Genomic DNA, 68,904 nt, shown 5'->3' with positions numbered 1-68,904 from the left:
TCTCAGTTGTGATCTCCCAGTCTCAGTGTTATCTGCCGTTCTCAGTTTTATCTCCCGTTCTCAGTGTGATCTCCAGGTCTCAGTGCGATCTCCCGGTCTCAGTGTGATCTCCCGGTCTCAGTGTGATCTTCCGGTGACAGTGTGATCTCCCGGTCTCAGTGCGATCTCCCGGTCTCAGTGCGATCTCCCGGTGACAGCGCGATCTCCTGGTCTCAGTGCGATCTCCCGGTCTCAGTGCGATATCCCGGTCTCAGTGTGATCTCCCGGTCTCAGTGTGATCTCCCGGTCGCAGTGCGATCTCCCAGGCTCAGTGTGATCTCCCGGTGTCAATGTGATCTCCCGGTCTCAGTGTGATGTCCCGGTCTCAGTGCGATCTCCCAGGCTCATTGTGATCTCCCGGTTTCAATGTTATCTCCCGGTCTCAGTGTTATCTCCCGATCTCAGTGCGATCTCCCGGTCTCAGTGCGAACTCCCGGTCTCAGTGTGATCTCCCAGTCTCAGTGTGATCTCCCGGTCTCAGTGCGATCTCCCGGTCTTAGTGTGATCTCCCGGTCTCAGTGCAATTTCCCGGTCTCAGTGCAATCTCCCGGTCTCAGTGTGATCTCCCGGTCTCAGTGCGATCTCCCGGTCTCAGTGTGATCTCCCGGTCTCAGTGTGATCTTCCGGTGACAGTGTGATCTCCCGGTCTCAGTGCGATCTCCCGGTCTCAGTGCGATCTCCCGGTGACAGCGCGATCTCCTGGTCTCAGTGTGATCTCCCGGTCTCAGTGTGAACTTCCGGTGACAGTGTGAACTCCCGGTCTCAGTGCGATCTCCCGGTCTCAGTGCGATCTCCCGGTCTCAGTGCAATATCCCGGTCTCAGTGTGATCTCCCGGTCTCAGTGCGATCTCCCGGTCTCAGTGCGATCTCACAGTCTCAGTGTTATCTCCCGGTCTCTGTGTGATCTCCCGGTCTCAGTGTTATCTCCCGTTCTCAGTGTGATCTCCCGGTCTCAGTGTGAACTCCCGGTCTCAGTGTTATCTCCTGGTCTCAGTGCGATCTCACAGTCTCAGTGTTATCTCCCGGTCTCAGTGTGATCTCCCGGTCTCAGTGTTATCTCCTGTTCTCAGTGTGATCTCCCTGTCTCAGTGCGATCTCCCGGTCTCAGTGTTATCTCCCGGTCTCAGTGTGATCTCCAAGTCTCAGTGTTTTCTCCCGGTCTCAGTGTTATCTCCCGTTCTCAGTGTGATCTCCAGGTCTCAGTGCGATCTCCCGGTCTCAGTGCGATCTCCCGATCTTAGTGTGATCTCCCGGTCTCAGTGCGATCTTCCGATCTCAGTGTGATCTCCCGGTCTCAGTGCAATATCCCGGTCTCAGTGCGATCTCCCGGTCTCAGTGTGATATCCCGGTCTCAGTGTGATCTCCCGGTCTCAGTGTGATCTTCCGGTGACAGTGCAATATCCCGGTCTCAGTGCGATCTCCCGGTCTCAGTGTGATATCCCGGTCTCAGTGTGATCTCCCGGTCTCAGTGTGATCTTCCGGTGACAGTGTGATCTCCCGGTCTCAGTGCGATCTCCCAGTCTCAGTGTGATCTCCCAGTCTCAGTGCGATCTCCCGGTCTCAGTGTGATCTCCCGGTCTCAGTGTGATCTCCCGGTCTCAGTGCAATATCCCGGTCTCAGTGTGATCTCCCGGTCTCAGTGAAATCTCCCGGTCTCAGTGTGATCTCCCAGTCTCAGTGCGTTATCCCGGTCACAGTGCGAACTCCCGGTCTCTGTGTTATCTCCCGGTCTCAGTGTGATCTCCAAGTCTCAGTGTTTTCTCCCGGTCTCAGTTGTGATCTCCCAGTCTCAGTGTTATCTGCCGTTCTCAGTTTTATCTCCCGTTCTCAGTGTGATCTCCAGGTCTCAGTGCGATCTCCCGGTCTCAGTGTGATCTCCCGGTCTCAGTGTGATCTTCCGGTGACAGTGTGATCTCCCGGTCTCAGTGCGATCTCCCGGTCTCAGTGCGATCTCCCGGTGACAGCGCGATCTCCTGGTCTCAGTGCGATCTCCCGGTCTCAGTGCGATATCCCGGTCTCAGTGTGATCTCCCGGTCTCAGTGTGATCTCCCGGTCGCAGTGCGATCTCCCAGGCTCAGTGTGATCTCCCGGTGTCAATGTGATCTCCCGGTCTCAGTGTGATGTCCCGGTCTCAGTGCGATCTCCCAGGCTCATTGTGATCTCCCGGTTTCAATGTTATCTCCCGGTCTCAGTGTTATCTCCCGATCTCAGTGCGATCTCCCGGTCTCAGTGCGAACTCCCGGTCTCAGTGTGATCTCCCAGTCTCAGTGTGATCTCACGGTCTGAGTGCGATCTCCCGGTCTCAGTGCGATCTCCCGGTCTTAGTGTGATCTCCCGGTCTCAGTGCAATTTCCCGGTCTCAGTGCAATCTCCCGGTCTCAGTGTGATCTCCCGGTCTCAGTGCGATCTCCCGGTCTCAGTGTGATCTTCCGGTGACAGTGTGATCTCCCGGTCTCAGTGCGATCTCCCGGTCTCAGTGCGATCTCCCGGTGACAGCGCGATCTCCTGGTCTCAGTGTGATCTCCCGGTCTCAGTGTGAACTTCCGGTGACAGTGTGAACTCCCGGTCTCAGTGCGATCTCCCGGTCTCAGTGCGATCTCCCGGTCTCAGTGCAATATCCCGGTCTCAGTGTGATCTCCTGGTCTCAGTGCGATCTCCCGGTCTCAGTGTGATCTCCCAGTCTCAGTGCGTTATCCCGGTCTCAGTACGATCTCCCAGTCTCAGTGTGATCTCCCGGTCTCAGTGCGATCTCCCGTTCTCAGTGTTATCTCCTGGTCTCAGTGCGATCTCACAGTCTCAGTGTTATCTCCCGGTCTCAGTGTGATCTTCCGGTCTCAGTGTTATCTCCCGTTCTCAGTGTGATCACCCGGTCTCAGTGTGATCTCCCGGTCTCAGTGTTATCTCCCGGTCTCAGTGTGATCTCCAAGTCTCAGTGTTTTCTCCCGGTCTCAGTGTGATCTCCCAGCCTCAGTGTTATCTGCCGTTCTCAGTTTTAACTCCCGTTCTCAGTGTGATCTCCAGGTCTCAGTGCGATCTCCCGGTCTCAGTGCGATCTCCCGATCTCAGTGTGATCTCCCGGTCTCAGTGCGATCTTCCGATCTCAGTGTGATCTCCCGGTCTCAGTGCAATTTCCCGGTCTCAGTGCAATCTCCCGGTCTCAGTGCGATCTCCCGGTCTCAGTGTGATATCCCGGTCTCAGTGTGATCTTCCGGTGACAGTGTGATCTCCCGGTCTCAGTGCGATCTCCCGGTCTCAGTGCGATCTCCCGGTCTCAGTGTGATCTCCCGGTCTCAGTGTGATCTCCCAGTCTCAGTGTGATCTCCCAGTCTCAGTGCGATCTCCCGGTCTCAGTGTGATCTCCCGGTCTCAGTGTGATCTCCCGGTCTCAGTGCAATATCCCGGTCTCAGTGTGATCTCCCGGTCTCAGTGAAATCTCCCGGTCTCAGTGTGATCTCCCAGTCTCAGTGCGTTATCCCGGTCTCAGTGCGAACTCCCGGTCTCTGTGTTATCTCCCGGTCTCAGTGTGATCTCCAAGTCTCAGTGTTTTCTCCCGGTCTCAGTGTGATCTCCCAGTCTCAGTGTTATCTGCCGTTCTCAGTTTTATCTCCCGTTCTCAGTGTGATCTCCAGGTCTCAGTGCGATCTCCCGGTCTCAGTGCGATCTCCCGATCTCAGTGTGATCTCCCGGTCTCTGTGCGATCTTCCGATCTCAGTGTGATCTCCCGGTCTCAGTGCAATTTCCCGGTCTCAGTGCAATCTCCCGGTCTCAGTGCGATCTCCCGGTCTCAGTGCGATCTCCCGGTCTCAGTGCGATCTCCCGGTCTCAGTGTGATCACCCGGTCTCAGTGCAATATCCCGGTCTCAGTGTGATCTCCCGGTCTCAGTGCGATCTCCCGGTCTCAGTGTGATCTCCCAGTCTCAGTGCGTTATCCCGGTCTCAGTACGATCTCCCAGTCTCAGTGTTATCTCCCGGTCTCAGTGCTATCTCCCAGTCTCAGTGTTATCTCCCGTTCTCAGTGTGATCTCCCGGTGTCAGTGTGATCTCCCGGTCTCAGTGTGATCTCCCAGTCTCGGTGCGTTATCCCGGTCTCAGTGCGAACTCCCGGTCTCAGTGTGATCTCCCAGTCTCAGTGTTTTCTCCCGTTCTCAGTGTGATCTCCCGATCTCAGTGTGATCTCCCGGTCTCAGTGCGATCTCCCGTTCTCAGTGTTATCTCCTGGTCTCAGTGCGATCTCACAGTCTCAGTGTTATCTCCCGGTCTCAGTGTGATCTCCCGGTCTCAGTGTTATCTCCCGTTCTCAGTGTGATCTGCCGGTCTCAGTGTGATCTCCCGGTCTCAGTGTGATCTCCCGGTCTCAGTGTGATCTCCAAGTCTCAGTGTTTTCTCCCGGTCTCAGTGTGATCTCCCAGTCTCAGTGTTATCTGCCGTTCTCAGTTTTATCTCCCGTTCTCAGTGTGATCTCCAGGTCTCAGTGCGATCTCCCGGTCTCAGTGCGATCGCCCGAACTCAGTGTGATCTCACGGTCTCAGTGCGAACTTCCGATCTCAGTGTGATATCCCGGTCTCAGTGCGATTTCCCGGTCTCAGTGCAATCTCCTGGTCTCAGTGTGATCTCCCGGTCTCAGTGTGATATCCCGGTCTCTGTGTGATCTCCCGGTCTCAGTGTGATCTTCCGGTGACAGTGTGATCTCCCGGTCTCAGTGCGATCTCCCGGTCTCAGTGTGATCTCCCTGTCTCAGTGTTATCTCCCGGTCTCAGTGCGATCTCCCGGTCTCAGTGTTGTCTGCCGTTCTCAGTTTTATCTCCCGTTCTCAGTGGGATCTCCAGGTCTCAGTGCGATCTCCCGGTCTCAGTGCGATCTCCCGATCTCAGTGTGATCTCCCGGTCTCAGTGCGATCTTCCGATCTCAGTGTGATCTCCCGGTCTCAGTGCAATTTCCCGGTCTCAGTGCAATCTCCCGGTCTCAGTGCGATCTCCCGGTCTCAGTGTGATATCCCGGTCTCAGTGTGATCTCCCGGTCTCAGTGTGATCTTCCGGTGACAGTGTGATCTCCCGGTCTCAGTGCGATCTCCCGGTCTCAGTGCGATCTCCCGGTCTCAGTGTGATCTCCCGGTCTCAGTGTGATCTCCCAGTCTCAGTGCGATCTCCCGGTCTCAGTGTGATCTCCCGGTCTCAGTGTGATCTCCCGGTCTCAGTGCAATATCCCGGTCTCAGTGTGATCTCCCGGTCTCAGTGAAATCTCCCGGTCTCAGTGTGATCTCCCAGTCTCAGTGCGTTATCCCGGTCTCAGTGCGAACTCCCGGTCTCTGTGTTATCTCCCGGTCTCAGTGTGATCTCCAAGTCTCAGTGTTTTCTCCCGGTCTCAGTGTGATCTCCCAGTCTCAGTGTTATCTGCCGTTCTCACTTTTATCTCCCGTTCTCAGTGTGATCTCCAGGTCTCAGTGCGATCTCCCGGTCTCAGTGCGATCTCCCGATCTCAGTGTGATCTCCCGGTCTCAGTGCGATCTTCCGATCTCAGTGTGATCTCCCTGTCTCAGTGCAATTTCCCGGTCTCAGTGCAATCTCCCGGTCTCAGTGCGATCTCCCGGTCTCAGTGTGATATCCCGGTCTCAGTGTGATCTCCCGGTCTCAGTGTGATCTTCCGGTGACAGTGTGATCTCCCGGTCTCAGTGCGATCTCCCGGTCTCAGTGCGATCTCCCGGTCTCAGTGCGATCTCCCGGTGACAGCGCGATCTCCCGGTCTCAGTGTGATCTCCCAGTCTCAATGCGATCTCCCGGTCTCAGTGTGATCTCCCGGTCTCAGTGTGATCTCCCAGTCTCAGTGTGATCTCCCAGTCTCAGTGCGATCTCCCGGTCTCAGTGTGATCTCCCGGTCTCAGTGTGATCTCCCGGTCTCAGTGCAATATCCCGGTCTCAGTGTGATCTCCCGGTCTCAGTGAAATCTCCCGGTCTCAGTGTGATCTCCCAGTCTCAGTGCGTTATCCCGGTCTCAGTGCGAACTCCCGGTCTCTGTGTGATCTCCCGGTCTCAGTGTGATCTCCCAGTCTCAGTGTGATCTCCCGGTCTCAGTGCGATCTCCCGGTCTCAGTGTGATCTCCCAGGCTCAGTGTGATCTCCCGGTCTCAGTGTGAACTCCTGGTCTCAGTGTGATCTCCCAGTCTCAGTGTGATCTCCCGGTCTCAGTGTGATCTCCCGGTCTCGGTACAATATCCCGGTCTCAGTGTGATCTCCCGGTCTCAGTGTGATCTCCCGTTATCAGAGCGATCTCCCGGTCTCAGTGCAATATCCCGGTCTCAGTGCAATCTCTCGATCTCAGTGCGATCTCCCGGTCTCAGTGTGATCTCCAAGTCTCAGTGTTTTCTCCCGGTCTCAGTTGTGATCTCCCAGTCTCAGTGTTATCTGCCGTTCTCAGTTTTATCTCCCGTTCTCAGTGTGATCTCCAGGTCTCAGTGCGAACTCCCGGTCTCAGTGTGATCTCCCAGTCTCAGTGTGATCTCCCGGTCTCAGTGCGATCTCCCGGTCTTAGTGTGATCTCCCGGTCTCAGTGCAATTTCCCGGTCTCAGTGCAATCTCCCGGTCTCAGTGTGATCTCCCGGTCTCAGTGCGATCTCCCGGTCTCAGTGTGATCTCCCGGTCTCAGTGTGATCTTCCGGTGACAGTGTGATCTCCCGGTCTCAGTGCGATCTCCCGGTCTCAGTGCGATCTCCCGGTGACAGCGCGATCTCCTGGTCTCAGTGTGATCTCCCGGTCTCAGTGTGAACTTCCGGTGACAGTGTGAACTCCCGGTCTCAGTGCGATCTCCCGGTCTCAGTGCGTTATCCCGGTCACAGTGCGAACTCCCGGTCTCTGTGTTATCTCCCGGTCTCAGTGTGATCTCCAAGTCTCAGTGTTTTCTCCCGGTCTCAGTTGTGATCTCCCAGTCTCAGTGTTATCTGCCGTTCTCAGTTTTATCTCCCGTTCTCAGTGTGATCTCCAGGTCTCAGTGCGATCTCCCGGTCTCAGTGTGATCTCCCGGTCTCAGTGTGATCTTCCGGTGACAGTGTGATCTCCCGGTCTCAGTGCGATCTCCCGGTCTCAGTGCGATCTCCCGGTGACAGCGCGATCTCCTGGTCTCAGTGCGATCTCCCGGTCTCAGTGCGATATCCCGGTCTCAGTGTGATCTCCCGGTCTCAGTGTGATCTCCCGGTCGCAGTGCGATCTCCCAGGCTCAGTGTGATCTCCCGGTGTCAATGTGATCTCCCGGTCTCAGTGTGATGTCCCGGTCTCAGTGCGATCTCCCAGGCTCATTGTGATCTCCCGGTTTCAATGTTATCTCCCGGTCTCAGTGTTATCTCCCGATCTCAGTGCGATCTCCCGGTCTCAGTGCGAACTCCCGGTCTCAGTGTGATCTCCCAGTCTCAGTGCGATCTCCCGGTCTCAGTGTGATCTCCCGGTCTCAGTGTGATCTTCCGGTGACAGTGTGATCTCCCGGTCTCAGTGCGATCTCCCGGTCTCAGTGTGATCTCCCGGTGACAGTGCGATCTCCCGGTCTTAGTGTGATCTCCCGGTCTCAGTGCAATTTCCCGGTCTCAGTGCAATCTCCCGGTCTCAGTGTGATCTCCCGGTCTCAGTGCGATCTCCCGGTCTCAGTGTGATCTCCCGGTCTCAGTGTGATCTTCCGGTGACAGTGTGATCTCCCGGTCTCAGTGCGATCTCCCGGTCTCAGTGCGATCTCCCGGTGACAGCGCGATCTCCTGGTCTCAGTGTGATCTCCCGGTCTCAGTGTGAACTTCCGGTGACAGTGTGAACTCCCGGTCTCAGTGCGATCTCCCGGTCTCAGTGCGATCTCCCGGTCTCAGTGCAATATCCCGGTCTCAGTGTGATCTCCCGGTCTCAGTGCGATCTCCCGGTCTCAGTGCGATCTCACAGTCTCAGTGTTATCTCCCGGTCTCAGTGTGATCTCCCGGTCTCAGTGTGATCTCCCGGTCTCAGTGCAATATCCCGGTCTCAGTGTGATCTCCCGGTCTCAGTGAAATCTCCCGGTCTCAGTGTGATCTCCCAGTCTCAGTGCGTTATCCCGGTCTCAGTGCGAACTCCCGGTCTCTGTGTGATCTCCCGGTCTCAGTGTGATCTCCCAGTCTCAGTGTGATCTCCCGGTCTCAGTGCGATCTCCCGGTCTCAGTGTGATCTCCCAGGCTCAGTGTGATCTCCCGGTCTCAGTGTGAACTCCTGGTCTCAGTGTGATCTCCCAGTCTCAGTGTGATCTCCCGGTCTCAGTGTGATCTCCCGGTCTCGGTACAATATCCCGGTCTCAGTGTGATCTCCCGGTCTCAGTGTGATCTCCCGTTATCAGAGCGATCTCCCGGTCTCAGTGCAATATCCCGGTCTCAGTGCAATCTCTCGATCTCAGTGCGATCTCCCGGTCTCAGTGTGATCTCCAAGTCTCAGTGTTTTCTCCCGGTCTCAGTTGTGATCTCCCAGTCTCAGTGTTATCTGCCGTTCTCAGTTTTATCTCCCGTTCTCAGTGTGATCTCCAGGTCTCAGTGCGAACTCCCGGTCTCAGTGTGATCTCCCAGTCTCAGTGTGATCTCCCGGTCTCAGTGCGATCTCCCGGTCTTAGTGTGATCTCCCGGTCTCAGTGCAATTTCCCGGTCTCAGTGCAATCTCCCGGTCTCAGTGTGATCTCCCGGTCTCAGTGCGATCTCCCGGTCTCAGTGTGATCTCCCGGTCTCAGTGTGATCTTCCGGTGACAGTGTGATCTCCCGGTCTCAGTGCGATCTCCCGGTCTCAGTGCGATCTCCCGGTGACAGCGCGATCTCCTGGTCTCAGTGTGATCTCCCGGTCTCAGTGTGAACTTCCGGTGACAGTGTGAACTCCCGGTCTCAGTGCGATCTCCCGGTCTCAGTGCGATCTCCCGGTCTCAGTGTGATCTTCCGGTGACAGTGTGATCTCCCGGTCTCAGTGCGATCTCCCGGTCTCAGTGCGATCTCCCGGTGACAGCGCGATCTCCTGGTCTCAGTGCGATCTCCCGGTCTCAGTGCGATATCCCGGTCTCAGTGTGATCTCCCGGTCTCAGTGTGATCTCCCGGTCGCAGTGCGATCTCCCAGGCTCAGTGTGATCTCCCGGTGTCAATGTGATCTCCCGGTCTCAGTGTGATGTCCCGGTCTCAGTGCGATCTCCCAGGCTCATTGTGATCTCCCGGTTTCAATGTTATCTCCCGGTCTCAGTGTTATCTCCCGATCTCAGTGCGATCTCCCGGTCTCAGTGCGAACTCCCGGTCTCAGTGTGATCTCCCAGTCTCAGTGCGATCTCCCGGTCTCAGTGTGATCTCCCGGTCTCAGTGTGATCTTCCGGTGACAGTGTGATCTCCCGGTCTCAGTGCGATCTCCCGGTCTCAGTGTGATCTCCCGGTGACAGTGCGATCTCCCGGTCTTAGTGTGATCTCCCGGTCTCAGTGCAATTTCCCGGTCTCAGTGCAATCTCCCGGTCTCAGTGTGATCTCCCGGTCTCAGTGCGATCTCCCGGTCTCAGTGTGATCTCCCGGTCTCAGTGTGATCTTCCGGTGACAGTGTGATCTCCCGGTCTCAGTGCGATCTCCCGGTCTCAGTGCGATCTCCCGGTGACAGCGCGATCTCCTGGTCTCAGTGTGATCTCCCGGTCTCAGTGTGAACTTCCGGTGACAGTGTGAACTCCCGGTCTCAGTGCGATCTCCCGGTCTCAGTGCGATCTCCCGGTCTCAGTGCAATATCCCGGTCTCAGTGTGATCTCCCGGTCTCAGTGCGATCTCCCGGTCTCAGTGCGATCTCACAGTCTCAGTGTTATCTCCCGGTCTCTGTGTGATCTCCCGGTCTCAGTGTTATCTCCCGTTCTCAGTGTGATCTCCCGGTCTCAGTGTGAACTCCCGGTCTCAGTGTTATCTCCTGGTCTCAGTGCGATCTCACAGTCTCAGTGTTATCTCCCGGTCTCAGTGTGATCTCCCGGTCTCAGTGTTATCTCCTGTTCTCAGTGTGATCTCCCTGTCTCAGTGCGATCTCCCGGTCTCAGTGTTATCTCCCGGTCTCAGTGTGATCTCCAAGTCTCAGTGTTTTCTCCCGGTCTCAGTGTTATCTCCCGTTCTCAGTGTGATCTCCAGGTCTCAGTGCGATCTCCCGGTCTCAGTGCGATCTCCCGATCTTAGTGTGATCTCCCGGTCTCAGTGCGATCTTCCGATCTCAGTGTGATCTCCCGGTCTCAGTGCAATATCCCGGTCTCAGTGCGATCTCCCGGTCTCAGTGTGATATCCCGGTCTCAGTGTGATCTCCCGGTCTCAGTGTGATCTTCCGGTGACAGTGTGATCTCCCGGTCTCAGTGCGATCTCCCGGTCTCAGTGCGATCTCCCGGTCTCAGTGTGATCTCCCAGTCTCAGTGTGATCTCCCAGTCTCAGTGCGATCTCCCGGTCTCAGTGTGATCTCCCGGTCTCAGTGTGATCTCCCGGTCTCAGTGCAATATCCCGGTCTCAGTGTGATCTCCCGGTCTCAGTGAAATCTCCCGGTCTCAGTGTGATCTCCCAGTCTCAGTGCGTTATCCCGGTCACAGTGCGAACTCCCGGTCTCTGTGTTATCTCCCGGTCTCAGTGTGATCTCCAAGTCTCAGTGTTTTCTCCCGGTCTCAGTTGTGATCTCCCAGTCTCAGTGTTATCTGCCGTTCTCAGTTTTATCTCCCGTTCTCAGTGTGATCTCCAGGTCTCAGTGCGATCTCCCGGTCTCAGTGTGATCTCCCGGTCTCAGTGTGATCTTCCGGTGACAGTGTGATCTCCCGGTCTCAGTGCGATCTCCCGGTCTCAGTGCGATCTCCCGGTGACAGCGCGATCTCCTGGTCTCAGTGCGATCTCCCGGTCTCAGTGCGATATCCCGGTCTCAGTGTGATCTCCCGGTCTCAGTGTGATCTCCCGGTCGCAGTGCGATCTCCCAGGCTCAGTGTGATCTCCCGGTGTCAATGTGATCTCCCGGTCTCAGTGTGATGTCCCGGTCTCAGTGCGATCTCCCAGGCTCATTGTGATCTCCCGGTTTCAATGTTATCTCCCGGTCTCAGTGTTATCTCCCGATCTCAGTGCGATCTCCCGGTCTCAGTGCGAACTCCCGGTCTCAGTGTGATCTCCCAGTCTCAGTGTGATCTCACGGTCTGAGTGCGATCTCCCGGTCTCAGTGCGATCTCCCGGTCTTAGTGTGATCTCCCGGTCTCAGTGCAATTTCCCGGTCTCAGTGCAATCTCCCGGTCTCAGTGTGATCTCCCGGTCTCAGTGCGATCTCCCGGTCTCAGTGTGATCTTCCGGTGACAGTGTGATCTCCCGGTCTCAGTGCGATCTCCCGGTCTCAGTGCGATCTCCCGGTGACAGCGCGATCTCCTGGTCTCAGTGTGATCTCCCGGTCTCAGTGTGAACTTCCGGTGACAGTGTGAACTCCCGGTCTCAGTGCGATCTCCCGGTCTCAGTGCGATCTCCCGGTCTCAGTGCAATATCCCGGTCTCAGTGTGATCTCCTGGTCTCAGTGCGATCTCCCGGTCTCAGTGTGATCTCCCAGTCTCAGTGCGTTATCCCGGTCTCAGTACGATCTCCCAGTCTCAGTGTGATCTCCCGGTCTCAGTGCGATCTCCCGTTCTCAGTGTTATCTCCTGGTCTCAGTGCGATCTCACAGTCTCAGTGTTATCTCCCGGTCTCAGTGTGATCTTCCGGTCTCAGTGTTATCTCCCATTCTCAGTGTGATCACCCGGTCTCAGTGTGATCTCCCGGTCTCAGTGTTATCTCCCGGTCTCAGTGTGATCTCCAAGTCTCAGTGTTTTCTCCCGGTCTCAGTGTGATCTCCCAGCCTCAGTGTTATCTGCCGTTCTCAGTTTTAACTCCCGTTCTCAGTGTGATCTCCAGGTCTCAGTGCGATCTCCCGGTCTCAGTGCGATCTCCCGATCTCAGTGTGATCTCCCGGTCTCAGTGCGATCTTCCGATCTCAGTGTGATCTCCCGGTCTCAGTGCAATTTCCCGGTCTCAGTGCAATCTCCCGGTCTCAGTGCGATCTCCCGGTCTCAGTGTGATATCCCGGTCTCAGTGTGATATCCCGGTCTCAGTGTGATCTTCCGGTGACAGTGTGATCTCCCGGTCTCAGTGCGATCTCCCGGTCTCAGTGCGATCTCCCGGTCTCAGTGTGATCTCCCGGTCTCAGTGTGATCTCCCAGTCTCAGTGTGATCTCCCAGTCTCAGTGCGATCTCCCGGTCTCAGTGTGATCTCCCGGTCTCAGTGTGATCTCCCGGTCTCAGTGCAATATCCCGGTCTCAGTGTGATCTCCCGGTCTCAGTGAAATCTCCCGGTCTCAGTGTGATCTCCCAGTCTCAGTGCGTTATCCCGGTCTCAGTGCGAACTCCCGGTCTCTGTGTTATCTCCCGGTCTCAGTGTGATCTCCAAGTCTCAGTGTTTTCTCCCGGTCTCAGTGTGATCTCCCAGTCTCAGTGTTATCTGCCGTTCTCAGTTTTATCTCCCGTTCTCAGTGTGATCTCCAGGTCTCAGTGCGATCTCCCGGTCTCAGTGCGATCTCCCGATCTCAGTGTGATCTCCCGGTCTCTGTGCGATCTTCCGATCTCAGTGTGATCTCCCGGTCTCAGTGCAATTTCCCGGTCTCAGTGCAATCTCCCGGTCTCAGTGCGATCTCCCGGTCTCAGTGCGATCTCCCGGTCTCAGTGCGATCTCCCGGTCTCAGTGTGATCACCCGGTCTCAGTGCAATATCCCGGTCTCAGTGTGATCTCCCGGTCTCAGTGCGATCTCCCGGTCTCAGTGTGATCTCCCAGTCTCAGTGCGTTATCCCGGTCTCAGTACGATCTCCCAGTCTCAGTGTTATCTCCCGGTCTCAGTGCTATCTCCCAGTCTCAGTGTTATCTCCCGTTCTCAGTGTGATCTCCCGGTGTCAGTGTGATCTCCCGGTCTCAGTGTGATCTCCCAGTCTCGGTGCGTTATCCCGGTCTCAGTGCGAACTCCCGGTCTCAGTGTGATCTCCCAGTTTCAGTGTTTTCTCCCGTTCTCAGTGTGATCTCCCGATCTCAGTGTGATCTCCCGGTCTCAGTGCGATCTCCCGTTCTCAGTGTTATCTCCTGGTCTCAGTGCGATCTCACAGTCTCAGTGTTATCTCCCGGTCTCAGTGTGATCTCCCGGTCTCAGTGTTATCTCCCGTTCTCAGTGTGATCTGCCGGTCTCAGTGTGATCTCCCGGTCTCAGTGTGATCTCCCGGTCTCAGTGTGATCTCCAAGTCTCAGTGTTTTCTCCCGGTCTCAGTGTGATCTCCCAGTCTCAGTGTTATCTGCCGTTCTCAGTTTTATCTCCCGTTCTCAGTGTGATCTCCAGGTCTCAGTGCGATCTCCCGGTCTCAGTGCGATCGCCCGAACTCAGTGTGATCTCACGGTCTCAGTGCGAACTTCCGATCTCAGTGTGATATCCCGGTCTCAGTGCGATTTCCCGGTCTCAGTGCAATCTCCTGGTCTCAGTGTGATCTCCCGGTCTCAGTGTGATATCCCGGTCTCTGTGTGATCTCCCGGTCTCAGTGTGATCTTCCGGTGACAGTGTGATCTCCCGGTCTCAGTGCGATCTCCCGGTCTCAGTGTGATCTCCCTGTCTCAGTGTTATCTCCCGGTCTCAGTGCGATCTCCCGGTCTCAGTGTTGTCTGCCGTTCTCAGTTTTATCTCCCGTTCTCAGTGGGATCTCCAGGTCTCAGTGCGATCTCCCGGTCTCAGTGCGATCTCCCGATCTCAGTGTGATCTCCCGGTCTCAGTGCGATCTTCCGATCTCAGTGTGATCTCCCGGTCTCAGTGCAATTTCCCGGTCTCAGTGCAATCTCCCGGTCTCAGTGCGATCTCCCGGTCTCAGTGTGATATCCCGGTCTCAGTGTGATCTCCCGGTCTCAGTGTGATCTTCCGGTGACAGTGTGATCTCCCGGTCTCAGTGCGATCTCCCGGTCTCAGTGCGATCTCCCGGTCTCAGTGTGATCTCCCGGTCTCAGTGTGATCTCCCAGTCTCAGTGCGATCTCCCGGTCTCAGTGTGATCTCCCGGTCTCAGTGTGATCTCCCGGTCTCAGTGCAATATCCCGGTCTCAGTGTGATCTCCCGGTCTCAGTGAAATCTCCCGGTCTCAGTGTGATCTCCCAGTCTCAGTGCGTTATCCCGGTCTCAGTGCGAACTCCCGGTCTCTGTGTTATCTCCCGGTCTCAGTGTGATCTCCAAGTCTCAGTGTTTTCTCCCGGTCTCAGTGTGATCTCCCAGTCTCAGTGTTATCTGCCGTTCTCACTTTTATCTCCCGTTCTCAGTGTGATCTCCAGGTCTCAGTGCGATCTCCCGGTCTCAGTGCGATCTCCCGATCTCAGTGTGATCTCCCGGTCTCAGTGCGATCTTCCGATCTCAGTGTGATCTCCCTGTCTCAGTGCAATTTCCCGGTCTCAGTGCAATCTCCCGGTCTCAGTGCGATCTCCCGGTCTCAGTGTGATATCCCGGTCTCAGTGTGATCTCCCGGTCTCAGTGTGATCTTCCGGTGACAGTGTGATCTCCCGGTCTCAGTGCGATCTCCCGGTCTCAGTGCGATCTCCCGGTCTCAGTGCGATCTCCCGGTGACAGCGCGATCTCCCGGTCTCAGTGTGATCTCCCAGTCTCAATGCGATCTCCCGGTCTCAGTGTGATCTCCCGGTCTCAGTGTGATCTCCCAGTCTCAGTGTGATCTCCCAGTCTCAGTGCGATCTCCCGGTCTCAGTGTGATCTCCCGGTCTCAGTGTGATCTCCCGGTCTCAGTGCAATATCCCGGTCTCAGTGTGATCTCCCGGTCTCAGTGAAATCTCCCGGTCTCAGTGTGATCTCCCAGTCTCAGTGCGTTATCCCGGTCTCAGTGCGAACTCCCGGTCTCTGTGTGATCTCCCGGTCTCAGTGTGATCTCCCAGTCTCAGTGTGATCTCCCGGTCTCAGTGCGATCTCCCGGTCTCAGTGTGATCTCCCAGGCTCAGTGTGATCTCCCGGTCTCAGTGTGAACTCCCGGTCTCAGTGTGATCTCCCAGTCTCAGTGTGATCTCCCGGTCTCAGTGTGATCTCCCGGTCTCGGTACAATATCCCGGTCTCAGTGTGATCTCCCGGTCTCAGTGTGATCTCCCGTTATCAGAGCGATCTCCCGGTCTCAGTGCAATATCCCGGTCTCAGTGTGATCTCCCAGTCTCAGTGTGATCTCCCAGTCTCAGTGTGATCTCCCGGTCTCAGTGTGATCTCCCGGTCTCGGTACAATATCCCGGTCTCAGAGTATTCTCCCGGTCTCAGTGTGATCTCCCGGTCTCAGTGTGATCTCCCGGTCTCAGTATGATCTCTCGGTCTCAGTGCGATCTCTTGGTCTCAGTACGATCTCCCAGTCTCAGTGCGATCTCCCAGTCCCAGTGCGATCTCCCAGTCTCAGTGTGAACACTCAGTCTAAGAGCGATCTCCCGATCTCAGTGTGATCTCCTCGTCTCAGTGTGATAACCTATGCTCAGTGTGATCTTACGGTCTCAGTGCGATTTCCCAGTCTCAGTGCGATCTCCCGGTCTCAGTGCGATCTGCCGTTCTCAGTGTTATCTCCTGGTTTCAGTGCGATCTCACAGTCTCAGTGTTATCTCCCGGTCTCAGTGTGATCTCCCGGTCTCAGTGTTATCTCCCGTTCTCAGTGTGATCTCCCGGTCTCAGTGTGATCTCCCGGTCTCAGTGTGATCTCCCGGTCTCAGTATGATCTCCAAGTCTCAGTGTTTTCCCCCGGTCTCAGTGTGATCTCCCAGTCTCAGTGTTATCTGCCGTTCTCAGTTTTATCTCCCGTTCTCAGTGTGATCTCCAGGTCTCAGTGCGATCTCCCGGTCTCAGTGCGATCTCCCGATCTCAGTGTGATCTCCCGGTCTCAGTGCGATCTTCCGATCTCAGTGTGATCTCCCGGTCTCAGTGCGATTTCCCGGTCTCAGTGCAATCTCCCGGTCTCAGTGCGATCTCCCGGTCTCAGTGTGATCTCCCGGTCTCAGTGCGATCTCCCGGTCTCAGTGTGATCTCCCGGTCTCAGTGTGATCTCTCAGTCTCAATGCGATCTCCCGGTCTCAGTGTGATCTCCCGGTCTCAGTGTGATCTCCCAGTCTCAGTGTGATCTCCCGGTCTAAGTGCTATCTCCCGGTCTCAGTGTGATCTCCCGGTCTCAGTGTGATCTCCCGGTCTCAGTGCAATATCCCGGTCTCAGTGTGATCTCCCGGTCTCAGTGTGATCTCCCGGTCTCAGTGCAATATCCCAGTCTCAGTGTGATCTCCCGGTCTAAGTGCTATCTCCCGGTCTCAGTGTGATCTCCCAGTCTCAGTGCGTTATCCCGGTCTCAGTGCGAACTCCCGGTCTCTGTGTGATCTCCCGGTCTCAGTGTGATCTCCCAGTGTCAGTGTGATCTCCCAATCTCTGTGCGATCTCCCGGTCTCAGTGCGATCTCCCGGTCTCAGTGTGATCTCCCAGGCTCAGTGTGATCTCCCGGTCTCAGTGTGATCTCCCGGTCTCAGTGTGATCTCCCAGTCTCAGTGTGATCTCCCGGTCTCAGTGTGATCTCCCGGTCTCGGTCCAATATCCCGGTCTCAGAGTGATCTCCCGGTCTCAGTGTGATCTCCCGGTCTCAGTATGATCTCTCGGTCTCAGTGCGATCTCTTGGTCTCAGTTTGATCTCCCAGTCTCAGTGCGATCTCCCGGTCCCAGTGCGATCTCCCAGTCTAAGTGTGAACACTCAGTCTAAGAGCGATCTCCCGATCTCAGTGTGATCTCCCGGTCTCAGTGTGATCTCCCGGTGTCAGAGCGATCTCCCGGTCTCAGTGCAATATCCCGGTCTCAGTGCAATCTCTCGATCTCAGTGCGATCTCCCGGTCTCAGTGTGATCTCCCGGTTTCAGTGCGATCTCCCGGTCTCATAGCGATCTCCCAGTCTCAATGCGATCTCCCGGTCTCAGCGCTATCTCCCGGTCTCAGTGCGTTATCCCGGTCTCAGTGTGATCTCCCGGTCTCAGTGTGATCTCCCGGTCTCAGTGCGATATCCCGGTCTCAGTGCGTTATCCCGGTCTCAGTGTGATCTCCCGGTCTCAGTGTGATCTCCCAGTCTCAGACCGATCTCCCGAGCTCAGTGCGATCTCCCGGTCTCAGTACGATCTCCCGGTCTCAGTGCAATATCCCGGTCTCAGTGCAATCTCTCGATCTCAGTGCGATCTCCCGGTCTCAGTGTGATCTCCCGGTTTCAGTGCGATCTCCCGGTCTCATAGCGATCTCCCAGTCTCAATGCGATCTCCCGGTCTCAGCGCTATCTCCCGGTCTCAGTGCGTTATCCCGGTCTCAGACCGATCTCCCGGTCTCAGTGTGATCACCCGGTCTCAGTGTGATCTCCCGTTATCAGAGCGATCTCCCGGTCTCAGTGCAATATCCCGGTCTCAGTGCAATCTCTCGATCTCAGTGCGATCTCCCGGTCTCAGTGTGATCTCCCGGTTTCAGTGCGATCTCCCGGTCTCATAGCGATCTCCCAGTCTCAATGCGATCTCCCGGTCTCAGCGCTATCTCCCGGTCTCAGTGTGATCTCCCGATCTCAGTGTGATCTCCCGGTCTCAGTGTGATCTCCCGGTTTCAGTGCGATCTCCCGGACTCATAGCGATCTCCCAGTCTCAATGCGATCTCCCGGTCTCAGCGCTATCTCCCGGTCTCAGTGCGTTATCCCGGTCTCAGACCGATCTCCCGGTCTCAGTGTGATCTCCCGGTCTCAGTGCGATATCCCGGTCTCAGTGCGTTATCCCGGTCTCAGTGTGATCTCCCGGTCTCAGTGCGATATCCCGGTCTCAGTGCGTTATCCCGGTCTCAGTGTGATCTCCCGGTCTCAGTGTGATCTCCCAGTCTCAGACCGATCTCCCGATCTCAGTGCGATCTCCCGGTCTCAGTACGATCTCCTGGTCTCAGTGCGATCTCACAGTCTCAGTGTTATCTCCCGGTCTCAGTGTGATCTCCCGGTCTCAGTGTTATCTCCCGTTCTCAGTGTGATCTCCCGGTCTCAGTGTGATCTCCCGGTCTCAGTGTGATCTCCAAGTCTCAGTGTTTTCCCCCGGTCTCAGTGTGATCTCCCAGTCTCAGTGTTATCTGCCGTTCTCAGTTTTATCTCCCGTTCTCAGTGTGATCTCCAGGTCTCAGTGCGATCTCCCGGTCTCAGTGCGATCTCCCGATCTCAGTGTGATCTCCCGGTCTCAGTGCGATCTTCCGATCTCAGTGTGATCTCCCGGTCTCAGTGCGATTTCCCGGTCTCAGTGCAATCTCCCGGTCTCAGTGCGATCTCCCGGTCTCAGTGTGATATCCCGGTCTCAGTGTGATCTCCCGGTCTCAGTGTGATCTTCCGGTGACAGTGTGATCTCCCGGTCTCAGTGCGATCTCCCAGTCTCAGTGTGATCTCCCGGTCTCAGTGCGATCTCCCGGTCTCAGTGTGATCTCCCGGTCTCAGTGAGATCTCCCAGTCTCAATGCGATCTCCCGGTCTCAGTGTGATCTCCCGGTCTCAGTGTGATCTCCCAGTCTCAGTGTGATCTCCCGGTCTAAGTGCTATCTCCCGGTCTCAGTGTGATCTCCCGGTCTCAGTGTGATCTCCCGGTCTCAGTGCAATATCCCGGTCTCAGTGCGATCTCCCGGTCTCAGTGTGATATCCCGGTCTCAGTGTGATCTCCCGGTCTCAGTGTGATCTTCCGGTGACAGTGTGATCTCCCGGTCTCAGTGCGATCTCCCAGTCTCAGTGTGATCTCCCGGTCTCAGTGCGATCTCCCGGTCTCAGTGTGATCTCCCGGTCTCAGTGTGATCTCCCAGTCTCAATGCGATCTCCCGGTCTCAGTGTGATCTCCCGGTCTCAGTGTGATCTCCCAGTCTCAGTGTGATCTCCCGGTCTAAGTGCTATCTCCCGGTCTCAGTGTGATCTCCCGGTCTCAGTGTGATCTCCCGGTCTCAGTGCAATATCCCGGTCTCAGTGTGATCTCCCGGTCTCAGTGTGATCTCCCGGTCTCAGTGTGATCTCCCGGTCTCAGTGCGATATCCCGGTCTCAGTGTGATCTCCCGGTCTCAGTGCAATATCCCAGTCTCAGTGTGATCTCCCGGTCTAAGTGCTATCTCCCGGTCTCAGTGTGATCTCCCAGTCTCAGTGCGTTATCCCGGTCTCAGTGCGAACTCCCGGTCTCTGTGTGATCTCCCGGTCTCAGTGTGATCTCCCAGTGTCAGTGTGATCTCCCAGTCTCTGTGCGATCTCCCGGTCTCAGTGCGATCTCCCGGTCTCAGTGTGATCTCCCAGGCTCAGTGTGATCTCCCGGTCTCAGTGTGATCTCCCGGTCTCAGTGTGATCTCCCAGTCTCAGTGTGATCTCCCGGTCTCAGTGTGATCTCCCGGTCTCGGTCCAATATCCCGGTCTCAGAGTGATCTCCCGGTCTCAGTGTGATCTCCCGGTCTCAGTATGATCTCTCGGTCTCAGTGCGATCTCTTGGTCTCAGTTTGATCTCCCAGTCTCAGTGCGATCTCCCGGTCCCAGTGCGATCTCCCAGTCTCAGTGTGAACACTCAGTCTAAGAGCGATCTCCCGATCTCAGTGTGATCTCCCGGTCTCAGTGTGATCTCCCGGTATCAGAGCGATCTTCCGGTCTCAGTGCAATATCCCGGTCTCAGTGCAATCTCTCGATCTCAGTGCGATCTCCCGGTCTCAGTGTGATCTCCCGGTTTCAGTGCGATCTCCCGGTCTCATAGCGATCTCCCAGTCTCAATGCGATCTCCCGGTCTCAGCGCTATCTCCCGGTCTCAGTGCGTTATCCCGGTCTCAGTGTGATCTCCCGGTCTCAGTGTGATCTCCCGGTCTCAGTGCGATATCCCGGTCTCAGTGCGTTATCCCGGTCTCAGTGTGATCTCCCGGTCTCAGTGTGATCTCCCAGTCTCAGACCGATCTCCCGATCTCAGTGCGATCTCCCGGTCTCAGTACGATCTCCCGGTCTCAGTGCAATATCCTGGTCTCAGTGCAATCTCTCGATCTCAGTGCGATCTCCCGGTCTCAGTGTGATCTCCCGGTTTCAGTGCGATCTCCCGGTCTCATAGCGATCTCCCAGTCTCAATGCGATCTCCCGGTCTCAGCGCTATCTCCCGGTCTCAGTGCGTTATCCCGGTCTCAGACCGATCTCCCGGTCTCAGTGTGATCTCCCAGTCTCAGTGCGATATCCCGGTCTCAGTGCGTTATCCCGGTCTCAGTGTGATCTCCCGGTCTCAGTGTGATCTCCCAGTCTCAGACCGATCTCCCGATCTCAGTGCGATCTCCCGGTCTCAGTACGATCTCCCGGTCTCAGTGCGATCTCCCGGTCTCAGTGTGATCTCCCGGTCTCAGTGCGATCTCCCGGTCTCAGTGTGATCTCCCGGTCTCAGTGTGATCTCCCGGTCTCAGTGTGATTTCCCAGTCTCTGTGTTATCTCCCAGTCTCTGTGCGATCTCCCAGTTTCAGGGTGACCTCACGGTCAGAGTGCGATCTCTTGGTCTCAGTACGATCTCCCAGGCCCAGTCTGATCTCCCGGTCTTGGTACGATATCCCGGTCTCAGAGTGATCTCCGGTCTCAGTGTGATCTCTCAGTCTCAATATGATCTCCCTGTCTCAGTGCTATATCCCAGTCTCAGTGTGATCTCCCGGTCTCAGTGTGATCTCCCGGTCTCAGTGCGATCTCCCGGTCTCAGTGCGATATCCCGGTCTCAGTGTGATCTTCCGGTCTCAGTGTGATCTCCCGGTCTCAGTGTGATCTCCCGGTCTCAGTGTGATCTCCCGGTCTCGGTACAATATCCCGGTCTCAGAGTGATCTCCCGGTCTCAGTGTGATCTCCCGGTCTCAGTGTGATCTCAGTATGATCTCTCGGTCTCAGTGTGATCTCCCGGTCTCAGTGCGATCTCCCGGTTTCAATGTTATCTCCCGGTCTCAGTGTTATCTCCCGGTCTCAGTGCGATCTCCCAGTCTCAGTGTGATCTCCCGGTCTCAGTGTGATCTCCCGGTCTCAGTAGATCTCCCGGTCTCAGTGCGAACTCCCGGTCTCAGTGTGATCTCCCAGTCTCAGTGTGATCTCACGGTCTGAGTGCGATCTCCCGGTCTCAGTGTTATCTCGCGGTCTCAGTGCGATCTCCCGGTCTCAGTGCGATCTCCCGGTCTTAGTGTGATCTCCCGGTCTCAGTGTGATCTCCCGGTGTCAGTGTGATCTCCCAGTCTCTGTGCAATCTCCCGGTCTCAGTGCGATCTTCCGGTCTCAGTGTGATCTCCCGGTCTCAGTGTGATCTCCCGGTCTCAGTGTGATCTCCCGGTCTCGGTACAATATCCCGGTCTCAGAGTGATCTCCCGGTCTCAGTGTGATCTCCCGGTCTCAGTGTGATCTCAGTATGATCTCTCGGTCTCAGTGTGATCTCCCGGTCTCAGTGCGATCTCCCGGTTTCAATGTTATCTCCCGGTCTCAGTGTTATCTCCCGGTCTCAGTGCGATCTCCCAGTCTCAGTGTGATCTCCCGGTCTCAGTGTGATCTCCCGGTCTCAGTGTGATCTCCCGGTCTCAGTGCGAACTCCCGGTCTCAGTGTGATCTCCCAGTCTCAGTGTGATCTCACGGTCTGAGTGCGATCTCCCGGTCTCAGTGTTATCTCGCGGTCTCAGTGCGATCTCCCGGTCTCAGTGCGATCTCCCGGTCTTAGTGTGATCTCCCGGTCTCAGTGTGATCTCCCGGTGTCAGTGTGATCTCCCAGTCTCTGTGCGATCTCCCGGTCTCAGTGCGATCTCCCGGTCTCAGTGTGATCTCCCAGGCTCAGTGTGATCTCCCGGTCTCAGTGTGATCTCCCGGTCTCAGTGTGATCTCCCAGTCTCAGTGTGATCTCCCGGTCTCAGTGTGATCTCCCGGTCTCGGTACAATATCCCGGTCTCAGTGTGATCTCCCGGTCTCAGTGTGATCTCCCGTTATCAGAGCGATCTCCCGGTCTCAGTGCAATATCCCGGTCTCAGTGCAATCTCTCGATCTCAGTGCGATCTCCCGGTCTCAGTGTGATCTCCCGGTCTCAGTGTGATCTCCCGGTTTCAGTGCGATCTCCCGGTCTCATAGCGATCTCCCAGTCTCAATGCGATCTCCCGGTCTCAGCGCTAACTCCCGGTCTCAGTGCGTTATCCCGGTCTCAGTGTGATCTCCCGGTCTCAGTGTGATCTCCCGGTCTCAGTGCGATATCCCGGTCTCAGTGCGTTATCCCGGTCTCAGTGTGATCTCCCGGTCTCAGTGTGATCTCCCAGTCTCAGTGCGTTATCCCGGTCTCAGTGCGATCTCCCGGTCTCAGTACGATCTCCCGGTCTCAGTGCGATCTCCCGGTCTCAGTGTGATCTCCCGGTCTCAGTGCGATCTCCCGGGCTCAGTGCGATCTCCCGGTCTCAGTGTGATCTCCCGGTATCAGTGTGATCTCCCGGTCTCAGTGCGATCTTCCGGTCTCAGTGTGATCTCCTGGTCTCAGTGTGATCTCCCGGTCTCAGTGTGATCTCCCGGTCTCAGTGTGATCTCCCGGTCTCAGTGTGATTTCCCAGTCACTGTGTTATCTCCCAGTCTCTGTGCGATCTCCCGGTTTCAGGGTGATCTCACGGTCTCAGTGTGATCTCTCAGTCTCAGTACGATCTCCCAGGCCCAGTCTGATCTCCCGGTCTTGGTACGATATCCCGGTCTCAGAGTGATCTCCGGTCTCAGTGTGATCTCTCAGTCTCAATATGATCTCCCGATCTCAGTGCTATATCCCAGTCTCAGTGTGATCTCCCGGTCTCAGTGTGATCTCCCGGTCTCAGTGCGATCTCCCGGTCTCAGTGCGATATCCCGGTCTCAGTGTGATCTCCCGGTCTCAGTGTGATCTCCCGGTCTCAGTGTGATCTCCCGGTCGCAGTGCGATCTCCCAGGCTCAGTGTGATCTCCCGGTGTCAATGTGATCTCCCGGTCTCAGTGTGATGTCCCGGTCTCAGTGTGATCTCCCGGTCTCAGTGTGATCTCCCGGTTTCAATGTTATCTCCCGGTCTCAGTGTTATCTCCCGGTCTCAGTGCGATCTCCCAGTCTCAGTGTGATCTCCCGGTCTCAGTGTGATCTCCCGGTCTCAGTGTGATCTCCCGGTCTCAGTGCGAACTCCCGGTCTCAGTGTGATCTCCCAGTCTCAGTGTGATCTCACGGTCTGAGTGCGATCTCCAGGTCTCAGTGTTATCTCCCGGTCTCAGTGCGATCTCCAGGTCTCAGTGCAATCTCCCGGTCTCAGTGTGATCTCCCGGTCTCAGTGCGATCTCCCGGTCTCAGTGTGATCTCCCGGTCTCAGTGTGATCTTCCGGTGACAGTGTGATCTCCCGGTCTCAGTGTGATCTCCCGGTCTCAGTGCGATCTCCCGGTCTCAGTGCGATCTCCCGGTGACAGCGCGATCTCCTGGTCTCAGTGTGATCTCCCGGTCTCAGTGTGATCTTCCGGTGACAGTGTGAACTCCCGGTCTCAGTGCGATCTCCCGGTCTCAGTGCGATCTCCCGGTCTCAGTGCGATCTCCCGGTCTCAGTGTGATCTCCCGGTCTCAGTGCAATATCCCGGTCTCAGTGTGATCTCCCGGTCTCAGTGCGATCTCCCGGTCTCAGTGTGATCTCCCAGTCTCAGTGCGTTATCCCGGTCTCAGTACGATCTCCCAGTCTCAGTGCGAACTCCCGGTCTCTGAGTGATCTCCCGGTCTCAGTTTGATCTCCCGGTGTCAGTGTGATCACCCAGTCTCTGTGCGATCTCCCGGTCTCAGTGCGATCTCCCAGTCTCAGTGTGATCTCCCGGTCTCAGTGTGATCTCCCGGTCTCAGTGTGATCTCCCAGGCTCAGTGTGATCTCCCGGTCTCAGTGTGATCTCCCAGTCTCAGTGTGATCTCCCGGTCTCAGTGTGATCTCCCGGTCTCGGTACAATATCCCGGTCTCAGAGTATTCTCCCGGTCTCAGTGTGATCTCCCGGTCTCAGTGTGATCTCCCGGTCTCAGTATGATCTCTCGGTCTCAGTGCGATCTCTTGGTCTCAGTACGATCTCCCAGTCTCAGTGCGATCTCCCAGTCCCAGTGCGATCTCCCAGTCTCAGTGTGAACACTCAGTCTAAGAGCGATCTCCCGATCTCAGTGTGATCTCCTCGTCTCAGTGTGATAACCTATGCTCAGTGTGATCTTACGGTCTCAGTGCGATTTCCCAGTCTCAGTGCGATCTCCTGGTCTCAGTGTGATCTCCCGGTCTCAGTGTGATCTCCCGGTCTCAGTGTGATCTCCCGGTCTCAGTGTGATTTCCCAGTCTCTGTGTTATCTCCCAGTCTCTGTGCGATCTCCCGGTTTCAGGGTGATCTCACGGTCAGAGTGCGATCTCTTGGTCTCAGTACGATCTCCCAGGCCCAGTCTGATCTCCCGGTCTTGGTACGATATCCCGGTCTCAGAGTGATCTCCGGTCTCAGTGTGATCTCTCAGTCTCAATATGATCTCCCGGTCTCAGTGCTATATCCCAGTCTCAGTGTGATCTCCCGGTCTCAGTGTGATCTCCCGGTCTCAGTGCGATCTCCCGGTCTCAGTGCGATATCCCGGTCTCAGTGTGATCTCCCGGTCTCAGTGTGATCTCCCGGTCGCAGTGCGATCTCCCAGGCTCAGTGTGATCTCCCGGTGTCAATGTGATCTCCCGGTGTCAGTGTGATGTCCCGGTCTCAGTGTGATCTCCCGGTCTCAGTGTGATCTCCCGGTTTCAATGTTATCTCCCGGTCTCAGTGTTATCTCCCGGTCTCAGTGCGATCTCCCAGTCTCAGTGTGATCTCCCGGTCTCAGTGTGATCTCCTGGTCTCAGTGTGATCTCCCGGTCTCAGTGCGAACTCCCGGTCTCAGTGTGATCTCCCAGTCTCAGTGTGATCTCACGGTCTGAGTGCGATCTCCCGGTCTCAGTGTTATCTCCCGGTCTCAGTGCGATCTCCCGGTCTCAGTGCGATCTCCCGGTCTTAGTGTGATCTCCCGGTCTCAGTGCAATTTCCCGGTCTCAGTGCAATCTCCCGGTCTCAGTGTGATCTCCCGGTCTCAATGCGATCTCCCGGTCTCAGTGTGATCTCCCGGTCTCAGTGTGATCTTCCGGTGACAGTGTGATCTCCCGGTCTCAGTGCGATCTCCCGGTCTCAGTGCGATCTCCCGGTGACAGCGCGATCTCCTGGTCTCAGTGTGATCTCCCGGTCTCAGTGCGATCTCCCGGTCTCAGTGAGATCTCCCGGTCTCAGTGCAATATCCCGGTCTCAGTGTGATCTCCCGGTCTCAGTGCGATCTCCCGGTCTCAGTGTGATCTCCCAGTCTCAGTGCGTTATCCCGGTCTCAGTACGATCTCCCAGTCTCAGTGCGAACTCCCGGTCTCTGAGTGATCTCCCGGTCTCAGTGTGATCTCCCGGTGTCAGTGTGATCACCCAGTCTCTGTGCGATCTCCCGGTCTCAGTGCGATCTCCCAGTCTCAGTGTGATCTCCAAGTCTCAGTGTTTTCTCCCGGTCTCAGTTTGATCTCCCAGTCTCAGTGTTATCTGCCGTTCTCAGTTTTATCTCCCGTTCTCAGTGTGATCTCCGGGTCTCAGTGCGATCTCCCGGTCTCAGTGCGATCTCCCGATCTCAGTGTGATCTCCCGGTCTCAGTGCGATCTTCCGATCTCAGTGTGATCTCCCGGTCTCAGTGCGATTTCCCGGTCTCAGTGCAATCTCCCGGTCTCAGTGCGATCTCCCAGTCTCAGTGCGATCTCCCGGTCTCAGTGTGATCTTCCGGTGACAGTGTGATCTCCCGGTCTCAAGTGCGATCTCCCAGTCTCAGTGTGATCTCCCGGTCTCAGTGTGATCTCCCGGTCTCAGTGTGATCTTCCGGTGACAGTGTGATCACCCGGTCTCAGTGCGATCTCCCAGTCTCAGTGTGATCTCCCGGTCTCAGTACGATCTCCCGGTCTCAGTGTGATCTCCCGGTCTCAGTGTGATCTCCCAGTCTCAATGCGATCTCCCGGTCTCAGTGTGATCTCCCGGTCTCAGTGTGATCTCCCAGTCTCAGTGTGATCTCCCAGTCTCAGTGCGATCTCCCAGTCTCAGTGTTATCTCCCGGTCTCAGTGCTATCTCCCAGTCTCAGTGTAATCTCCCGTTCTCAGTGTGATCTCCCGGTGTCAGTGTGATCTCCCGGTCTCAGTGTGATCTCCCAGTCTCGGTGCGTTATCCCGGTCTCAGTGCGAACTCCCGGTCTCAGTGTGATCTCCCAGTCTCAGTGTTTTCTCCCGTTCTCAGTGTGATCTCCCGATCTCAGTGTGATCTCCCGGTCTCAGTGCGATCTGCCGTTCTCAGTGTTATCTCCTGGTCTCAGTGCGATCTCACAGTCTCAGTGTTATCTCCCGGTTTCAGTGTGATCTCCCGGTCTCAGTGTTATCTCCCGTTCTCAGCGTGATCTCCCGGTCTCAGTGTGATCTCCCGGTCTCAGTGTGATCTCCCGCTCTCAGTGTGATCTCCAAGTCTCAGTGTTTTCCCCCGGTCTCAGTGTGATCTCCCAGTCTCAGTGTTATCTGCCGTTCTCAGTTTTATCTCCCGTTCTCAGTGTGATCTCCAGGTCTCAGTGCGATCTCCCGATCTCAGTGTGATCTCCCGGTCTCAGTGCGATCTTCCGATCTCAGTGTGATCTCCCGGTCTCAGTGCGATTTCCCGGTCTCAGTGCGATCTTCCGATCTCAGTTTTATCTCCCGTTCTCAGTTTTATCTCCAGGTCTCAGTGCGATCTCCCGGTCTCAGTGCGATCTCCCGATCTCAGTGTGATCTCCCGGTCTCAGTGCGATCTTCCGATCTCAGTGTGATCTCCCGGTCTCAGTGCGATTTCCCGGTCTCAGTGCAATCTCCCGGTCTCAGTGCGATCTCCCGGTCTCAGTGTGATATCCCGGTCTCAGTGTGATCTCCCGGTCTCAGTGTGATCTTCCGGTGACAGTGTGATCTCCCGGTCTCAGTGCGATCTCCCAGTCTCAGTGTGATCTCCCGGTCTCAGTGCGATCTCCCGGTCTCAGTGTGATCTCCCGGTCTCAGTGTGATCTCCCAGTCTCAATGCGATCTCCCGGTCTCAGTGTGATCTCCCGGTCTCAGTGTGATCTCCCAGTCTCAGTGTGATCTCCCGGTCTAAGTGCTATCTCCCGGTCTCAGTGTGATCTCCCGGTCTCAGTGTGATCTCCCGGTCTCAGTGCAATATCCCGGTCTCAGTGTGATCTCCCGGTCTCAGTGTGATCTCCCGGTCTCAGTGCAATATCCCAGTCTCAGTGTGATCTCCCGGTCTAAGTGCTATCTCCCGGTCTCAGTGTGATCTCCCAGTCTCAGTGCGTTATCCCGGTCTCAGTGCGAACTCCCGGTCTCTGTGTGATCTCCCGGTCTCAGTGTGATCTCCCAGTGTCAGTGTGATCTCCCAGTCTCTGTGCGATCTCCCGGTCTCAGTGCGATCTCCCGGTCTCAGTGTGATCTCCCAGGCTCAGTGCGATCTTCCGATCTCAGTGTGATCTCCCGGTCTCAGTGCGATCTTCCGATCTCAGTGTGATCTCCCGGTCTCAGTGCGATCTCCCGGTCTCAGTGTGATATCCCGGTCTCAGTGTGATCTCCCGGTCTCAGTGCGATTTCCCGGTCTCAGTGCAATCTCCCGGTCTCAGTGCGATCTCCCGGTCTCAGTGTGATATCCCGGTCTCAGTGTGATCTCCCGGTCTCAGTGTGATCTTCCGGTGACAGTGTGATCTCCCGGTCTCAGTGCGATCTCCCAGTCTCAGTGTGATCTCCCGGTCTCAGTGCAATCTCCCGGTCTCAGTGTGATCTCCCGGTCTCAGTGTGATCTCCCAGTCTCAATGCGATCTCCCGGTCTCAGTGTGATCTCCCGGTCTCAGTGTGATCTCCCAGTCTCAGTGTGATCTCCCGGTCTAAGTGCTATCTCCCGGTCTCAGTGTGATCTCCCGGTCTCAGTGTGATCTCCCGGTCTCAGTGTGATCTCCCGGTCTCAGTGCAATATCCCGGTCTCAGTGTGATCTCCCGGTCTCAGTGTGATCTCCCGGTCTCAGTGCAATATCCCAGTCTCAGTGTGATCTCCCGGTCTAAGTGCTATCTCCCGGTCTCAGTGTGATCTCCCAGTCTCAGTGCGTTATCCCGGTCTCAGTGCGAACTCCCGGTCTCTGTGTGATCTCCCGGTCTCAGTGTGATCTCCCAGTGTCAGTGTGATCTCCCAGTCTCTGTGCGATCTCCCGGTCTCAGTGCGATCTCCCGGTCTCAGTGTGATCTCCCAGGCTCAGTGCGATCTTCCGATCTCAGTGTGATCTCCCGGTCTCAGTGCGATCTTCCGATCTCAGTGTGATCTCCCGGTCTCAGTGCGATCTCCCGGTCTCAGTGTGATATCCCGGTCTCAGTGTGATCTCCCGGTCTCAGTGCGATTTCCCGGTCTCAGTGCAATCTCCCGGTCTCAGTGCGATCTCCCGGTCTCAGTGTGATATCCCGGTCTCAGTGTGATCTCCCGGTCTCAGTGTGATCTTCCGGTGACAGTGTGATCTCCCGGTCTCAGTGCGATCTCCCAGTCTCAGTGTGATCTCCCGGTCTCAGTGCAATCTCCCGGTCTCAGTGTGATCTCCCGGTCTCAGTGTGATCTCCCAGTCTCAATGCGATCTCCCGGTCTCAGTGTGATCTCCCGGTCTCAGTGTGATCTCCCAGTCTCAGTGTGATCTCCCGGTCTAAGTGCTATCTCCCGGTCTCAGTGTGATCTCCCGGTCTCAGTGTGATCTCCCGGTCTCAGTGCAATATCCCGGTCTCAGTGTGATCTCCCGGTCTCAGTGTGATCTCCCGGTCTCAGTGCAATATCCCGGTCTCAGTGTGATCTCCCGGTCTCAGTGTGATCTCCCGGTCTCAGTGCAATATCCCAGTCTCAGTGTGATCTCCCGGTCTAAGTGCTATCTCCCGGTCTCAGTGTGATCTCCCAGTCTCAGTGCGTTATCCCGGTCTCAGTGCGAACTCCCGGTCTCTGTGTGATCTCCCGGTCTCAGTGTGATCTCCCAGTGTCAGTGTGATCTCCCAGTCTCTGTGCGATCTCCCGGTCTCAGTGCGATCTCCCGGTCTCAGTGTGATCTCCCAGGCTCAGTGCGATCTTCCGATCTCAGTGTGATCTCCCGGTCTCAGTGCGATCTTCCGATCTCAGTGTGATCTCCCGGTCTCAGTGCGATCTCCCGGTCTCAGTGTGATATCCCGGTCTCAGTGTGATCTCCCGGTCTCAGTGCGATTTCCCGGTCTCAGTGCAATCTCCCGGTCTCAGTGCGATCTCCCGGTCTCAGTGTGATATCCCGGTCTCAGTGTGATCTCCCGGTCTCAGTGTGATCTTCCGGTGACAGTGTGATCTCCCGGTCTCAGTGCGATCTCCCAGTCTCAGTGTGATCTCCCGGTCTCAGTGCAATCTCCCGGTCTCAGTGTGATCTCCCGGTCTCAGTGTGATCTCCCAGTCTCAATGCGATCTCCCGGTCTCAGTGTGATCTCCCGGTCTCAGTGTGATCTCCCAGTCTCAGTGTGATCTCCCGGTCTAAGTGCTATCTCCCGGTCTCAGTGTGATCTCCCGGTCTCAGTGTGATCTCCCGGTCTCAGTGCAATATCCCGGTCTCAGTGTGATCTCCCGGTCTCAGTGTGATCTCCCGGTCTCAGTGCAATATCCCAGTCTCAGTGTGATCTCCCGGTCTAAGTGCTATCTCCCGGTCTCAGTGTGATCTCCCAGTCTCAGTGCGTTATCCCGGTCTCAGTGCGAACTCCCGGTCTCTGTGTGATCTCCCGGTCTCAGTGTGATCTCCCAGTGTCAGTGTGATCTCCCAGTCTCTGTGCGATCTCCCGGTCTCAGTGCGATCTCCCGGTCTCAGTGTGATCTCCCAGGCTCAGTGTGATCTCCCGGTCTCAGTGTGATCTCCCGGTCTCAGTGTGATCTCCCAGTCTCAGTGTGATCTCCCGGTCTCAGTGTGATCTCCCGGTCTCGGTCCAATATCCCGGTCTCAGAGTGATCTCCCGGTCTCAGTGCGATCTCCCGGTCTCAGTGTGATCTCCCAGTCTCAGTGCGTTATCCCGGTCTCAGTACGATCTCCCAGTCTCAGTGCGAACTCCCGGTCTCTGAGTGATCTCCCGGTCTCAGTGTGATCTCCCGGTGTCAGTGTGATCACCCAGTCTCTGTGCGATCTCCCGGTCTCAGTGCGATCTCCCAGTCTCAGTGTGATCTCCAAGTCTCAGTGTTTTCTCCCGGTCTCAGTGTGATCTCCCAGTCTCAGTGTTATCTGCCGTTCTCAGTTTTATCTCCCGTTCTCAGTGTGATCTCCGGGTCTCAGTGCGATCTCCCGGTCTCAGTGCGATCTCCCGATCTCAGTGTGATCTCCCGGTCTCAGTGCGATCTTCCGATCTCAGTGTGATCTCCCGGTCTCAGTGCGATTTCCCTGTCTCAGAGCAATCTCCCGGTCTCAGTGCGATCTCCCAGTCTCAGTGCGATCTCCCGGTCTCAGTGTGATCTTCTGGTGACAGTGTGATCTCCCGGTCTCAAGTGCGATCTCCCAGTCTCAGTGTGATCTCCCGGTCTCAGTGTGATCTCCCGGTCTCAGTGTGATCTTCCGGTGACAGTGTGATCTCCCGGTCTCAGTGCGATCTCCCAGTCTCAGTGTGATCTCCCGGTCTCAGTGCGATCTCCCGGTCTCAGTGTGATCTCCCGGTCTCAGTGTGATCTCCCAGTCTCAATGCGATCTCCCGGTCTCAGTGTGATCTCCCGGTCTCAGTGTGATCTCCCAGTCTCAGTGTGATCTCCCAGTCTCAGTGCGATCTCCCAGTCTCAGTGTTATCTCCCGGTCTCAGTGCTATCTCCCAGTCTCAGTGTAATCTCCCGTTCTCAGTGTGATCTCCCGGTGTCAGTGTGATCTCCCGGTCTCAGTGTGATCTCCCAGTCTCGGTGCGTTATCCCGGTCTCAGTGCGAACTCCCGGTCTCAGTGTGATCTCCCAGTCTCAGTGTTTTCTCCCGTTCTCAGTGTGATCTCCCGATCTCAGTGTGATCTCCCGGTCTCAGTGCGATCTGCCGTTCTCAGTGTTATCTCCTGGTCTCAGTGCGATCTCACAGTCTCAGTGTTATCTCCCGGTCTCAGTGTGATCTCCCGGTCTCAGTGTTATCTCCCGTTCTCAGCGTGATCTCCCGGTCTCAGTGTGATCTCCCGGTCTCAGTGTGATCTCCCGCTCTCAGTGTGATCTCCAAGTCTCAGTGTTTTCCCCCGGTCTCAGTGTGATCTCCCAGTCTCAGTGTTATCTGCCGTTCTCAGTTTTATCTCCCGTTCTCAGTGTGATCTCCAGGTCTCAGTGCGATCTCCCGGTCTCAGTGCGATCTCCCGATCCCAGTGTGATCTCCCGGTCTCAGTGCGATCTTCCGATCTCAGTGTGATCTCCCGGTCTCAGTGCGATTTCCCGGTCTCAGTGCAATCTCCCGGTCTCAGTGCGATCTCCCGGTCTCAGTGTGATATCCCGGTCTCAGTGTGATCTCCCGCTCTCAGTGTGATCTTCCGGTGACAGTGTGATCTCCCGGTCTCAGTGCGATCTCCCAGTCTCAGTGTGATCTCCCGGTCTCAGTGCGATCTCCCGGTCTCAGTGTGATCTCCCGGTCTCAGTGTGATCTCCCAGTCTCAATGCGATCTCCCGGTCTCAGTGTGATCTCCCGGTCTCAGTGTGATCTCCCAGTCTCAGTGTGATCTCCCGGTCTAAGTGCTATCTCCCGGTCTCAGTGTGATCTCCCGGTCTCAGTGTGATCTCCCGGTCTCAGTGCAATATCCCGGTCTCAGTGTGATCTCCCGGTCTCAGTGTGATCTCCCGGTCTCAGTGCAATATCCCAGTCTCAGTGTGATCTCCCGGTCTAAGTGCTATCTCCCGGTCTCAGTGTGATCTCCCAGTCTCAGTGCGTTATCCCGGTCTCAGTGCGAACTCCCGGTCTCAGTGTGATCTCCCGGTCTCAGTGTGATCTCCCAGTGTCAGTGTGATCTCCCAGTCTCTGTGCGATCTCCCGGTCTCAGTGCGATCTCCCGGTCTCAGTGTGATCTCCCAGGCTCAGTGCGATCTTCCGATCTCAGTGTGATCTCCCGGTCTCAGTGCGATTTCCCGGTCTCAGTGCAATCTCCCGGTCTCAGTGCGATCTCCCGGTCTCAGTGTGATATCCCGGTCTCAGTGTGATCTCCCGGTCTCAGTGTGATCTTCCGGTGACAGTGTGATCTCCCGGTCTCAGTGCGATCTCCCAGTCTCAGTGTGATCTCCCGGTCTCAGTGCAATCTCCCGGTCTCAGTGTGATCTCCCGGTCTCAGTGTGATCTCCCAGTCTCAATGCGATCTCCCGGTCTCAGTGTGATCTCCCGGTCTCAGTGTGATCTCCCAGTCTCAGTATGATCTCCCGGTCTCAGTGCAATATCCCGGTCTCAGTGTGATCTCCCGGTCTCAGTGTGATCTCCCGGTCTCAGTGCAATATCCCGGTCTCAGTGTGATCTCCCGGTCTCAGTGTGATCTCCCGGTCTCAGTGCAATATCCCAGTCTCAGTGTGATCTCCCGGTCTAAGTGCTATCTCCCGGTCTCAGTGTGATCTCCCAGTCTCAGTGCGTTATCCCGGTCTCAGTGCGAACTCCCGGTCTCTGTGTGATCTCCCGGTCTCAGTGTGATCTCCCAGTGTCAGTGTGATCTCCCAGTCTCTGTGCGATCTCCCGGTCTCAGTGCGATCTCCCGGTCTCAGTGTGATCTCCCAGGCTCAGTGTGATCTCCCGGTCTCAGTGTGATCTCCCGGTCTCAGTGTGATCTCCCAGTCTCAGTGTGATCTCCCGGTCTCAGTGTGATCTCCCGGTCTCGGTCCAATATCCCGGTCTCAGAGTGATCTCCCGGTCTCAGTGTGATCTCCCGGTCTCAGTATGATCTCTCGGTCTCAGTGCGATCTCTTGGTCTCAGTTTGATCTCCCAGTCTCAGTGCGATCTCCCGGTCCCAGTGCGATCTCCCAGTCTCAGTGTGAACACTCAGTCTAAGAGCGATCTCCCGATCTCAGTGTGATCTCCCGGTCTCAGTGTGATCTCCCGGTATCAGAGCGATCTCCCGGTCTCAGTGCAATATCCCGGTCTCAGTGCAATCTCTCGATCTCAGTGCGATCTCCCGGTCTCAGTGTGATCTCCCGGTTTCAGTGCGATCTCCCGGTCTCATATCGATCTCCCAGTCTCAATGCGATCTCCCGGTCTCAGCGCTATCTCCCGGTCTCAGTGCGTTATCCCGATCTCAGTGTGATCTCCCAGTCTCAGACCGATCTCCCGATCTCAGTGCGATCTCCCGGTCTCAGTACGATCTCCCGGTCTCAGTGCAATATCCCGGTCTCAGTGCAATCTCTCGATCTCAGTGCGATCTCCCGGTCTCAGTGTGATCTCCCGGTTTCAGTGCGATCTCCCGGTCTCATAGCGATCTCCCAGGCTCAATGCGATCTCCCGGTCTCAGCGCTATCTCCCGGTCTCAGTGCGTTATCCCGGTCTCAGACCGATCTCCCGGTCTCAGTGTGATCTCCCGGTCTCAGTGCGATATCCCGGTCTCAGTGCGTTATCCCGGTCTCAGTGTGATCTCCCGGTCTCAGTGTGATCTCCCAGTCTCAGACCGATCTCCCGATCTCAGTGCGATCTCCCGGTCTCAGTACGATCTCCCGGTCTCAGTGCGATCTCCCGGTCTCAGTGCGATCTCCCGGTCTCAGTGCGATCTCCCGGTCTCAGTGTGATCTCCCGGTCTCAGTGTGATCTCTCAGTCTCAGTGTGATCTCCCGGTCTCAGTGCGATATCCCGGTCTCAGTATGATCTCCCGGTCTCAGTGTGATCTCCCGGTCTCAGTGTGATCTCCCGGTCTCTGTGTTATCTCCCAGTCTCTGTGCGATCTCCCGGTTTCAGGGTGACCTCACGGTCAGAGTGCGATCTCTTGGTCTCAGTACGATCTCCCAGGCCCAGTCTGATCTCCCGGTCTTGGTACGATATCCCGGTCTCAGAGTGATCTCCGGTCTCAGTGTGATCTCTCAGTCTCAATATGATCTCCCGGTCTCAGTGCTATATCCCAGTCTCAGTGTGATCTCCCGGTCTCAGTGTGATCTCCCGGTCTCAGTGTGATCTCCCGGTCTCACTGTGATCTCCCGGTCTCGGTACAATATCCCGGTCTCAGAGTGATCTCCCGGTCTCAGTGTGATCTCCCGGTCTCAGTGTGATCTCAGTAAGATCTCTCGGTCTCAGTGTGATCTCTTGGTCTCAGTACGATCACCCAGTCTCAGTGCGATCTCCCGGTCCCAGTGCGATCTCCCGGTCTCAGTGTGAACACTCAGTCTAAGAGCGATCTCCCGATCTCAGTGTGATCTCCTCGTCTCAGTGTGATAACCTATGCTCAGTGTGATCTTACGGTCTCAGTGCGATTTCCCAGTCTCAGTGCGATCTCCCGGTATCAGAGCGATTTCCCGGTCTCAGTGCGATCTCGCGGTGACAGCGCGATCTCCCGGTCTCAGTGTGATCTCCCGGTCTCAGTGTGATCTCCCAGTCTCAGTGCGATCTCCCGGTCCCAGTGCGATCTCCCGGTCTCAGTGCGATCTCCCGGTCTCAGTGTGATCTCCCGGTCTCAGTGTGATCTCCGGTCTCAGTGTGATCTCCCGGTATCAGTGTGATAACCTATGCTCAGTGTGATCTTACGGTCTCAGTGCAATTTCCCAACCTCAGTGCGATCTCCCGGTCTCAGTGCGATCTCCCGGTCTTAGTGCGATCTCCCGGTCTCAGTGTGACATACCGGTCTCAGTGTGATCTCCCGGTATCAGAGCGATCTCCCGGTCTCAGTGCCATATCCCGGTCTCAGTGCAATCTCTCGATCTCAGTGCGATCTCCCGGTCTCAGTGTGATCTCCCGGTCTCAGTGTGATCTCCCGCTTTCAGTGCGATCTCCCGGTCTCATAGCGAACTCCCGGTCTCAATGCGATATCCCGGTCTCAGTGCGTTATCCCGGTCTCAGTGTGATCTCCCGGTCTCAGTGTGATCTCCCAGTCTCAGACCGATCTCCCGATCTCAGTGCGATCTCCCGGTCTCAGTACGATCTCCCGGTCTCAGTGCGATCTCCCGGTCTCAGTGTGATCTCCCGGTCTCAGTGTGATCTCCCGGTCTCAGTGTGATTTCCCGGTCTCTGTGTTATCTCCCAGTCTCTGTGCGATCTCCCGGTTTCAGGGTGACCTCACGGTCAGAGTGCGATCTCTTGGTCTCAGTACGATCTCCCAGGCCCAGTCTGATCTCCCGGTCTTGGTACGATATCCCGGTCTCAGAGTGATCTCCGGTCTCAGTGTGATCTCTCAGTCTCAATATGATCTCCCGATCTCAGTGTGATCTCCCGGTCTCAGTGCGATTTCCCGGTCTCAGTGCAATCTCCCGGTCTCAGTGCGATCTCCCGGTCTCAGTGTGATATCCCGGTCTCAGTGTGATCTCCCGCTCTCAGTGTGATCTTCCGGTGACAGTGTGATCTCCCGGTCTCAGTGCGATCTCCCAGTCTCAGTGTGATCTCCCGGTCTCAGTGCGATCTCCCGGTCTCAGTGTGATCTCCCGGTCTCAGTGTGATCTCCCAGTCTCAATGCGATCTCCCGGTCTCAGTGTGATCTCCCGGTCTCAGTGTGATCTCCCAGTCTCAGTGTGATCTCCCGGTCTAAGTGCTATCTCCCGGTCTCAGTGTGATCTCCCGGTCTCAGTGTGATCTCCCGGTCTCAGTGCAATATCCCGGTCTCAGTGTGATCTCCCGGTCTCAGTGTGATCTCCCGGTCTCAGTGCAATATCCCAGTCTCAGTGTGATCTCCCGGTCTAAGTGCTATCTCCCGGTCTCAGTGTGATCTCCCAGTCTCAGTGCGTTATCCCGGTCTCAGTGCGAACTCCCGGTCTCAGTGTGATCTCCCGGTCTCAGTGTGATCTCCCAGTGTCAGTGTGATCTCCCAGTCTCTGTGCGATCTCCCGGTCTCAGTGCGATCTCCCGGTCTCAGTGTGATCTCCCAGGCTCAGTGCGATCTTCCGATCTCAGTGTGATCTCCCGGTCTCAGTGCGATTTCCCGGTCTCAGTGCAATCTCCCGGTCTCAGTGCGATCTCCCGGTCTCAGTGTGATATCCCGGTCTCAGTGTGATCTCCCGGTCTCAGTGTGATCTTCCGGTGACAGTGTGATCTCCCGGTCTCAGTGCGATCTCCCAGTCTCAGTGTGATCTCCCGGTCTCAGTGCAATCTCCCGGTCTCAGTGTGATCTCCCGGTCTCAGTGTGATCTCCCAGTCTCAATGCGATCTCCCGGTCTCAGTGTGATCTCCCGGTCTCAGTGTGATCTCCCAGTCTCAGTATGATCTCCCGGTCTCAGTGCAATATCCCGGTCTCAGTGTGATCTCCCGGTCTCAGTGTGATCTCCCGGTCTCAGTGCAATATCCCGGTCTCAGTGTGATCTCCCGGTCTCAGTGTGATCTCCCGGTCTCAGTGCAATATCCCAGTCTCAGTGTGATCTCCCGGTCTAAGTGCTATCTCCCGGTCTCAGTGTGATCTCCCAGTCTCAGTGCGTTATCCCGGTCTCAGTGCGAACTCCCGGTCTCTGTGTGATCTCCCGGTCTCAGTGTGATCTCCCAGTGTCAGTGTGATCTCCCAGTCTCTGTGCGATCTCCCGGTCTCAGTGCGATCTCCCGGTCTCAGTGTGATCTCCCAGGCTCAGTGTGATCTCCCGGTCTCAGTGTGATCTCCCGGTCTCAGTGTGATCTCCCAGTCTCAGTGTGATCTCCCGGTCTCAGTGTGATCTCCCGGTCTCGGTCCAATATCCCGGTCTCAGAGTGATCTCCCGGTCTCAGTGTGATCTCCCGGTCTCAGTATGATCTCTCGGTCTCAGTGCGATCTCTTGGTCTCAGTTTGATCTCCCAGTCTCAGTGCGATCTCCCGGTCCCAGTGCGATCTCCCAGTCTCAGTGTGAACACTCAGTCTAAGAGCGATCTCCCGATCTCAGTGTGATCTCCCGGTCTCAGTGTGATCTCCCGGTATCAGAGCGATCTCCCGGTCTCAGTGCAATATCCCGGTCTCAGTGCAATCTCTCGATCTCAGTGCGATCTCCCGGTCTCAGTGTGATCTCCCGGTTTCAGTGCGATCTCCCGGTCTCATATCGATCTCCCAGTCTCAATGCGATCTCCCGGTCTCAGCGCTATCTCCCGGTCTCAGTGCGTTATCCCGATCTCAGTGTGATCTCCCAGTCTCAGACCGATCTCCCGATCTCAGTGCGATCTCCCGGTCTCAGTACGATCTCCCGGTCTCAGTGCAATATCCCGGTCTCAGTGCAATCTCTCGATCTCAGTGCGATCTCCCGGTCTCAGTGTGATCTCCCGGTTTCAGTGCGATCTCCCGGTCTCATAGCGATCTCCCAGGCTCAATGCGATCTCCCGGTCTCAGCGCTATCTCCCGGTCTCAGTGCGTTATCCCGGTCTCAGACCGATCTCCCGGTCTCAGTGTGATCTCCCGGTCTCAGTGCGATATCCCGGTCTCAGTGCGTTATCCCGGTCTCAGTGTGATCTCCCGGTCTCAGTGTGATCTCCCAGTCTCAGACCGATCTCCCGATCTCAGTGCGATCTCCCGGTCTCAGTACGATCTCCCGGTCTCAGTGCGATCTCCCGGTCTCAGTGCGATCTCCCGGTCTCAGTGCGATCTCCCGGTCTCAGTGTGATCTCCCGGTCTCAGTGTGATCTCTCAGTCTCAGTGTGATCTCCCGGTCTCAGTGCGATATCCCGGTCTCAGTATGATCTCCCGGTCTCAGTGTGATCTCCCGGTCTCAGTGTGATCTCCCGGTCTCTGTGTTATCTCCCAGTCTCTGTGCGATCTCCCGGTTTCAGGGTGACCTCACGGTCAGAGTGCGATCTCTTGGTCTCAGTACGATCTCCCAGGCCCAGTCTGATCTCCCGGTCTTGGTACGATATCCCGGTCTCAGAGTGATCTCCGGTCTCAGTGTGATCTCTCAGTCTCAATATGATCTCCCGGTCTCAGTGCTATATCCCAGTCTCAGTGTGATCTCCCGGTCTCAGTGTGATCTCCCGGTCTCAGTGTGATCTCCCGGTCTCACTGTGATCTCCCGGTCTCGGTACAATATCCCGGTCTCAGAGTGATCTCCCGGTCTCAGTGTGATCTCCCGGTCTCAGTGTGATCTCAGTAAGATCTCTCGGTCTCAGTGTGATCTCTTGGTCTCAGTACGATCACCCAGTCTCAGTGCGATCTCCCGGTCCCAGTGCGATCTCCCGGTCTCAGTGTGAACACTCAGTCTAAGAGCGATCTCCCGATCTCAGTGTGATCTCCTCGTCTCAGTGTGATAACCTATGCTCAGTGTGATCTTACGGTCTCAGTGCGATTTCCCAGTCTCAGTGCGATCTCCCGGTATCAGAGCGATTTCCCGGTCTCAGTGCGATCTCGCGGTGACAGCGCGATCTCCCGGTCTCAGTGTGATCTCCCGGTCTCAGTGTGATCTCCCAGTCTCAGTGCGATCTCCCGGTCCCAGTGCGATCTCCCGGTCTCAGTGCGATCTCCCGGTCTCAGTGTGATCTCCCGGTCTCAGTGTGATCTCCGGTCTCAGTGTGATCTCCCGGTATCAGTGTGATAACCTATGCTCAGTGTGATCTTACGGTCTCAGTGCAATTTCCCAACCTCAGTGCGATCTCCCGGTCTCAGTGCGATCTCCCGGTCTTAGTGCGATCTCCCGGTCTCAGTGTGACATACCGGTCTCAGTGTGATCTCCCGGTATCAGAGCGATCTCCCGGTCTCAGTGCCATATCCCGGTCTCAGTGCAATCTCTCGATCTCAGTGCGATCTCCCGGTCTCAGTGTGATCTCCCGGTCTCAGTGTGATCTCCCGCTTTCAGTGCGATCTCCCGGTCTCATAGCGAACTCCCGGTCTCAATGCGATATCCCGGTCTCAGTGCGTTATCCCGGTCTCAGTGTGATCTCCCGGTCTCAGTGTGATCTCCCAGTCTCAGACCGATCTCCCGATCTCAGTGCGATCTCCCGGTCTCAGTACGATCTCCCGGTCTCAGTGCGATCTCCCGGTCTCAGTGTGATCTCCCGGTCTCAGTGTGATCTCCCGGTCTCAGTGTGATTTCCCGGTCTCTGTGTTATCTCCCAGTCTCTGTGCGATCTCCCGGTTTCAGGGTGACCTCACGGTCAGAGTGCGATCTCTTGGTCTCAGTACGATCTCCCAGGCCCAGTCTGATCTCCCGGTCTTGGTACGATATCCCGGTCTCAGAGTGATCTCCGGTCTCAGTGTGATCTCTCAGTCTCAATATGATCTCCCGGTCTCAGTGCTATATCCCAGTCTCAGTGTGATCTCCCGGTCTCAGTGTGATCTCCCGGTCTCAGTGTGATCTCCCGGTCTCACTGTGATCTCCCGGTCTCGGTACAATATCCCGGTCTCAGAGTGATCTCCCGGTCTCAGTGTGATCTCCCGGTCTCAGTGTGATCTCAGTAAGATCTCTCGGTCTCAGTGCGATCTCTTGGTCTCAGTACGATCACCCAGTCTCAGTGCGATCTCCCGGTCCCAGTGCGATCTCCCGGTCTCAGTGTGAACACTCAGTCTAAGAGCGATCTCCCGATCTCAGTGTGATCTCCTCGTCTCAGTGTGATAACCTATGCTCAGTGTGATCTTACAGTCTCAGTGCGATTTCCCAGACTCAGTGCGATCTCCCGGTATCAGAGCGATCTCCCGGTCTCAGTGCGATCTCGCGGTGACAGCGCGATCTCCCGGTCTCAGTGTGATCTCCCGGTCTCAGTGTGATCTCCCAGTCTCAGTGCGATCTCCCGGTCCCAGTGCGATCTCCCGGTCTCAGTGCGATCTCCCGGTCTCAGTGTGATCTCCCGGTCTCAGTGTGATCTCCGGTCTCAGTGTGATCTCCCGGTATCAGTGTGATAACCTATGCTCAGTGTGATCTTACGGTCTCAGTGCGATTTACCAACCTCAGTGCGATCTCCCGGTCTCAGTGCGATCTCCCGGTCTCAGTGCGATCTCCCGGTCTCAGTGTGACATACCGGTCTCAGTGTGATCTCCCGGTATCAGAGCGATCTCCCGGTCTCAGTGCCATATCCCGGTCTCAGTGCAATCTCTCGATCTCAGTGCGATCTCCCGGTCTCAGTGTGATCTCCCGGTCTCAGTGTGATCTCCCGCTTTCAGTGCGATCTCCCGGTCTCAATGCGATCTCCCGGTCTCAGTGCTATCTCCCGGTCTCAGTGCGATCTCCCAGTCTCAGTGTTATCTCCCGGTCTCAGTGCTATCTCCCAGTCTCAGTGTTATCTCCCGTTCTCAGTGTGATCTCCCGGTGTCAGTGTGATCTCCCGGTCTCAGTGTGATCTCCCAGTCTCGGTGCGTTATCCCGGTCTCAGTGCGAACTCCCGGTCTCAGTGTGATCTCCCAGTCTCAGTGTTTTCTCCCGTTCTCAGTGTGATCTCCCGATCTCAGTGTGATCTCCCGGTCTCAGTGCGATCTCCCGTTCTCAGTGTTATCTCCCGGTCTCAGTGTGCTCTCCCGGTCTCAGTGTTATCTCCCGTTCTCAGTGTGATCTCCCGGTCTCAGTGTGATCTCCCGGTCTCAGTGTTATCTCCCGGTCTCAGTGTGATCTCCAAGTCTCAGTGTTATCTCCCGGTCTCAGTGTGATCTCCCAGTCTCAGTGTTATCTGCCGTTCTCACTTTTATCTCCCGTTCTCAGTGTGATCTCCAGGTCTCAGTGCGATCTCCCGGTCTCAGTGCGATCTCCCGATCTCAGTGTGATCTCCCGGTCTCAGTGCGATCTTCCGATCTCAGTGTGATCTCCCGGTCTCAGTGCGATTTCCCGGTCTCAGTGCAATCTCCCGGTCTCAGTGCGATCTCCCGGTCTCAGTGTGATATCCCGGTCTCAGTGTGATCTCCCGGTCTCAGTGTGATCTTCCGGTGACAGTGTGATCTCCCGGTCTCAGTGCGATCTCCCGGTCTCAGTGCGATCTCCCGGTCTCAGTGCGATCTCCCGGTGACAGCGCGATCTCCCGGTCTCAGTGTGATCTCCCAGTCTCAATGCGATCTCCCGGTCTCAGTGTGATCTCCCGGTCTCAGTGTGATCTCCCAGTCTCAGTGCGATCTCCCAGTCTCAGTGCGATCTCCCGGTCTCAGTGTGATCTCCCGGTCTCAGTGTGATCTCCCGGTCTCAGTGCAATATCCCGGTCTCAGTGTGATCTCCCGGTCTCAGTGAAATCTCCCGGTCTCAGTGTGATCTCCCAGTCTCAGTGCGTTATCCCGGTCTCAGTGCGAACTCCCGGTCTCTGTGTGATCTCCCGGTCTCAGTGTGATCTCCCGGTCTCAGTGTGATCTCCCAGTCTCTGTGCGATCTCCCGGTCTCAGTGCGATATCCCGGTCTCAGTGTGATCTCCCAGGCTCAGTGTGATCTCCCGGTCTCAGTGTGATCTCCCGGTCTCAGTGTGATATCCCGGTCTCAGTGTGATCTCCCAGTCTCAGTGTGATCTCCCGGTCTCAGTGTGATCTCCCGGTCTCAGTGTGATCTCCCGTTATCAGAGCGATCTCCCGGTCTCAGTGCAATATCCCGGTCTCAGTGCAATCTCTCGATCTCAGTGCGATCTCCCGGTCTCAGTGTGATCTCCCAGTCTCAGTGTGATCTCCCGGTTTCAGTGCGATCTCCCGGTCTCATAGCGATCTCCCAGTCTCAATGCGATCTCCCGGTCTCAGCGCTATCTCCCGGTCTCAGTGTGATCTCCCGGTCTCAGACCGATCTCCCGGTCTCAGTGTGATCTCCCGGTCTCAGTGCGATATCCCGGTCTCAGTGCGTTATCCCGGTCTCAGTGTGATCTCCCGGTCTCAGTGTGATCTCCCAGTCTCAGTGCGTTATCCCGGTCTCAGTGCGATCTCCCGGTCTCAGTACGATCTCCCGGTCTCAGTGCGATCTCCCGGTCTCAGTGTGATCTCCCGGTCTCAGTGCGATCTCCCGGGCTCAGTGCGATCTCCCGGTCTCAGTGTGATCTCCCGGTGTCAGTGTGATCGCCCGGTCTCAGTGTGATCTCCCGGTCTCAGTGTGATTTCCCAGTCACTGTGTTATCTCCCAGTCTCTGTGCGATCTCCCGGTTTCAGGGTGATCTCACGGTCTGAGTGCGATCTCTCGGTCTCAGTACGATCTCCCAGGCCCAGTCTGATCTCCCGGTCTTGGTACGATATCCCGGTCTCAGAGTGATCTCCGGTCTCAGTGTGATCTCTCAGTCTCAGTGTGATCTCCCGGTCTCAGTGCGATATCCCGGTCTCAGTGTGATCTCCCGGTCTCAGTGTGATCTCCCGGTCTCAGTGTGATCTCCCGGTCTCTGTGTTATCTCCCAGTCTCTGTGCGATCTCCCGGTTTCAGGGTGACCTCACGGTCAGAGTGCGATCTCTTGGTGTCAGTACGATCTCCCAGGCCCAGTCTGATCTCCCGGTCTTGGTACGATATCCCGGTCTCAGAGTGATCTCCGGTCTCAGTGTGATCTCTCAGTCTCAATATGATCTCCCGGTCTCAGTGCTATATCCCAGTCTCAGTGTGATCTCCCGGTCTCAGTGTGATCTCCCGGTCTCAGTGCGATCTCCCGGTCTCAGTGCGATATCCCGGTCTCAGTGTGATCTTCCGGTCTCAGTGTGATCTCCCGGTCTCAGTGTGATCTCCCGGTCTCGGTACAATATCCCGGTCTCAGAGTGATCTCCCGGTCTCAGTGTGATCTCCCGGTCTCAGTGTGATCTCAGTATGATCTCTCGGTCTCAGTGCGATCTCTTTGTCTCAGTACGATCACCCAGTCTCAGTGAGATCTCCCGGTCCCAGTGCGATCTCCCGGTCTCAGTGTGAACACTCAGTCTAAGAGCGATCTCCCGATCTCAGTGTGATCTCCTCGTCTCAGTGTGAAAACCTATGCTCAGTGTGATCTTACGGTCTCAGTGCGATTTCGCAGTCTCAGTGCGATCTCCCGGTCTCAGTGTGATCTCCCGGTCTCAGTGTGATCTCCCGGTATCAGAGCGATCTCCCGGTCTCAGTGCGATCTCGCGGTGACAGCGCGATCTCCCGGTCTCAGTGTGATCTCCCGGTCTCAGTGTGATCTCCCAGTCTCAGTGCGATCTCCCGGTCCCAGTGCGATCTCCCGGTCTCAGTGCGATCTCCCGGTCTCAGTGCGATCTCCCGGTCTCAGTGTGATCTCCCGGTCTCAGTGTGATCTCCGGTCTCAGTGTGATCTCCCGGTCTCAGTGTGATAACCTATGCTCAGTGTGATCTTACGGTCTCAGTGCGATTTCCCAACCTCAGTGCGATCTCCCGGTCTCAGTGCGATCTCCCGGTCTCAGTGTGATATCCCGGTCTCAGTGTGATCTCCCGGTCTCAGTGTGATCTTCCGGTGACAGTGTGATCTCCCGGTCTCAGTGCGATCACCCGGTCTCAGTGCGATCTCCCGGTCTCAGTGCGATCTCCCGGTGACAGCGCGATCTCCCGGTCTCAGTGTGATCTCCCAGTCTCAATGCGATCTCCCGGTCTCAGTGTGATCTCCCGGTCTCAGTGTGATCTCCCAGTCTCAGTGCGATCTCCCAGTCTCAGTGCGATCTCCCGGTCTCAGTGTGATCTCCCGGTCTCAGTGTGATCTCCCGGTCTCAGTGCAATATCCCGGTCTCAGTGTGATCTCCCGGTCTCAGTGAAATCTCCCGGTCTCAGTGTGATCTCCCAGTCTCAGTGCGTTATCCCGGTCTCAGTGCGAACTCCCGGTCTCTGTGTGATCTCCCGGTCTCAGTGTGATCTCCCGGTCTCAGTGTGATCTCCCAGTCTCTGTGCGATCTCCCGGTCTCAGTGCGATATCCCGGTCTCAGTGTGATCTCCCAGGCTCAGTTTGATCTCCCGGTCTCAGTGTGATCTCCCGGTCTCAGTGTGATATCCCGGTCTCAGTGTGATCTCCCAGTCTCAGTGTGATCTCCCGGTCTCAGTGTGATCTCCCGGTCTCAGTGTGATCTCCCGTTATCAGAGCGATCTCCCGGTCTCAGTGCAATATCCCGGTCTCAGTGCAATCTCTCGATCTCAGTGCGATCTCCCGGTCTCAGTGTGATCTCCCAGTCTCAGTGTGATCTCCCGGTTTCAGTGCGATCTCCCGGTCTCATAGCGATCTCCCAGTCTCAATGCGATCTCCCGGTCTCAGCGCTATCTCCCGGTCTCAGTGTGATCTCCCGGTCTCAGACCGATCTCCCGGTCTCAGTGTGATCTCCCGGTCTCAGTGCGATATCCCGGTCTCAGTGCGTTATCCCGGTCTCAGTGTGATCTCCCGGTCTCAGTGTGATCTCCCAGTCTCAGTGCGTTATCCCGGTCTCAGTGCGATCTCCCGGTCTCAGTACGATCTCCCGGTCTCAGTGCGATCTCCCGGTCTCAGTGTGATCTCCCGGTCTCAGTGCGATCTCCCGGGCTCAGTGCGATCTCCCGGTCTCAGTGTGATCTCCTGGTGTCAGTGTGATCGCCCGGTCTCAGTGTGATCTCCCGGTCTCAGTGTGATTTCCCAGTCACTGTGTTATCTCCCAGTCTCTGTGCGATCTCCCGGTTTCAGGGTGATCTCACGGTCTGAGTGCGATCTCTCGGTCTCAGTACGATCTCCCAGGCCCAGTCTGATCTCCCGGTCTTGGTACGATATCCCGGTCTCAGAGTGATCTCCGGTCTCAGTGTGATCTCTCAGTCTCAGTGTGATCTCCCGGTCTCAGTGCGATATCCCGGTCTCAGTATGATCTCCCGGTCTCAGTGTGATCTCCCGGTCTCAGTGTGATCTCCCGGTCTCTGTGTTATCTCCCAGTCTCAGTGCGATCTCCCGGTTTCAGGGTGACCTCACGGTCAGAGTGCGATCTCTTGGTCTCAGTACGATCTCCCAGGCCCAGTCTGATCTCCCGGTCTTGGTACGATATCCCGGTCTCAGAGTGATCTCCGGTCTCAGTGTGATCTCTCAGTCTCAATATGATCTCCCGGTCTCAGTGCTATATCCCGTCTCAGTGTGATCTCCCGGTCTCAGTGTGATCTCCCGGTCTCAGTGCAATCTCCCGGTCTCAGTGCGATATCCCAGTCTCAGTGTGATCTTCCGGTCTCAGTGTGATCTCCCGGTCTCAGTGTGATCTCCCGGTCTCGGTACTATATCCCGGTCTCAGAGTGATCTCCCGGTCTCAGTGTGATCTCCCGGTCTCAGTGTGATCTCAGTATGATCTCTCGGTCTCAGTGCGATCTCTTGGTCTCAGTACGATCACCCAGTCTCAGTGCGATCTCCCGGTCCCAGTGCGATCTCCCGGTCTCAGTGTGAACACTCAGTCTAAGAGCGATCTCCCGATCTCAGTGTGATCTCCTCGTCTCAGTGTGATAACCTATGCTCAGTGTGATCTTACGGTCTCAGTGCGATTTCGCAGTCTCAGTGCGATCTCCCGGTCTCAGTGTGATCTCCCGGTCTCAGTGTGATCTCCCGGTATCAGAGCGATCTCCCGGTCTCAGTGCGATCTCGCGGTGACAGCGCGATCTCCCGGTCTCAGTGTGATCTCCCGGTCTCAGTGTGATCTCCCAGTCTCAGTGCGATCTCCCGGTCCCAGTGCGATCTCCCGGTCTCAGTGCGATCTCCCGGTCTCAGTGCGATCTCCCGGTCTCAGTGTGATCTCCCGGTCTCAGTGTGATCTCCGGTCTCAGTGTGATCTCCCGGTCTCAGTGTGATAACCTATGCTCAGTGTGATCTTACGGTCTCAGTGCGATTTCCCAACCTCAGTGCGATCTCCCGGTCTCAGTGCGATCTCCCGGTCTCAGTGCGATCTCCCGGTCTCAGTGTGACATACCGGTCTCAGTGTGATCTCCCGGTATCAGAGCGATCTCCCGGTCTCAGTGCCATATCCCGGTCTCAGTGCAATCTCTCGATCTCAGTGCGATCTCCCGTTCTCAGTGTGATCTCCCGGTCTCAGTGTGATCTCCCGCTTTCAATGCGATCTCCCGGTCTCATAGCGAACTCCCGGTCTCAATGCGATCTCCCGGTCTCAGTGTTATCTCCCGGTCTCAGTGCTATCTCCCGGTCTCAGTGTGATCTCCCGGTGTCAGTGTGATCTCCCGGTCTCAGTGTGATCTCCCAGTCTCGGTGCGTTATCCCGGTCTCAGTGCGAACTCCCGGTCTCAGTGTGATCTCCCAGTCTCAGTGTTTTCTCCCGTTCTCAGTGTGATCTCCCGATCTCAGTGTGATCTCCCGGTCTCAGTGCGATCTCACAGTCTCAGTGTTATCTGCCGGTCTGAGTGTGCTCTCCCGGTCTCAGTGTTATCTCCCGTTCTCAGTGTGATCTCCCGGTCTCAGTGTGATCTCCCGGTCTCAGTGTTATCTCCCGGTCTCAGTGTGATCTCCAAGTTTCAGTGTTTTCTCCCGGTCTCAGTGTGATCTCCCAGTCTCAGTGTTATCTGCCGTTCTCAGTTTTATCTCCCGTTCTCAGTGTGATCTCCAGGTCTCAGTGCGATCTCCCGGTCTCAGTGCGATCGCCCGATCTCAGTGTGATCTCCCGGTCTCAGTGCGATCTTCCGATCTCAGTGTGATCTCCCGGTCTCAGTGCGATTTCCCGGTCTCAGTGCAATCTCCCGGTCTCAGTGCGATCTCCCGTTCTCAGTGTGATATCCCGGTCTCAGTGTGATCTCCCGGTCTCAGTGTGATCTTCCGGTGACAGTGTGATCTCCCGGTCTCAGTGCGATCTCCCGGTCTCAGTGCGATCTCCCGGTCTCAGTGCGATCTCCCGGTGACAGCGCGATCTCCCGGTCTCAGTGTGATATCCCAGTCTCAATGCGATCTCCCGGTCTCAGTGTGATCTCCCGGTCTCAGTGTGATCTCCCAGTCTCAGTGTGATCTCCCAGTCTCAGTGCGATCTCCCGGTCTCAGTGTGATCTCCCGGTCTCAGTGTGATCTCCCGGTCTCAGTGCAATATCCCGGTCTCAGTGTGATCTCCCGGTCTCAGTGAAATCTCCCGGTCTCAGTGTGATCTCCCAGTCTCAGTGCGTTATCCCGGTCTCAGTGCGAACTCCCGGTCTCTGTGTGATCTCCCGGTCTCAGTGTGATCTCCCGGTCTCAGTGTGATCTCCCAGTCTCTGTGCGATCTCCCGGTCTCAGTGCGATATCCCGGTCTCAGTGTGATCTCCCAGGCTCAGTGTGATCTCCCGGTCTCAGTGTGATCTCCCGGTCTCAGTGTGATATCCTGGTCTCAGTGTGATCTCCCAGTCTCAGTGTGATCTCCCGGTCTCAGTGCGATCTCCCGGTCTCAGTGTGATCTCCCGTTATCAGAGCGATCTCCCGGTCTCAGTGCAATATCCCGGTCTCAGTGTGATCTCCCGGTCTCAGTGAAATCTCCCGGTCTCAGTGTGATCTCCCAGTCTCAGTGCGTTATCCCGGTCTCAGTGCGAACTCCCGGTCTCTGTGTGATCTCCCGGTCTCAGTGTGATCTCCCGGTCTCAGTGTAATCTCCCAGTCTCTGTGCGATCTCCCGGTCTCAGTGCGATATCCCGGTCTCAGTGTGATCTCCCAGGCTCAGTGTGATCTCCCGGTCTCAGTGTGATCTCCCGGTCTCAGTGTGATATCCTGGTCTCAGTGTGATCTCCCAGTCTCAGTGTGATCTCCCGGTCTCAGTGTGATCTCCCGGTCTCAGTGTGATCTCCCGTTATCAGAGCGATCTCCCGGTCTCAGTGCAATATCCCGGTCTCAGTGCAATCTCTCGATCTCAGTGCGATCTCCCGGTCTCAGTGTGATCTCCCGGTCTCAGTGTGATCTCCCGGTTTCAGTGCGATCTCCCGGTCTCATAGCGATCTCCCAGTCTCAATGCGATCTCCCGGTCTCAGCGCTATCTCCCGGTCTCAGTGCGTTATCCCGGTCTCAGAGTGATCTCCCGGTCTCAGTGTGATCTCCCGGTCTCAGACCGATCTCCCGGTCTCAGTGTGATCTCCCGGTCTCAGTGCGATATCCCGGTCTCAGTGCGTTATCCCGGTCTCAGTGTGATCTCCCGGTCTCAGTGTGATCTCCCAGTCTCAGTGCGTTATCCCGGTCTCAGTGCGATCTCCCGGTCTCAGTACGATCTCCCGGTCTCAGTGCGATCTCCCGGTCTCAGTGTGATCTCCCAGTCTCAGTGCGTTATCCCGGTCTCAGTGCGATCTCCCGGTCTCAGTACGATCTCCCGGTCTCAGTGCGATCTCCCGGTCTCAGTGCGATCTCCCGGTCTCAGTGTGATCTCCCGGTGTCAGTGTGATTGCCCGGTCTCAGTGTGATCTCCCGGTCTCAGTGTGATTTCCCAGTCACTGTGTTATCTCCCAGTCTCTGTGCGATCTCCCGGTTTCAGGGTGATCTCACGGTCTGAGTGCGATCTCTCGGTCTCAGTACGATCTCCCAGGCCCAGTCTGATCTCCCGGTCTTGGTACGATATCCCGGTCTCAGAGTGATCTCCGGTCTCAGTGTGATCTCTCAGTCTCAGTGTGATCTCCCGGTCTCAGTGCGATATCCCGGTCTCAGTGTGATCTCCCGGTCTCAGTGTGATCTCCCGGTCTCAGTGCGATCTCCCGGTCTCAGTGCGATATCCCGGTCTCAGTGTGATCTCCCGGTCTCTGTGTGATCTCCCGGTCTCAGTGCGATCTCCCAGGCTCAGTGTGATCTCCCGGTGTCAATGTGATCTCCCGGTGTCAGTGTGATGTCCCGGTCTCAGTGCGATCTCCCAGGCTCATTGTGATCTCCCGGTTTCAATGTTATCTCCCGGTCTCAGTGTTATCTCCCGGTCTCAGTGCGATCTCCCGGTCTCAGTGTGATCTCCTAGTCTCAGTGTTATCTCCCGGTCTCAGTGCGATCTCCCAGTCTCAGTGTGATCTCCCGGTCTCAGTGTGATCTCCCGGTCTCAGTGCGAACTCCCGGTCTCAGTGTGATCTCCCTGTCTCAGTGTTATCTCCCGGTCTCAGTGCGATCTCCCGGTCTCAGTGCGATCTCCCGGTCTTAGTGTGATCTCCCGGTCTCAGTGCAATTTCCCGGTCTCAGTGCAATCTCCCGGTCTCAGTGTGATCTCCCGGTCTCAGTGCGATCTCCCGGTCTCAGTGTGATCTCCCGGTCTCAGTGTGATCTTCCGGTGACAGTGTGATCTCCCGGTCTCAGTGCGATCTCCCGGTCTCCGTGCGATCCCCCGGTGACAGCGCGATCTCCTGGTCTCAGTGTGATCTCCCGGTCTCAGTGTGATCTTCCGGTGACAGTGTGAACTCCCTGTCTCAGTGCGATCTCCTGGTCTCAGTGTGATCTCCCGGTCTCAGTGCGATCTCCCGGTCTCAGTGCGATCTCCCGGTCTCAGTGCGATCTCCCGGTCTCAGTGCGATCACCCGGTCTCAGTGTGATCTCCCGGTCTCAGTGCAATATCCCGGTCTCAGTGTGATCTCCCGGTCTCAGTGCGATCTCCCGGTCTCAGTGTGATCTCCCAGTCTCAGTGCGTTATCCCGGTCTCAGTACGATCTCCCAGTCTCAGTGTGATCTCCCGGTATCAGTGCGATCTCCCGTTCTCAGTGTTATCTCCTGGTCTCAGTGCGATCTCACAGTCTCAGTGTTATCTCCCGGTCTCAGTGTGATCTCCCTGTCTCAGTGTTATCTCCCGTTCTCAGTGTGATCTCCCGGTCTCAGTGTGATCTCCCGGTCTCAGTGTTATCTCCCGTTCTCAGTGTGATCTCCCGGTCTCAGTGTGATCTCCCGGTCTCAGTGTTATCTCCCGGTGACAGTGTGATCTCCCGGTCTCAGTGCGATCTCCCGGTCTCAGTGCGATCTCCCGGTCTCAGTGCGATCTCCCGGTGACAGCGCGATCTCCCGGTCTCAGTGTGATCTCCCAGTCTCAATGCGATCTCCCGGTCTCAGTGTGATCTCCCGGTCTCAGTGTGATCTCCCAGTCTCAGTGTGATCTCCCAGTCTCAGTGCGATCTCCCGGTCTCAGTGTGATCTCCCGGTCTCAGTGCAATATCCCGGTCTCAGTGTGATCTCCCGATCTCAGTGTGATCTCCCGGTCTCAGTGTGATCTCCTGGTCTCAGTGTGATCTCCCGGTCTCAGTGCGTTATCCCGGTCTCAGTGCGAACTCCCGGTCTCTGTGTGATCGCCCGGTCTCAGTGTGATCTCCCGGTCTCAGTGTGATTTCCCAGTCACTGTGTTATCTCCCAGTCTCTGTGCGATCTCCCGGTTTCAGGGTGATCTCACGGTCTGAGTGCGATCTCTCGGTCTCAGTACGATCTCCCAGGCCCAGTCTGATCTCCCGGTCTTGGTACGATATCCCGGTCTCAGAGTGATCTCCGGTCTCAGTGTGATCTCTCAGTCTCAGTGTGATCTCCCGGTCTCAGTGCGATATCCCGGTCTCAGTGTGATCTCCCGGTCTCAGTGTGATCTCCCGGTCTCAGTGCGATCTCCCGGTCTCAGTGCGATATCCCGGTCTCAGTGTGATCTCCCGGTCTCAGTGTGATGTCCCGGTCTCAGTGCGATCTCCCAGGCTCATTGTGATCTCCCGGTTTCAATGTTATCTCCCGGTCTCAGTGTTATCTCCCGGTCTCAGTGCGATCTCCCGGTCTCAGTGCGAACTCCCGGTCTCAGTGTGATCTCCCGGTCTCAGTGTGATCTCCCGGTCTCAGTGCGATCTCCCGGTCTCAGTGCGATATCCCGGTCTCAGTGTGATCTCCCGGTCTCAGTGTGATGTCCCGGTCTCAGTGCGATCTCCCAGGCTCATTGTGATCTCCCGGTTTCAATGTTATCTCCCGGTCTCAGTGTGATCTCCCTGTCTCAGTGTTATCTCCCGGTCTCAGTGCGATCTCCCGGTCTCAGTGCGATCTCCCGGTCTCAGTGCGATCTCCCGGGCTCAGTGCGATCTCCCGGTCTCAGTGTGATCTCCTGGTGTCAGTGTGATCGCCCGGTCTCAGTGTGATCTCCGGGTCTCAGTGTGATTTCCCAGTCACTGTGTTATCTCCCAGTCTCTGTGCGATCTCCCGGTTTCAGGGTGATCTCACGGTCTGAGTGCGATCTCTCGGTCTCAGTACGATCTCCCAGGCCCAGTCTGATCTCCCGGTCTTGGTACGATATCCCGGTCTCAGAGTGATCTCCGGTCTCAGTGTGATCTCTCAGTCTCAGTGTGATCTCCCGGTCTCAGTGCGATATCCCGGTCTCAGTATGATCTCCCGGTCTCAGTGTGATCTCCCGGTCTCAGTGTGATCTCCCGGTCTCTGTGTTATCTCCCAGTCTCAGTGCGATCTCCCGGTTTCAGGGTGACCTCACGGTCAGAGTGCGATCTCTTGGTCTCAGTACGATCTCCCAGGCCCAGTCTGATCTCCCGGTCTTGGTACGATATCCCGGTCTCAGAGTGATCTCCGGTCTCAGTGTGATCTCTCAGTCTCAATATGATCTCCCGGTCTCAGTGCTATATCCCGTCTCAGTGTGATCTCCCGGTCTCAGTGTGATCTCCCGGTCTCAGTGCAATCTCCCGGTCTCAGTGCGATATCCCAGTCTCAGTGTGATCTTCCGGTCTCAGTGTGATCTCCCGGTCTCAGTGTGATCTCCCGGTCTCGGTACTATATCCCGGTCTCAGAGTGATCTCCCGGTCTCAGTGTGATCTCCCGGTCTCAGTGTGATCTCAGTATGATCTCTCGGTCTCAGTGCGATCTCTTGGTCTCAGTACGATCACCCAGTCTCAGTGCGATCTCCCGGTCCCAGTGCGATCTCCCGGTCTCAGTGTGAACACTCAGTCTAAGAGCGATCTCCCGATCTCAGTGTGATCTCCTCGTCTCAGTGTGATAACCTATGCTCAGTGTGATCTTACGGTCTCAGTGCGATTTCGCAGTCTCAGTGCGATCTCCCGGTCTCAGTGTGATCTCCCGGTCTCAGTGTGATCTCCCGGTATCAGAGCGATCTCCCGGTCTCAGTGCGATCTCGCGGTGACAGCGCGATCTCCCGGTCTCAGTGTGATCTCCCGGTCTCAGTGTGATCTCCCAGTCTCAGTGCGATCTCCCGGTCCCAGTGCGATCTCCCGGTCTCAGTGCGATCTCCCGGTCTCAGTGCGATCTCCCGGTCTCAGTGTGATCTCCCGGTCTCAGTGTGATCTCCGGTCTCAGTGTGATCTCCCGGTCTCAGTGTGATAACCTATGCTCAGTGTGATCTTACGGTCTCAGTGCGATTTCCCAACCTCAGTGCGATCTCCCGGTCTCAGTGCGATCTCCCGGTCTCAGTGCGATCTCCCGGTCTCAGTGTGACATACCGGTCTCAGTGTGATCTCCCGGTATCAGAGCGATCTCCCGGTCTCAGTGCCATATCCCGGTCTCAGTGCAATCTCTCGATCTCAGTGCGATCTCCCGTTCTCAGTGTGATCTCCCGGTCTCAGTGTGATCTCCCGCTTTCAATGCGATCTCCCGGTCTCATAGCGAACTCCCGGTCTCAATGCGATCTCCCGGTCTCAGTGTTATCTCCCGGTCTCAGTGCTATCTCCCGGTCTCAGTGTGATCTCCCGGTGTCAGTGTGATCTCCCGGTCTCAGTGTGATCTCCCAGTCTCGGTGCGTTATCCCGGTCTCAGTGCGAACTCCCGGTCTCAGTGTGATCTCCCAGTCTCAGTGTTTTCTCCCGTTCTCAGTGTGATCTCCCGATCTCAGTGTGATCTCCCGGTCTCAGTGCGATCTCACAGTCTCAGTGTTATCTGCCGGTCTGAGTGTGCTCTCCCGGTCTCAGTGTTATCTCCCGTTCTCAGTGTGATCTCCCGGTCTCAGTGCGATCTCCCGGTCTCAGTGTGATCTCCCTGTCTCAGTGTGATCTCCCGGTCTCAGTGTTATCTCCCGGTCTCAGTGTGATCTCCAAGTTTCAGTGTTTTCTCCCGGTCTCAGTGTGATCTCCCAGTCTCAGTGTTATCTGCCGTTCTCAGTTTTATCTCCCGTTCTCAGTGTGATCTCCAGGTCTCAGTGCGATCTCCCGGTCTCAGTGCGATCGCCCGATCTCAGTGTGATCTCCCGGTCTCAGTGCGATCTTCCGATCTCAGTGTGATCTCCCGGTCTCAGTGCGATTTCCCGGTCTCAGTGCAATCTCCCGGTCTCAGTGCGATCTCCCGTTCTCAGTGTGATATCCCGGTCTCAGTGTGATCTCCCGGTCTCAGTGTGATCTTCCGGTGACAGTGTGATCTCCCGGTCTCAGTGCGATCTCCCGGTCTCAGTGCGATCTCCCGGTCTCAGTGCGATCTCCCGGTGACAGCGCGATCTCCCGGTCTCAGTGTGATCTCCCAGTCTCAATGCGATCTCCCGGTCTCAGTGTGATCTCCCGGTCTCAGTGTGATCTCCCAGTCTCAGTGTGATCTCCCAGTCTCAGTGCGATCTCCCGGTCTCAGTGTGATCTCCCGGTCTCAGTGTGATCTCCCGGTCTCAGTGCAATATCCCGGTCTCAGTGTGATCTCCCGGTCTCAGTGAAATCTCCCGGTCTCAGTGTGATCTCCCAGTCTCAGTGCGTTATCCCGGTCTCAGTGCGAACTCCCGGTCTCTGTGTGATCTCCCGGTCTCAGTGTGATCTCCCGGTCTCAGTGTGATCTCCCAGTCTCTGTGCGATCTCCCGGTCTCAGTGCGATATCCCGGTCTCAGTGTGATCTCCCAGGCTCAGTGTGATCTCCCGGTCTCAGTGTGATCTCCCGGTCTCAGTGTGATATCCTGGTCTCAGTGTGATCTCCCAGTCTCAGTGTGATCTCCCGGTCTCAGTGCGATCTCCCGGTCTCAGTGTGATCTCCCGTTATCAGAGCGATCTCCCGGTCTCAGTGCAATATCCCGGTCTCAGTGTGATCTCCCGGTCTCAGTGAAATCTCCCGGTCTCAGTGTGATCTCCCAGTCTCAGTGCGTTATCCCGGTCTCAGTGCGAACTCCCGGTCTCTGTGTGATCTCCCGGTCTCAGTGTGATCTCCCGGTCTCAGTGTAATCTCCCAGTCTCTGTGCGATCTCCCGGTCTCAGTGCGATATCCCGGTCTCAGTGTGATCTCCCAGGCTCAGTGTGATCTCCCGGTCTCAGTGTGATCTCCCGGTCTCAGTGTGATATCCTGGTCTCAGTGTGATCTCCCAGTCTCAGTGTGATCTCCCGGTCTCAGTGTGATCTCCCGGTCTCAGTGTGATCTCCCGTTATCAGAGCGATCTCCCGGTCTCAGTGCAATATCCCGGTCTCAGTGCAATCTCTCGATCTCAGTGCGATCTCCCGGTCTCAGTGTGATCTCCCGGTCTCAGTGTGATCTCCCGGTTTCAGTGCGATCTCCCGGTCTCATAGCGATCTCCCAGTCTCAATGCGATCTCCCGGTCTCAGCGCTATCTCCCGGTCTCAGTGCGTTATCCCGGTCTCAGAGTGATCTCCCGGTCTCAGTGTGATCTCCCGGTCTCAGACCGATCTCCCGGTCTCAGTGTGATCTCCCGGTCTCAGTGCGATATCCCGGTCTCAGTGCGTTATCCCGGTCTCAGTGTGATCTCCCGGTCTCAGTGTGATCTCCCAGTCTCAGTGCGTTATCCCGGTCTCAGTGCGATCTCCCGGTCTCAGTACGATCTCCCGGTCTCAGTGCGATCTCCCGGTCTCAGTGTGATCTCCCAGTCTCAGTGCGTTATCCCGGTCTCAGTGCGATCTCCCGGTCTCAGTACGATCTCCCGGTCTCAGTGCGATCTCCCGGTCTCAGTGCGATCTCCCGGTCTCAGTGTGATCTCCCGGTGTCAGTGTGATTGCCCGGTCTCAGTGTGATCTCCCGGTCTCAGTGTGATTTCCCAGTCACTGTGTTATCTCCCAGTCTCTGTGCGATCTCCCGGTTTCAGGGTGATCTCACGGTCTGAGTGCGATCTCTCGGTCTCAGTACGATCTCCCAGGCCCAGTCTGATCTCCCGGTCTTGGTACGATATCCCGGTCTCAGAGTGATCTCCGGTCTCAGTGTGATCTCTCAGTCTCAGTGTGATCTCCCGGTCTCAGTGCGATATCCCGGTCTCAGTGTGATCTCCCGGTCTCAGTGTGATCTCCCGGTCTCAGTGCGATCTCCCGGTCTCAGTGCGATATCCCGGTCTCAGTGTGATCTCCCGGTCTCTGTGTGATCTCCCGGTCTCAGTGCGATCTCCCAGGCTCAGTGTGATCTCCCGGTGTCAATGTGATCTCCCGGTGTCAGTGTGATGTCCCGGTCTCAGTGCGATCTCCCAGGCTCATTGTGATCTCCCGGTTTCAATGTTATCTCCCGGTCTCAGTGTTATCTCCCGGTCTCAGTGCGATCTCCCGGTCTCAGTGTGATCTCCTAGTCTCAGTGTTATCTCCCGGTCTCAGTGCGATCTCCCAGTCTCAGTGTGATCTCCCGGTCTCAGTGTGATCTCCCGGTCTCAGTGCGAACTCCCGGTCTCAGTGTGATCTCCCTGTCTCAGTGTTATCTCCCGGTCTCAGTGCGATCTCCCGGTCTCAGTGCGATCTCCCGGTCTTAGTGTGATCTCCCGGTCTCAGTGCAATTTCCCGGTCTCAGTGCAATCTCCCGGTCTCAGTGTGATCTCCCGGTCTCAGTGCGATCTCCCGGTCTCAGTGTGATCTCCCGGTCTCAGTGTGATCTTCCGGTGACAGTGTGATCTCCCGGTCTCAGTGCGATCTCCCGGTCTCCGTGCGATCCCCCGGTGACAGCGCGATCTCCTGGTCTCAGTGTGATCTCCCGGTCTCAGTGTGATCTTCCGGTGACAGTGTGAACTCCCTGTCTCAGTGCGATCTCCTGGTCTCAGTGTGATCTCCCGGTCTCAGTGCGATCTCCCGGTCTCAGTGCGATCTCCCGGTCTCAGTGCGATCTCCCGGTCTCAGTGCGATCACCCGGTCTCAGTGTGATCTCCCGGTCTCAGTGCAATATCCCGGTCTCAGTGTGATCTCCCGGTCTCAGTGCGATCTCCCGGTCTCAGTGTGATCTCCCAGTCTCAGTGCGTTATCCCGGTCTCAGTACGATCTCCCAGTCTCAGTGTGATCTCCCGGTATCAGTGCGATCTCCCGTTCTCAGTGTTATCTCCTGGTCTCAGTGCGATCTCTCAGTCTCAGTGTTATCTCCCGGTCTCAGTGTGATCTCCCTGTCTCAGTGTTATCTCCCGTTCTCAGTGTGATCTCCCGGTCTCAGTGTGATCTCCCGGTCTCAGTGTTATCTCCCGTTCTCAGTGTGATCTCCCGGTCTCAGTGTGATCTCCCGGTCTCAGTGTTATCTCCCGGTGACAGTGTGATCTCCCGGTCTCAGTGCGATCTCCCGGTCTCAGTGCGATCTCCCGGTCTCAGTGCGATCTCCCGGTGACAGCGCGATCTCCCGGTCTCAGTGTGATCTCCCAGTCTCAATGCGATCTCCCGGTCTCAGTGTGATCTCCCGGTCTCAGTGTGATCTCCCAGTCTCAGTGTGATCTCCCAGTCTCAGTGCGATCTCCCGGTCTCAGTGTGATCTCCCGGTCTCAGTGCAATATCCCGGTCTCAGTGTGATCTCCCGATCTCAGTGTGATCTCCCGGTCTCAGTGTGATCTCCTGGTCTCAGTGTGATCTCCCGGTCTCAGTGCGTTATCCCGGTCTCAGTGCGAACTCCCGGTCTCTGTGTGATCGCCCGGTCTCAGTGTGATCTCCCGGTCTCAGTGTGATTTCCCAGTCACTGTGTTATCTCCCAGTCTCTGTGCGATCTCCCGGTTTCAGGGTGATCTCACGGTCTGAGTGCGATCTCTCGGTCTCAGTACGATCTCCCAGGCCCAGTCTGATCTCCCGGTCTTGGTACGATATCCCGGTCTCAGAGTGATCTCCGGTCTCAGTGTGATCTCTCAGTCTCAGTGTGATCTCCCGGTCTCAGTGCGATATCCCGGTCTCAGTGTGATCTCCCGGTCTCAGTGTGATCTCCCGGTCTCAGTGCGATCTCCCGGTCTCAGTGCGATATCCCGGTCTCAGTGTGATCTCCCGGTCTCAGTGTGATGTCCCGGTCTCAGTGCGATCTCCCAGGCTCATTGTGATCTCCCGGTTTCAATGTTATCTCCCGGTCTCAGTGTTATCTCCCGGTCTCAGTGCGATCTCCCGGTCTCAGTGCGAACTCCCGGTCTCAGTGTGATCTCCCTGTCTCAGTGTTATCTCCCGGTCTCAGTGCGATCTCCCGGTCTCAGTGTGATCTCCCGGTCTCAGTGTGATCTCCCGGTCTCAGTGCGAACTCCCGGTCTCAGTGTGATCTCCCTGTCTCAGTGTTATCTCCCGGTCTCAGTGCGATCTCCCGGTCTCAGTGCGATCTCCCGGTCTTAGTGTGATCTCCCGGTCTCAGTGCAATTTCCCGGTCTCAGTGCAATCTCCCGGTCTCAGTGTGATCTCCCGGTCTCAGTGCGATCTCCCGGTCTCAGTGTGATCTCCCGGCCTCAGTGTGATCTTCCGGTGACAGTGTGATCTCCCGGTCTCAGTGCGATCTCCCGGTCTCAGTGCGATCTCCCGGTGACAGCGCGATCTCCTGGTCTCAGTGTGATCTCCCGGTCTCAGTGTGATCTTCCGGTGACAGTGTGAACTCCCTGTCTCAGTGCGACCTCCTGGTCTCAGTGTGATCTCCCGGTCTCAGTGCGATCTCCCGGTCTCAGTGCGATCTCCCGGTCTCAGTGCGATCTCCCGGTCTCAGTGCGATCTCCCGGTCTCAGTGTGATCTCCCGGTCTCAGTGCAATATCCCGGTCTCAGTGTGATCTCCCGGTCTCTGTGCGATCTCCCGGTCTCAGTGTGATCTCCCAGTCTCAGTGTGTTATCCCGGTCTCAGTACGATCTCCCAGTCTCAGTGTGATCTCTCGGTCTCAGTGCGATCTCCCGTTCTCAGTGTTATCTCCTGGTCTCAGTGCGATCTCACAGTCTCAGTGTGATCTCCCGGTCTCAGTGTGATCTCCCGGTCTCAGTGTTATCTCCTGGTCTCAGTGCGATCTCACAGTCTCAGTGTGATCTCCCGGTCTCAGTGTGATCTCCAAGTCTCAGTGTTTTCTCCCGGTCTCAGTGTGATCTCCCAGTCTCAGTGTTATCTGCCGTTCTCAGTTTTATCTCCCGTTCTCAGTGTGATCTCCAGGTCTCAGTGCGATCTCCCGGTCTCAGTGCGATTTCCCGGTCTCAGTGCAATCTCCCGGTCTCAGTGCGATCTCCCGGTCTCAGTGTGATATCCCGGTCTCAGAGTGATCGCCCGGTCTCAGTGTGATCTTCCGGTGACAGTGTGATCTCCCGGTCTCAGTGCGATCTCCCGGTGACAGCGCGATCTCCCGGTCTCAGTGTGATCTCCCAGTCTCAATGCGATCTCCCGGTCTCAGTGTGATCTCCCGGTCTCAGTGTGATCTCCCAGTCTCAGTGTGATCTCCCAGTCTCAGTGCGATCTCCCGGTCTCAGTGCGATCTCCCGGTCTCAGTGTGATCTCCCGGTCTCAGTGCAATATCCTGGTCTCAGTGTGATCTCCCGATCTCAGTGTGATCTCCCGGTCTCAGTGTGATCTCCCGGTCTCAGTGTGATCTCCCGGTCTCAGTGCGTTATCCCGGTCTCAGTGCGAACTCCCGGTCTCTGTGTGATCTCCCGGTCTCAGTGTGATCTCCCGGTGTCAGTGTGATCTCCCAGTCTCTGTGCGATCTCCCGGTCTCAGTGCGATCTCCCGGTCTCAGTATGATCTCCCAGGCTCAGTGTGATCTCCCGGTCTCAGTGCAATATCCCGGTCTCAGTGTGATCTCCCGGTCTCAGTGAAATCTCCCGGTCTCAGTGTGATCTCCCAGTCTCAGTGCGTTATCCCGGTCTCAGTGCGAACTCCCGGTCTCTGTGTGATCTCCCGGTCTCAGTGTGATCTCCCGGTGTCAGTGTGATCTCCCAGTCTCTGTGCGATCTCCCGGTCTCAGTGCGATCTCCCGGTCTCAGTGTGATCTCCCAGGCTCAGTGTGATCTCCCGGTCTCAGTGTGATCTCCCGGTCTCAGTGTGATCTCCCAGTCTCAGTGTGATCTCCCGGTCTCAGTGTGATCTCCCGGTCTCGGTACAATATCCCGGTCTCAGTGTGATCTCCCGGTCTCAGTGTGATCTCCCGTTATCAGAGCGATCTCCCGGTCTCAGTGCAATATCCCGGTCTCAGTGCAATCTCTCGATCTCAGTGCGATCTCCCGGTCTCAGTGTGATCTCCCGGTCTCAGTGTGATCTCCCGGTTTCAGTGCGATCTCCTGGTCTCATAGCGATCTCCCAGTCTCAATGCGATCTCCCGGTCTCAGCGCTATCTCCCGGTCTCAGTGCGTTATCCCGGTCTCAGTGTGATCTCCCGGTCTCAGTGTGATCTCCCGGTCTCAGACCGATCTCCCGGTCTCAGTGTGATCTCCCGGTCTCAGTGCGATATCCCGGTCTCAGTGCGTTATCCCGGTCTCAGTGTGATCTCCCGGTCTCAGTGTGATCTCCCAGTCTCAGTGTGATCTCCCAGTCTCAGTGTGATCTCCCGGTCTCAGTGTGATCTCCCGGTCTCGGTACAATATCCCGGTCTCAGTGTGATCTCCCGGTCTCAGTGTGATCTCCCGTTATCAGAGCGATCTCCCGGTCTCAGTGCAATATCCCGGTCTCAGTGCAATCTCTCGATCTCAGTGCGATCTCCCGGTCTCAGTGTGATCTCCCGGTCTCAGTGTGATCTCCCGGTTTCAGTGCGATCTCCCGGTCTCATAGCGATCTCCCAGTCTCAATGCGATCTCCCGGTCTCAGCGCTATCTCCCGGTCTCAGTGCGTTATCCCGGTCGCAGTGTGATCTCCCGGTCTCAGACCGATCTCCCGGTCTCAGTGTGATCTCCCGGTCTCAGTGCGATATCCCGGTCTCAGTGCGTTATCCCGGTCTCAGTGTGATCTCCCGGTCTCAGTGTGATCTCCCAGTCTCAGTGCGTTATCCCGGTCTCAGTGCGATCTCCCGGTCTCAGTACGATCTCCCGGTCTCAGTGCGATCTCCCGGTCTCAGTGTGATCTCCCGGTCTCAGTGCGATCTCCCGGGCTCAGTGCGATCTCCCGGTCTCAGTGTGATCTCCCGGTGTCAGTGTGATCTCCCAGTCTCAGTGTGATCTCCCGGTCTCAGTGTGATCTCCCGGTCTCGGTACAATATCCCGGTCTCAGTGTGATCTCCCGGTCTCAGTGTGATCTCCCGTTATCAGAGCGATCTCCCGGTCTCAGTGCAATATCCCGGTCTCAGTGCAATCTCTCGATCTCAGTGCGATCTCCCGGTCTCAGTGTGATCTCCCGGTCTCAGTGTGATCTCCCGGTTTCAGTGCGATCTCCCGGTCTCATAGCGATCTCCCAGTCTCAATGCGATCTCCCGGTCTCAGCGCTATCTCCCGGTCTCAGTGCGTTATCCCGGTCGCAGTGTGATCTCCCGGTCTCAGACCGATCTCCCGGTCTCAGTGTGATCTCCCGGTCTCAGTGCGATATCCCGGTCTCAGTGCGTTATCCCGGTCTCAGTGTGATCTCCCGGTCTCAGTGTGATCTCCCAGTCTCAGTGCGTTATCCCGGTCTCAGTGCGATCTCCCGGTCTCAGTGTGATCTCCCGGTCTCAGTGCGATCTCCCGGTCTCAGTGTGATCTCCCGGTCTCAGTGCGATCTCCCGGGCTCAGTGCGATCTCCCGGTCTCAGTGTGATCTCCCGGTGTCAGTGTGATCTCCCGGTCTCAGTGCGATCTTCCGGTCTCAGTGTGATCTCCTGGTCTCAGTGTGATCTCCCGGTCTCAGTGTGATCTCCCGGTCTCAGTGTGATCTCCCGGTCTCAGTGTGATTTCCCAGTCACTGTGTTATCTCCCAGTCTCTGTGCGATCTCCCGGTTTCAGGGTGATCTCACGGTCTCAGTGTGATCTCTCAGTCTCAGTACGATCTCCCAGGCCCAGTCTGATCTCCCGGTCTTGGTACGATATCCCGGTCTCAGAGTGATCTCCGGTCTCAGTGTGATCTCTCAGTCTCAATATGATCTCCCGATCTCAGTGCTATATCCCAGTCTCAGTGTGATCTCCCGCTCTCAGTGTGATCTCCCGGTCTCAGTGCGATCTCCCGGTCTCAGTGCGATATCCCGGTCTCAGTGTGATCTCCCGGTCTCAGTGTGATCTCCCGTTCGCAGTGCGATCTCCCAGGCTCAGTGTGATCTCCCGGTGTCAATGTGATGTCCCGGTCTCAGTGTGATGTCCCGGTCTCAGTGTGATCTCCCGGTCTCAGTGTGATCTCCCGGTTTCAATGTTATCTCCCGGTCTCAGTGTTATCTCCCGGTCTCAGTGCGATCTCCCAGTCTCAGTGTGATCTCCCGGTCTCAGTGTGATCTCCCGGTCTCAGTGTGATCTCCCGGTCTCAGTGCGAACTCCCGGTCACAGTGTGATCTCCCAGTCTCAGTGTGATCTCACGGTCTGAGTGCGATCTCCCGGTCTCAATGCGATCTCCCGGTCTCAGTGCGATATCCCGGTCTCAGTGTGATCTCCAGGTCTCGAGCAATCTCCCGGTCTCAATGCGATCTCCCGGTCTCAGTGCGATCTCCCGGTCTCAGTGCGATCTCCCGGTCTCAGTGTGATCTCCCGGTCTCAGTGTGATCTCCCGGTCTCAGTGCAATATCCCGGTCTCAGTGTGATCTCCCGGTCTCAGTGCGATCTCCCGGTCTCAGTGTGATCTCCCAGTCTCAGTGCGTTATCCCGGTCTCAGTACGATCTCCCAGTCTCAGTGCGAACTCCCGGTCTCTGAGTGATCTCCCGGTCTCAGTGTGATCACCCAGTCTCTGTGCGATCTCCCGGTCTCAGTGCGATCTCCCAGTCTCAGTGTGATCACCCAGTCTCTGTGCGATCTCCCGGTCTCAGTGCGATCTCCCGGTCTCAGTGTGAGCTCCCGGTCTCAGTACAATATCCCGGTCTCAGAGTGATCTCCCGGTCTCAGTGTGATCTCCCGGTCTCAGTGTGATCTCCCGGTCTCAGTATGATCTCTCGGTCTCAGTGCGATCTCTTGGTCTCAGTACGATCTCCCAGTCTCAGTGCGATCTCCCGGTCCCAGTGCGATCTCCCAGTCACAGTGTGAACACTCAGTCTAAGAGCGATCTCCCGATCGAAGTGTGATCTCCTCGTCTCAGTGTGATAACCTATGCTCAGTGTGATCTTACGGTCTCAGTGCGATTTCCCAGTCTCAGTGCGATCTCCCGGTCTCAGTGTGATCTCCCGGTCTCAGTGTGATCTCCCGGTATCAGAGCGATCTCCCGGTCTCAGTGCGATCTCGCGTTGACAGCGCGATCTCACGGTCTCAGTGTGATCTCCCGGTCTCAGTGTGATCTCCCAGTCTCAGTGCGATCTCCCGGTCTCAGTGCGATCTCCCGGTCTCAGTGCGAACTCCCGGTCTCAGTGTGATCTCCCGGTCTCAGTGTGATCTCCCAGTCTCAGTGCGATCTCTAAGTCTCAGTGTGATCTCCCGGTCTCAGTGCGATTTCCCGGTCTCAGTGTGAACACCCGGTCTCAGAGCGATCTCCCGATCTCAGTGTGATCTCCTGGTCTCAGTTTGATCTCCAGGTCTCGAGCGATCTCCTGCTCTCAGTGCGATCTACCGCTCTCAGTGCAATATCCCGGTCTCAGTGTGATCTCCAGGTCTCGAGCAATCTCCCTGTCTCAGTGCGATCTTCCGGTCTCGGTACAATATGCCGGTCTCAGTGTGGACTCCCGGTCTCAGAGCGATCTCCCGGTCTCAGTGCGATCTCCCATTCTCAGTGCGATCTCCCGGTCTCGGTACAATATCCCGGTCTCAGAGTGATCTCCCGCTCTCAGTGCGATCTCCCGGTCTCGGTGTGAGTTCCCGGTCTCAGTGCGATCTCCTGGTCTCAGTGCGATTTATCCCGGTCTCTGTGTGATCTCCCGGTCTCAACGCGATCTCCTGGTCTCAGTGCGATCTCCCGGTCTTAGTGCGATCTCCCGGTCTCAGTACGGTCTCCCGGTCTCAGTGCGATCTCCCGGTCTCGGTGTGAGTTCCCGGTCTCAGTGTGATCTCCCGGTGTCAGTGTGATCTCCCGGTCTCAGTGCGATCTTCCGGTCTCAGTGTGATCTCCTGGTCTCAGTGTGATCTCCCGGTCTCAGTGTGATCTCCCGGTCTCAGTGTGATCTCCCGGTCTCAGTGTGATTTCCCAGTCACTGTGTTATCTCCCAGTCTCTGTGCGATCTCCCGGTTTCAGGGTGATCTCACGGTCTCAGTGTGATCTCTCAGTCTCAGTACGATCTCCCAGGCCCAGTCTGATCTCCCGGTCTTGGTACGATATCCCGGTCTCAGAGTGATCTCCGGTCTCAGTGTGATCTCTCAGTCTCAATATGATCTCCCGATCTCAGTGCTATATCCCAGTCTCAGTGTGATCTCCCGCTCTCAGTGTGATCTCCCGGTCTCAGTGCGATCTCCCGGTCTCAGTGCGATATCCCGGTCTCAGTGTGATCTCCCGGTCTCAGTGTGATCTCCCGTTCGCAGTGCGATCTCCCAGGCTCAGTGTGATCTCCCGGTGTCAATGTGATCTCCCGGTCTCAGTGTGATGTCCCGGTCTCAGTGTGATCTCCCGGTCTCAGTGTGATCTCCCGGTTTCAATGTTATCTCCCGGTCTCAGTGTTATCTCCCGGTCTCAGTGCGATCTCCCAGTCTCAGTGTGATCTCCCGGTCTCAGTGTGATCTCCCGGTCTCAGTGTGATCTCCCGGTCTCAGTGCGAACTCCCGGTCACAGTGGGATCTCCCAGTCTCAGTGTGATCTCACGGTCTGAGTGCGATCTCCCGGTCTCAGTGTTATCTCCCGGTCTCAGTGCGATCTCCCGGTCTCAGTGCGATCTCCCGGTCTTAGTGTGATCTCCCGGTCTCAGTGCAATTTCCCGGTCTCAGTGCAATCTCCCGGTCTCAGTGTGATCTCCCGGTCTCAGTGCGATCTCCCGGTCTCAGTGTGATCTCCCGGTCTCAGTGTGATCTTCCGGTGACAGTGTGATCTCCCGGTCTCAGTGTGATCTCCCAGTCTCAGTGCGATCTCCCGGTCTCAGTGCGATCTCCCGGTGACAGCGCGATCTCCTGGTCTCAGTGTGATCTCCCGGTCTCAGTGTGATCTTCCGGTGACAGTGTGAACTCCCGGTCTCAGTGCGATCTCCCGGTCTCAGTGCGATCTCCCGGTCTCAGTGCGATCTCCCGGTCTCAGTGTGATCTCCCGGTCTCAGTGCAATATCCCGGTCTCAGTGTGATCTCCCGGTCTCAGTGTGATCTCCCGGTCTCAGTGTGATCTCCCAGTCTCAGTGTGTTCTCCCAGTCTCAGTGCGATCTCCCGGTCTCAGTGTGATCTCCCGGTCTCAGTGTGATCTCCCGGTCTCAGTGCAATATCCCGGTCTCAGTGTGATCTCCCGATCTCAGTGTGATCTCCCGGTCTCAGTGTGATCTCCCGGTCTCAGTGTGATCTCCCGGTCTCAGTGCGTTATCCCGGTCTCAGTGCGAACTCCCGGTCTCTGTGTGATCTCCCGGTCTCAGTGTGATCTCCCGGTGTCAGTGCGAACTCCCGGTCTCTGTGTGATCTCCCGGTCTCAGTGTGATCTCCCGGTGTCAGTGTGATCTCCCAGTCTCTGTGCGATCTCCCGATCTCAGTGCGATCTCCCGGTCTCAGTGTGATCTCCCAGGCTCAGTGTGATCTCCCGGTCTCAGTGTGATCTCCCGGTCTCAGTGTGATCTCCCAGTCTCAGTGTGATCTCCCGATCTCAGTGCGATCTCCCGTTCTCAGTGTGATCTCCCGTTATCAGAGCGATCTCCCGGTCTCAGTGCAATATCCCGGTCTCAGTGCAATCTCTCGATCTCAGTGCGATCTGCCGGTCTCAGTGTGATCTCCCGGTCTCAGTGTGATCTCCCGGTTTCAGTGCGATCTCCCGGTCTCATAGCGATCTCCCAGTCTCAATGCGATCTCCCGGTCTCAGCGCTATCTCCCGGTCTCATTGCGTTATCCCGGTCTCAGTGTGATCTCCCGGTCTCAGTGTGATCTCCCGGTCTCAGACCGATCTCCCGGTCTCAGTGTGATCTCCCGGTCTCAGTGCGATATCCCGGTCTCAGTGCGTTATCCCGGTCTCAGTGTGATCTCCCGGTCTCAGTGTGATCTCCCAGTCTCAGTGCGTTATCCCGGTCTCAGTGCGATCTCCCGGTCTCAGTACGATCTCCCGGTCTCAGTGCGATCTCCCGGTCTCAGTGCGATCTCCCGGTCTCAGTGCGATCTCCCGGGCTCAGTGCGATCTCCCGGTCTCAGTGTGATCTCCCGGTGTCAGTGTGATCTCCCGGTCTCAGTGCGATCTTCCGGTCTCAGTGTGATCTCCTGGTCTCAGTGTGATCTCCCGGTCTCAGTGTGATCTCCCGGTCTCAGTGTGATCTCCCGGTCTCAGTGTGATTTCCCAGTCACTGTGTTATCTCCCAGTCTCTGTGCGATCTCCCGGTTTCAGGGTGATCTCACGGTCTCAGTGTGATCTCTCAGTCTCAGTACGATCTCCCAGGCCCAGTCTGATCTCCCGGTCTTGGTACGATATCCCGGTCTCAGAGTGATCTCCGGTCTCAGTGTGATCTCTCAGTCTCAATATGATCTCCCGATCTCAGTGCTATATCCCAGTCTCAGTGTGATCTCCCGCTCTCAGTGTGATCTCCCGGTCTCAGTGCGATCTCCCGGTCTCAGTGCGATATCCCGGTCTCAGTGTGATCTCCCGGTCTCAGTGTGATCTCCCGGTCGCAGTGCGATCTCCCAGGCTCAGTGTGATCTCCCGGTGTCAAAGTGATCTCCCGGTCTCAGTGTGATGTCCCGGTCTCAGTGTGATCTCCCGGTCTCAGTGTGATCTCCCGGTTTCAATGTTATCTCCCGGTCTCAGTGTTATCTCCCGGTCTCAGTGCGATCTCCCAGTCTCAGTGTGATCTCCCGGTCTCAGTGTGATCTCCCGGTCTCAGTGTGATCTCCCGGTCTCAGTGCGAACTCCCGGTCACAGTGTGATCTCCCAGTCTCAGTGTGATCTCACGGTCTGAGTGCGATCTCCCGGTCTCAGTGTTATCTCCCGGTCTCAGTGCGATCTCCCGGTCTCAGTGCGATCTCCCGGTCTTAGTGTGATCTCCCGGTCTCAGTGCAATTTCCCGGTCTCAGTGCAATCTCCCGGTCTCAGTGTGATCTCCCGGTCTCAGTGCGATCTCCCGGTCTCAGTGTGATCTCCCGGTCTCAGTGTGATCTTCCGGTGACAGTGTGATCTCCCGGTCTCAGTGTGATCTCCCGGTCTCAGTGCGATCTCCCGGTCTCAGTGCAATCTCCCGGTGACAGCGCGATCTCCTGGTCTCAGTGTGATCTCCCGGTCTCAGTGTGATCTTCCGGTGACAGTGTGAACTCCCGGTCTCAGTGCGATCTCCCGGTCTCAGTGCGATCTCCCGGTCTCAGTGCGATCTCCCGGTCTCAGTATAATCTCCCGGTCTCAGTGCAATATCCCGGTCTCAGTGTGATCTCCCGGTCTCAGTACGATCTCCCGGTCTCAGTGCGATCTCCCGGTCTCAGTACGATCTCCCGGTCTCAGTGTGATCTCCCGGTCTCATTGCGATCTCCCGGGCTCAGTGCGATCTCCCGGTCTCAGTGTGATCTCCCGGTGTCAGTGTGATCTCCCGGTCTCAGTGCGATCTTCCGGTCTCAGTGTGATCTCCTGGTCTCAGTGTGATCTCCCGGTCTCAGTGTGATCTCCCGGTCTCAGTGTGATCTCCCGGTCTCAGTGTGATTTCCCAGTCACTGTGTTATCTCCCAGTCTCTGTGCGATCTCCCGGTCTCAGTGTGATCTCCCGGTCTCAGTGCGAACTCCCGGTCACAGTGTGATCTCCCAGTCTCAGTGTGATCTCACGGTCTCAGTGCGATCTCCCGGTCTCAGTGTTATCTCCCGGTCTCTGTGCGATCTCCCGGTCTCAGTGCAATCTCCCGGTCTCAGTGTGATCTCCCGGTCTCAGTGCGATCTCCCGGTCTCAGTGTGATCTCCCGGTCTCAGTGTGATCTTCCGGTGACAGTGTGATCTCCCGGTCTCAGTGTGATCTCCCGGTCTCAGTGCGATCTCCCGGTCTCAGTGCGATCTCCCGGTGACAGCGCGATCTCCTGGTCTCAGTGTGATCTCCCGGTCTCAGTGTGATCTTCCGGTGACAGTGTGAACTCCCGGTCTCAGTGCGATCTCCCGGTCTCAGTGCGATCTCCCGGTCTCAGTGCGATCTCCCGGTCTCAGTGTGATCTCCCGGTCTCAGTGCAATATCCCGGTCTCAGTGTGATCTCCCGGTCTCAGTGTGATCTCCCGGTCTCAGTGTGATCTCCCGATCTCAGTGTGATCTCCCGGTATCAGTTTGATCTTCCGGTGACAGTGTGATCTCCCGGTCTCAGTGCGATCTCCCAGTCTCAGTGCGATCTCCCGGTCTCAGTGTGATCTCCCGGTCTCAGTTTGATCTTCCGGTGACAGTGTGATCTCCCGGTCTCAGTGCGATCTCCCGGTGACAGCGCGATCTCCCGGTCTCAGTGTGATCTCCCAGTCTCAATGCGATCTCCCGGTCTCAGTGTGATCTCCCGGTCTCAGTGTTTTCTCCCAGTCTCAGTGTGATCTCCCAGTCTCAGTGCGATCTCCCGGTCTCAGTGTGATCTCCCGGTCTCAGTGTGATCTCCCGGTTTCAGTGCAATATCCCGGTCTCAGTGTGATCTCCCGATCTCAGTGTGATCTCCCGGTCTCAGTGTGATCTCCCGGTCTCAGTGTGATCTCCCGGTCTCAGTGCGTTATCCCGGTCTCAGTGCGAACTCCCGGTCTCTGTGTGATCTCCCGGTCTCAGTGTGATCTCCCGGTGTCAGTGTGATCTCCCAGTCTCTGTGCGATCTCCCGGTCTCAGTGCGATCTCCCGGTCTCAGTGTGATCTCCCAGGCTCAGTGTGATCTCCCGGTCTCTGTGAAATCTCCCGGTCTCAGTGTGATCTCCCAGTCTCAGTGCGTTATCCCGGTCTCAGTGCGAACTCCCGGTCTCTGTGTGATCTCCCGGTCTCAGTGTGATCTCCCGGTGTCAGTTTGATCTCCCAGTCTCTGTGCGATCTCCCGGTCTCAGTGCGATCTCCCGGTCTCAGTGTGATCTCCCAGGCTCAGTGTGATCTCCCGGTCTCAGTGTGATCTCCCGGTCTCAGTGTGATCTCCCAGTCTCAGTGTGATCTCCCGGTCTCAGTGTGATCTCCCGGTCTCGGTACAATATCCCGGTCTCAGTGTGATCTCCCGGTCTCAGTGTGATCTCCCGTTATCAGAGCGATCTCCCGGTCTCAGTGCAATATCCCGGTCTCAGTGCAATCTCTCGATCTCAGTGCGATCTCCCGGTCTCAGTGTGATCTCCCGGTCTCAGTGTGATCTCCCGGTTTCAGTGCGATCTCCCGGTCTCATAGCGATCTCCCAGTCTCAATGCGATCTCCCGGTCTCAGCGCTATCTCCCGGTCTCAGTGCGTTATCCCGGTCGCAGTGTGATCTCCCGGTCTCAGACCGATCTCCCGGTCTCAGTGTGATCTCCCGGTCTCAGTGCGATATCCCGGTCTCAGTGCGTTATCCCGGTCTCAGTGTGATCTCCCGGTCTCAGTGTGATCTCCCAGTCTCAGTGCGTTATCCCGGTCTCAGTGCGATCTCCCGGTCTCAGTACGATCTCCCGGTCTCAGTGCGATCTCCCGGTCTCAGTGTGATCTCCCGGTCTCAGTGCGATCTCCCGGGCTCAGTGCGATCTCCCGGTCTCAGTGTGATCTCCCGGTGTCAGTGTGATCTCCCAGTCTCAGTGTGATCTCCCGGTCTCAGTGTGATCTCCCGGTCTCGGTACAATATCCCGGT

The sequence above is a fragment of the Chiloscyllium plagiosum genome, unplaced genomic scaffold (genome assembly GCF_037043375.1).
Source record: "Chiloscyllium plagiosum isolate Xiang-an unplaced genomic scaffold, Cpla_swu_hap1 HiC_scaffold_25, whole genome shotgun sequence".
NCBI lineage: Eukaryota > Metazoa > Chordata > Chondrichthyes > Orectolobiformes > Hemiscylliidae > Chiloscyllium > Chiloscyllium plagiosum.
Note: the sequence above shows the minus strand (reverse complement) of the source record.